This window comes from Cannabis sativa, chromosome 1, assembly GCF_029168945.1.
Source record: "Cannabis sativa cultivar Pink pepper isolate KNU-18-1 chromosome 1, ASM2916894v1, whole genome shotgun sequence".
Taxonomy (NCBI): domain Eukaryota; kingdom Viridiplantae; phylum Streptophyta; class Magnoliopsida; order Rosales; family Cannabaceae; genus Cannabis; species Cannabis sativa.
In genome coordinates this window covers 21,944,893-22,005,840 of record NC_083601.1, presented here as the reverse complement: position 1 = coordinate 22,005,840, position 60,948 = coordinate 21,944,893, and the positions used below count along the sequence as shown (strand labels likewise).

Below are 60,948 nucleotides of genomic sequence, written 5' to 3'. Positions count from 1 at the left end.
TTACCATGTCGAGAATAATGAGATTTAATCTCAAAACCAATTGGTGATGAGTAGAATAGTCCATATTCTTATATATGGCTCAATATTTTACTATTTATTCTATGTGGGATAATGTTCACGATACAACCAAACTCCACCATAGAGTTTTATAGGGGACACCAAATCTACCACGGCGGCCGAACTGTGTCCAAATGAGCTGCATCTATAGGTTCCTAGGATTATAAAGTATGTTTCCTGTTTTGCTCCATTTTAGTGGTCCTATTTGCCTTTGTTAGCTAATATTAGCCGACCATGAGGTCATATTTCCACACCAATTGATTGACAAATCTGCAAGTAGCTGATTTCTGTCAATTTTCACAATCTACTCTAGTGCTCAACTCAACCAAAAGACATGTTTAGTGGGCGGCACTATTAAATTCTAACATGAAAGAGAAATGCCATTGGAGATTTTAAAAGTCAATATTATTTAGATAATATCATTAATTTGGCTGGATACACTATATATGCATTTACTTTCCCTAAAATTTATTTTTTTCTCTTCTTTTCTTCCTCTACTCTTAGACTCATCTCATAGTACATAGTAAGCTTAGCTTAATACTTAGAAACTAAATGCTGCAGAAACTTTTTGACTGCATTTTATGGTATGGTAACTTAATTTCAATCTTATCAGTTAAAATAGTCTTGACTGCGATATGGGCTAAATGCTTCAGATAACCAAGTCTTTTTCCTCCAAGCATTCCACCCCATTTCCTCACATATTTCATCACTGTGATTGATACTGTAAGTAGAAATACAGTTCCTCTTGTAAAACCTTGTTGTTCTCTTCATAACTTCCACCTCCTTAAGTGTTCTTTCAAGCATTGTTGACACTGCTGGGAGCTTAAACTTCTTGTCCACCAATCGAGATAGCCATATCGAACGCAATTCAGATGAATGCAGATTCGAAATACTTTCGACATAGCCTACAAATCCCATGTTTGGGATCAAAGGATGGATTGTACCCCTGTAAAAAACAGAGATAAATAAACTTGTAACAAAATATGAAAATCAATATCAAAAGGTTTCTTCTTTTTAGTAATTTTAACCTGTATAGTGGTATAAGACCAGATGGGTAGTCCAATAAGCTGCGGAATGGCTCTGGTATGATAGCTTTAAGCTTTTTCTTTCCATCATAGCCAGTTGCAAGGACTACAACATCAGCTTCAATTTTCGACTTGTCTTCAAACTCGATTCCTTTCTCCCAGAACCACCAATTTGATGCTTTTTTAAACACAATTTTTCCCTTATCAGCTTCTGGGAAGAATTTTTCTGGCATAAGAGCCATCTGGCAAGATGCATAGTCTTCCACAAAAGGGTGTTCTGGTTTTAGTCCATACTTCTCCAAAGGAAGCTTCTTTAGCAGATAAGATTCTATGAACTTTGAAACTGCTTGCCTCTGTGTCAAGATATATAATATATCGTTCAGTTAACATCACATCATCAATACATATATACATATGAACTCTGTACATTACTTTCAGAAAATTATTCAAGGGAGTTGATTATAAATAATTGTTAGCTTGTTATTACCATTAATGGAGAGAAAAGAGAGCAAAGGAGGACCCTCAAAATGCTCTGGTTGGGCCTTTCATGGAGAAACTGTGCAGACCTTGTGGAATAAAAAAGGAAAAATGGTAAACCCCAAATCCAGTAATGGGGAACTGTCCAATGCAGAGTCCTTACTACCATTGTACATGGTTTCCCTTCTGGTCCTATTGAGCCAAAAAAAAAAAATCAGTTTCAGTTTCATAATAATAATAATAATAAATACGAACTATATATATATCAACTCTTTAGGTAATTATACTATATGATTGGGAAGAAATATTATTAGTATTATTGATAGATTGAAAAGGATATATATTTTTTCTCATCCGCAAAACATTTTTTCATTCTGGTCCCTATGCATGCGCTATATAGTTTTTTTTTTCAATATATTGTTTGACGTTTATTAGAGACACAATTTGTCTATAAAGAATATTTAAAATTTTTGATGTGAGCCTCCTTACCAAAAAAAAATTGATGTGAGTATACTATCAATTATGAAATATCGTTTTGACTTTTTGGCTCATGATTTCATGAGTTTAGAAAATAAAATAAAATAAAAAAACAGAGATAACAAAACGGGGTGTGTTTGAAAGAGTTCTCCATACGTGGCCAACTATTTGTATACGTACGTAGACAAATCAAGAGGTCTTTTTCAGCGAGTTGAACAGCTAAGTGTATGATTATCTAATGATGATAATATCATGGTACTTTCTGTTCTTAGTTATGATTTATTAAATATGTGGGAAAAATCAGAACTTGTATATTTCTTCTGTCTTTTATCATGACTAGTTTATCATCTGAATTTTTGTTAAGTCAAATTCGTGCATATAATAATTCTATATTTTTAGAATAGTTTTAAAAAACGTGGGCAGTTTCTATATCGGTCAAAGCAGTCGATCCATTTCCTTAAAACACCGGTTTTGAACAAGTACGTGCCATTTCTAAATGGGTCACTCCTAATAAAAGTGTAAGATCAAAATTATTATTTTTTATTTACATTATATATATAAAAAAGAATTTCATTCGATACTCTATTTAATAAATTATATGTTGTTATAATAGCACTTAAGACTTCATGCAAAAAAATTCCTAACCATAACGTGGAAAACAAGGGTCATCTTCATAAATATACAGATATATATTCCCTTTTTTTGCTTTTACTTTTTACCAGTTCTCTTTTTTATTCCAAAGTTTAGTCCAATTTTTCTTTTCTTTTTCCACAATATCATGTATGAAAGTCTAACGATATCGTCATTTAAAAATAAAATTGGATGATGAAACACTAAAAATAAGATTAGTGTACAATATTAATTAATTGCATCGATCGGAAGTTAAAAGGAAATTAATCAGAAATTTCTGTAGTACTTAATTCTCATGCTTTGGGAAAATATATATTACATATATTTTAGTGTGGTAAGTAGGTAGGTAAGCATGTACCTTGGTTTTGTAGAGCACATTCCAAAGCCAAGTCGATAGCAGATTTCTTAAAGCCAATAACAGAAACTTTCTTATCCTTAATGAGATCAGAAGTGGCATCTTTGTCAAGTTTGCAGTAATCAATTGTATGCAAAACTTTTCCTCCAAATATCTCAGGTCCCTTCTTCTCTGGAAACTCTGGCATTCTCGCTACATCTCCGTACCTTCCAATGCACACCACCACAAACTCGAAATTGTACAGCTGTCAACATCCAATTATTATCATATTAGTTACCTTATAATCATCATCAGTGAATTTATTAATTATTTCTTAGTTCAATATATGTGACATATACATAATTCAGTGTGTGTATATATATGTACGTAATTTAGTTTGTGTGACATGATATGGCGCAGGCTGCGCCTCCCGCACGTACGGTTTGTAGTACGTACCACGATATTAGTGTAATATAAAAGCAAGGTTGGTTATATATTTGACCAATTCTTAATTTCGCGCCATCTCTTAACATCTTTTCTACATCAATAAATTAAAAAGACATAATATTATTGGAAAATTTTATGGTTCACTCCAAAATCGGGTGTACCAAGGCGTACTTTGTATTTCTAATATCGATTTAATCAAGATATCTTTGAAAAAAAATTTCTTCTAAAAATTTAAAATAATTTAACACCACGAAAATAAAATTTAACTAATTTTTTTTTTGACAAGAAATTATATATAGCTCAAACAAATCATTTCAATCTCAACTTGAGATCTTAAAAAAAAACTAATTACAATGACCAAAACTTTCTTTACTTTATACATATGTATATGAAATAAATTTTGTATTATAATATTTTAGAATTTGTATGATAACAAAGAATTATACTCTATATATAAAAAATTATAATTATAATTATTTGGATACCAACATCCACTTTTACGGGTGCAACTAGTCTCTAACTTATTATAAAAAAAATTATGATGTAACTTGGAAAATGTGTGTATTGATGCACTTTCTTTTTATGTTTTTAATATGTAAATCGTTGTAATATATTGTTTAAGACATAATCTTGTCAATTTTCTAAAAGATCAAAAGAATTTAATATATTGTAAATAAGATATTCAAAAAATTGTTTTGAATTTTTAAAAAATTTATAATATATTTTAAATAACTATATTCAGATATCGAGAAAACGAAAATATAGTGCATCATCGGTACACCTATTTTTGAACTGATCATTTTATCCTCTAATAGATTATAAATATGTCCACATGTGTATACATATGACTATATATATCTACCTGAATATCGTCCGAATTGTTGGTCTGGACAGCAACTTCCCAAACGGGGTGACCCGAGAGGAGGCTGCCGTATTCTTCCGGTGGTGTAGCGCGGAGATCGGCGGGTTCTTCACTAGTTTTTCCGGCAAGGTAGCGGAGCCCCACCACCTTAGAATTGAACCTTACGCATTTGAGGATGTCAAAGTGACGAGCGTAGGAGTTGAGGTAGTCCAACACCTCAAGGTGGGAAGGAAAGCTAGACTCCTCTCTCTCTGCACCAGGCCATGGGAAATCCGTAAACTCATAGTCTAGGCGAGCCGATTGGAGCTTAGTGGACCTGTATGAGCAATGGCTCCACACCCCTCCAATCGTCTCACTCCCTTCAAATACTATGGGATCATGGTGTCTCAGCTGTTTGGCTGCAGCTATACCACTAACCCCAGCTCCTATTATCCCGATTTTAGAAAAAATAGGAGTACGAGCCATTTCTATATATTATTATATTAACAGTACTACTTAGATTGATTATTATGAGATTATTAGTTTTGGTTTTTGCAGATATATATTTAGACAGAGAGAAAGTGAATTTCTATAGTACTGATATTTGGGTTGGGGTGGGTTTTTGTTGTGAGAGCATGGTGATCTATATATAGGAGTTGCATGAGAGTTTTGGGTCAAGCTCAGAAGCACGTGAAATAGACTTTGATATGTCTGTGAAAGTGTTGGAATAATATTATTGTAATTGGACGCCTAATTAAAATGATATATATTATTTTCAATGTATATATATACATGCATACATAAATATATGTGTGTATGTACGTATACGTAATGTGGAAATTGGTTTGTTAAGTTTGGGAACTTTCCCTCTAATTAAGTGACTTTCTTTTGATTATTATGGGTAGTGTGGCAAGAATTGAATTTCTTTCTACCTTCAAATTAAGACCGCGAATATAGTATTTGATCCTCCTTTATAATATATTATACCATTACATATAAATAAAACAATAATATCTTGATATTAATTTGGTCAAACTACTATACACATAATGACCAAATAATTTGTACGTATGTAGTTTTAAATAATAGTTTATATATAATGCATTAAATTAATTATCGAAATAGGTATTTATTAATATTAAAATTATTGATCGAATTTTCTCTCATAGTTTCATTTAATCAAATTTAATTAAGTTTGTGTATTGTTTGAAGAAGGTACCTTATCTTTTCTCATGTATAATAAAATAGTGAGTATCTAATAATAAGGCCATCATATATTTTTGTAGATGCATATTATGTTATTATATATATTTATATACGCGTCTCTCCAATTCTTGTGAGATTAATTACATGCCACCACGTCAAAATAAGAGCATGTATATACGTATATGTATAGATATTTCATTTTGCCAAATTACGCCCGCCTGGATGTTTAAACTTACGACTACATGATACACAACACATACATGCATACACATATTATACAAAAATATACTCCTTACTTTTTTTTTTGGTAAATGTATACAACCAAAGTAAGCTTATTACAAAACTGTTCAATCTGTACAAATTAGTTGAGAATTCTATCTTCTTTACTAATTTTCTCTTTTTTAAAAAGAAAAAATCTACCACAAATTTCTATTTTATCTATTTACAATTATAGAAACTTTATACATCTTAGCCTCCTAAATAGCAATATTCCTAGTTTCTCAAATTTTGTACACAATAGCATTTACAATAAAAGTAAAAAAAAAAATCTCTTTTAAACTTTAAAAATTTACTCCAAATAGAAATCCTGGCCACCATTTTTTCAGTGTTGCAATCACAATCAGCTTTTGAAATTTTCTTAAAGCATATAGGGACTCTAAGATACTGAAAAGGTAAAATGCCTTTGGTATAACCTCCAGAATGTGCTGAATCTCATTATTAGGCATACCAGAGCAATAAACAATAATTTTGCTAACATTAGGGCATCTCAAACCAGACTCTAAAATACTAAATAGTATAGTTTCACACTATATTTACTTTAATGAGACACTAAAACTATACTCATAAATGATTTTGTCTACAATGTCCCACTAAATTTAGTGAGACACTGTAGATCACACTATTTTTTAAAAAATAAATTATTAATTAAATAATACTTTTTAAAAAAAACTTAATAATTATATATATATTTAGTATTAAAATATTCTTATTATATTAATAAAATAATAAATAATATAAAATTTGGTGTAATTTTTAGTATTATGATTAGAATTGAGAAAAAATTTAACGTTGAAAAAGTAATTTTTTCGTGTTGATTTAACATCAAATTTAAATTTTACCATTAGAGATGACCTTAGGTTAAAGGCCTGAAGCTTTATAGAAACAATTAAAAGTTCTAAGCATAAGCTTGATAAAATACTCCTTACTTTATTGACCAAAAAAGTATAAATATATAATACAAACAAAACATTTTAGATAAAATCGGCATGCTTAACTAATAGCAGACTCATGATTTAAGTTGAGCATGGACGTGTATTTTTCTTTATAAGAGAGAGAGAGGCGTATTTTCTAAAAATTAATATAAATTTGTATTTTTATAGTCTTAAATAGTTTTGGAAATCTTTTTTTTTTTAAAAAAAATATTTTTTTAATTTTTCATCTTATTCATCCCGAAAATAATATATGATCTGTCTTCATTTCACAGCTATTAATGTAGATTTTCATTAACTATATTAAAGCCTAAATTGTGATGGATTTGCACAGAAAATAAAAGTAGTAAAGAAAAAATAGGAACACAGCTTTTTTACATGGTTTTGCATTTAAAATTCTGCATAGTCCACGAGTCTATCTTATTATATATTTCTGATACAATTATTAGGGCTTTTTCTCTTAAAGATTTTTCGTCCATTTTTCAGTGTAACCTCCCCCTATTTGTAGTTACATCGGAATGCAGTTAATTACAAATCGAACTAATATCTTACAACAATAATCCCTTAAAATTATGGGATTTGATTACGTCCCACGTAAAATAAATGCGATTATTATTTGAAAATCACACAGCTGTGATTGATCCACTTTTACTGGGTCAATGCATACGTGTATTAAATACGTTGTAAGGCATATCGTTCTGGGCATCTCGCTGAGAACATAGCAACAATAATCCTGGTAGCGAGCTCGAGCTTCTCCCATGTCTTTTCGAGGTCGATAATGTAAATCTCGTCGTTTTTACGCTTGAAGACATAACGCTCCATTTGACAATCGCAGTTCTTGGTGACAAGGTGAACTTCAGCAGTCAACATCATTTGAATGTCAGCTTCTATTTGAGAGAGCTGACTCGACGGATGTGGATCTCCTCGAAAGATGTCTGGAGCTGATTAGTGAAGGTACCATGAATGTGCCTTCCTATAGCGAGATGGATGCCTCGCTATTCGTTGTTTGGATTCGCTCAACTGTTATACTTAGTTTGTATAATGTGTATTATACGCTAAGTGCCTTAACAGTCATGTCTCGTCTATGTTTCTTCATGCGTAGTGAGATTGATGCCTCGCTTTGCACTACTAATGTCATATAGTTTCTCATTAACGCACGAGGCAACAATTCGTATATCTTTATCTCGCTTAAGACCTTACAATCAGCAAGTTATAATATACCCTGTCAGTTCCGCATTTAATGAGTTATTCCATTTTCGAATATGATTATCATTATATTTGTTGATTCGTATTCTCCCAGTTTAACACGTGTTCTCCTCTGGCCGAATTTCGGGTATAACAACAGCTAACAAAAATTGATATAATAAGTAAGTAATAATGCAATAAAATCCGATTGAAATATATATTATGTATAGCTCTCTAAAATAATAATAATAATAATAAAAGACTATATTAGTAAAAGTCTCTTAAATTTTTTTTAATGTAGATAAGTTCATATTAGCTGCAATAATTCCTAAAGTTATATTTTTTTTTATAAGTCTGTTAGTCCTTATTTTAACTAGTTCAATACATACGTTGAAATATTATTATTCAAAATAATAATTTTAAATAAATAAATAAATTATTTAAAAATCATAAAAATTATTTTTTTTCGTTATATTTCATTCTTCGTCTTCTTCATCCAACCTAACCTGACCCATACCCCTACGACCTCCGATCCACCCCCAACTTGACCTAGCTAGGCTGCATCCCCGATCTTGTCAACCAGTCAGGAAAAACTCACCACTCACCCTCTCAATCTCTCCCTCACTGAGATCTCACACTCTTGATTTCTCTTGTCGAATTCGACAAATCAACACGTGTCATTTTTAAAAGCTACCACGACAAAAAACTGCTACTTTTAGTAACAACTTTTTAGTCACACCATAATTTTTTTGTGACTAAATGTGACTTTTAGTCACAACAAAATGTTACTTGTGACTAAAATATAGTATTTAGTTATAAGTTGTCACTAATTTAGTTTTAGTCACAACAAGTATTGTGACTAAAAATACAATTCGTCACAACAAATTGTAATTTTTGTGACTAATACTTTTAGCCACGGACTTTTTAGTCTCAACATAGAAATCATAATTTATAATTAGTGACAATTTTTTCACTTTTAATCACAAATTTTGTAGTGACCAAAAGAAAAAAAATTTGTAGTGTACTACCGAATCAGTCAAAATAAAAACTAACGGACAAACAAAAATAGGGAGCTTGAGGATTATTACCGTAATTTTTTGAGATTGATGATTTATTTACATCAAATAAACTTTTTGGAATTTTATGCCGCCATTTTTCCTTTCAACTAATTACCAACTTTAATTATTAAGATATAAAACCTCATATATGCTGAGCAATCACCTAGCTACACTAATCTCCAAAATGCATAAAATACAATAAAATATTTGGGAGGATATATATCTTATAAATTTAAAAATAAAATAAAAAAAAAATAGAAATCATGTTAATGAAAATTTCTTTTCTAAACTCGTGTACAATTATTATTAAGTAGTTTGAACACGATCAAATTGGGGAAATGATACAATTTGAGACCTTCTTAATGTGTAGATCAAGTTTGTACTTAGTAGGCTAAACTTGCATATAACACTTACGAGTATGGATCATGACCCATGTACCACCAAAACCATGTATAAAATAAATAAACAAGACAAAGAAAATTAATTATATAGTGGCCACTTTTTCTATAGCATGCAATAACAATTTTAAGTTTTTTCATCTTAATTCATTCCTTGTCACCTTATTTTACAAATCTGACTCATGTTAGCAGCTTAATTTATATGAATTTGAGTCATGAAACAATATGATTAGCACCTACAACATGAAGCTTTCCCGATAAGCTAAGAGCGGTGAGGCCCCAAAGGCCATCATCACATACTAAAAAGAGTATTATTATTAGATCATCTCACACTAATTTCCTGTGGTATCTACACCAATTTAATGTAAATTCTTTTATTTTTTAGTAAAACAACTCTAATAATTCACACTAAATATTCTACTAATTAAATAAATATGAGAGCTAATACAGTAAGTATTGTACATTTTACTTATTGATAGGTATAATAATTTTTAGCTATTGATTTAATCAAATGGCTTAAATTAACTCTTAGAAACTACACCGTAATTAATATTTTTTATTTATAATTAATTTTAATTATTAATAATTAGATCCAACTAACAATACTCCAAAGTTAACTCCAAACCTATAATTTTTCTTACTTATTTACATTATAATTTTAATTAATTATTTTTTAATTTTGAATTTATATATTAATTTTATTTTTTACTCAACAATAATTATAGCTAAAAGAGTACAAAATATTCAAGTTATTTAATCCTAAAATAATCAATACAATCAATAATATAATCATAGTGTAAGTGGTAAAATTCTCTTACATCAACTATAATGTCATAAGTTCAATCATTTATAAAAACATGCTTTTTATTATTTTTAATTTAAGTTTTTAAATTAATTGAATAATTTGATTTTTTTTCCAAACAATAATTTAAATTTCTTCAATATTTTTTCATTATTAGTATAAAACAATTTTTATACTATAATAATTTAAAGTTTGTAATTATTGTGGTGGGAAATCTTCAATTTTTTTTGTTAATATATATATGGGTAAATACCATTTTAGACACCGTGTTTTACAAAAGTTACCAATTAGACCCTCTGTTTTATTAAATGACAAAATAGACCCTATATTTTTTAAAATTGTACAAATAGGACCCTGAATTGATTTTTTATCAAAATAAAACTTAATGATAATTCGATCTAGAGATATTATGATAAATCTGGTTACATTTTATGATCTAGTGATATTAGGGTTTAGGGTTTGGAACAATTTTAATATTATAAATTTTTTAAAATTTATAATTATTGTGGTGGAAATTCTTAAATTTTTATTTGTTAATATATATATATATATTGATAATTGTATTACATAAAGTATAATAGTGAACAATAAAATAACACATGAAATAATAATAATAAAATGAAAAATTTTGTCAAACAAAAAATTGAATATAAATTTTGTCAAATAAAAATACATAATAAATATAGATGAAAAGTTTTGCACTAAAAAATATCTGAACGATCTCAATTACTGTCGATCTCATCTAAATTTGGTAGTCTATGACAACTTTGGATAATTATAAAACGTGTGGTAAGACATTAATATCATCCAAATATAATAGTTTATTATTATAAAATATATTTGTTATGTAAGTACACACAGTGGTAATTTATTTGCTATGCAATTACACACAGTAAAATAAAACTAAACATTTCTTTATACATATAATTTTTTTCCCTTGTGCTTGCTATTTTTTGTTTTATTTATTTTAATTTGTTGTTGATAACATAAAATAATAATAATTTATTTTTATTTTGTTATTAGTTATGTGAAAAAATTAAGAAACATTAAGTAATTTAATATTAAAAACTAACCAATCTAATCCCCACTTTTGCGGATTGGATTTGAGTTATTATGTGGATTGGATTGAATCCAAAATATGAAATTCTCACTTAGCACAAATCGAATGCACTCAAAATAGTGCAGAATGGATTGTATGATTACCGTTATTGAGAGTGATAAAGAGGAGATAAAAAACTCTTCAAAAAAACGAAATAAATGAAATATGCAAAAAATAAATTGTATAAAATTATTAAATGAAGGTGCCAAGACTTGAACTCATGTCACTTAACAAGAGATAGGATAATGTGCATTAACTATTTCCAACTATATAAATGTATACTACTAGCTAACTAGTACATGCATAATTTATATAGATATAGTGTTATTAAAAAAATAATTAATTTAATATTTAAAAAATTTAAATACATTGAACTAAGTTGATGAAGAAAAAATATATTATGAATATGTATTATTTACTATTAATTTATGCATGATTATATAAATAATGTAATTAAAGTAAATAATTAATTTTATACCTAAAATTTTTAAATACATTGAACATTATAATTTTGAAAAGTAAATTAATTAATACAATATGATAAAATTTTGAAATTATTAAATTAATTGGATTTTAAATTAAATATAAATAAAGAAAAAAAAATATTACTTTTAAAGGATTGAACTCATGACGTTTTAATTGTTTTAAGAGTACTTATATTGATTATTATAAGTTGAACATGTTAGAGTTTTCTATAAGTATAGTTATTGTTTTAAAATAAATTTAATTAAAATATTATAAATTTAAAATTAAAAAATATATATAATTAAAATTAAATTTTTAGTAGACATTATGGTCTGGAGTTATAGGTTTGGATTTTTAGTTAAATTTATAATTAATATTATTCAAAGTTATTTATAAATAAATATATTAATTATAGTGTAGTTTTCAAGAGTTAATTTGAGCCATTACATTAAATCAAAGATTATAAATTATTATCATTATCAATAGGTATTTTACTCAATCCCTACTTAATAGTCCTCAATAAATATCTATTACTTAAAAGATCTCCCATTTAATATTAATAACATTTATAATTCAAAATAACTAATTTATGAAATAATTAGTAAAAATTATATCAGGGCTACTAATAAGAATTTAAAATCTTAAAATAATTTAGTAATATAAAATATGTATTAAATCAATTAAACAATATAATTTTTTGTTTTAAAAAAATTATTGAAGTTCTATATAGTTAATCCTAATATACACGATTATTAATTCCAAAATGAACAAAAAATGATTATGCAAAAAAGAACTCACCAATGTCAAGCATCTCAAGAATATCAACATTCTCAAAATATTTGAAGTCCATATAGCCAATATTTTTATATTCTTTAGGTTAAGATCCACAAGTGATTAATTTGACTATTAAATTATTATTTTACTGAATTAATGTTGTCTTTTTTAGTTTTATAACTTAGAGTTTATTAGTATTAGTATTTTTTCATTGTTATTTTTTATTTTTAAATATGTTAGTGTTTTAAATAAACTATTTTTTGTGATAAATTTTAATTTGAAGATTAAAATGTACGATTATATTTTAAAATAAAATAAAAGCTAATTCAGATTTTTTCCCTCTGAACTTTGACATGTATCAAATTATGCCCCTAAACTATTGAGATTGTTGAATTTAAGAACTTTTGTCCAACTTTAGTAAAAAAATTCTAACATGTATGAAAATTCAGGAGGCATGATTTAGTACATATCAAAGTTCGAGGGACATGATTTGGTAGATATCAAAGTCTGGGAAGCATGGTTAGTACATAAACAATCACTGAAACAGAATGAAATTAGACAAAAGTCCTTAAATTTAACAATCTCAATAGTTCAACAGGAATTTTTAACGGAAAAAAAAAGTTCAGGGGGCATGATTTGGTACATGTAAAAATTCGGGAGAAAAAAATCCTAATTAGCCTAAAATAAAATAAAGGTTAGAATGCAAAAAAAAAAAAAATTATACATCAAATTGGTGTAAATTCAAAATCCAACTCCATTAATAGTACTGTAGAATTAAATTGGTGCATACCAATTTGATGCATAAGTTGGTGTGCTATTGAAGTGAAATAGTGTCAAAATTCTACACCAATTTAGTGAAATAATGTATTATTAGAGATGCTCTTAGAGCATCTATGAAGGATGTTTGATGACATGAATACATTTTTAATATTTTTTAATTGATGATTACCATTGGAATGAAAAAAAAAAATGCTATAAAAGAATGTCATATATACCATAACATTGTTTGTCTTTTCTTTCTTATTTTTTTTATTATTAATTATTTGATCATAAGAAAAATTATTTATTTAATATGTATTAAATTATAATATATATTATTTTAATAATTTTTAGAGATGCTTACCATTAGATTATTTTTAAACAAAAAGTGCCAAAAATAATATGGAAAAGAGATAAAATAAAATAATATGTTTTTAAGTGATGTGAAAGTTTTTGACACTCTTAAAAGAATGTCACCATTGGTGATTCTTACGTACCTTAAGGTGTTCAACATTATACTGGCATGTGGCGTTTTATGAGGGGTTAGCAGTTTTATATATTATTTATTAAATTAAAATATATAGAGTTCGAACTAAATTACACCAATAGTTACTAGCTAGCAATATGACACCTATTGTGATGCAAACAAATTTTTACTAAAAAAGAAAGCCAAAATATAGGTTGCCACCCTTGATATTCATAGAGACATCAAACTTTTTAACGTCTCCTCTCAAAATGGGCCTACACTATAACAATAGCACCCATTTTTAAATGCATAATCACCACCACATGTATTCAAATTATCCTAATATACCTAGTTGTTCACAAAATTACTGGCGAATCCTAAATATAAAATTAGGTAGTTATGTGAAGATGTGTCAACTCAGAAATCAAAATGACACATTAAACCTATCTCAATTAATTGATTGGCAAATACCTCTACAATTTTGCTTCTAGGAACGAATAAGATGACTTTGTTTCGTCTCAAATCCCATCACCACAAACCCACCTTCCATATAAATTTTTGATGCAAAAAATTAATGATCATAAAAGAAACATATTCTAGATTATATCTCAAAAAAGAGAGCTACATAAATTAATACAAGAATTCTTAAGTAAATCACCATAAAAACTTTGAGGATCAAACTCTATTATTTAAACACTAATAAACTATATAAAGAGTACTAGGAAGACAGGTTGCATATGAAGTTAAAATTGTAAGATAAATAAGGTTTTATTTTAAAAAACTTGTTCTGACAATAAAGAAAAACTCCAGGGAATACTGATTTAGAACTTCAGGGACCGACAATAGCTACAGAATGACCAAAACGGTCATCATTATAGGTTGGCTAATAAAAATATCTAAACCTATGGGAATGATATTCATGAGGTTGTACATAGGTTAAGTTACTTGGATATTAAAGGGGTTTTATGAAGGGAAACTTACAAAAATACTGTTTTTTTTTCAAATTTTACAATAATACTGCCACACGGCAATTATTTCTTTTTTACTGTCCAAGCCTTTTTTTTTCTTTTATACTGTCCAGACCTAAAATATTTACTTTTATACTGTTAACAGTAACATAGCACAAACGGCACTTCCTTCGTGGTTGGGGACGGACAAATCAACACCAGAATCATGAAAACACCGGGGAAAAACCATAAAATCTGGCAAAGAGAAAAATTTACTAAATCAACAACAAATTACTGTTTTGTAGTGTTATTTTACTATTGTTTTAATATGAAAAAAAGGCCACATAAATGAAATATTGTAAAAAATGACAGGACATGAAATCTATATCAGTTCTCATAAAGAGCAATGGACAATGGGAAAAAGAACATAATTATTTCAAGAGAATGTGACAATCCTATAAAAAAACATAAGAAAACACTACTAAAACAACACAAAAAAAAAATACAGAACATAAAAAAATAAGCATAAAAAAACTTTGGAATGGTAGTATTTCGATCGGGTGTACTTGGATTCCCATCCTATAAAAAAACATAAGAAAACACTACCAAAACAACACAAAAAAAAAAAAAATTAAAGAACATAAACAACAAGCATAAAAAAACATTAAAAAGACTAACAAAAAAAAACATGCAAGAAAAAAAAAAGAAATAGGAAATATAATCAACTTGAAAAAACTCTTAAAACAACACAAGAACAATAGAAAAAAAAACCTTATCAGATTTGGGAGACTTTTGAACTTTCTTTTGGCTGTTTGCATCTTTTACTTTGTTTCAAACATCTCATGATTTGATAAATAATAAAACACACAAAAACAAACTAAAGTTTTCAACTTTACACAAACCAAATTATAACTATTGCTCATTCATATGTGGGCAAATTTTACATTAACAAAATAAAAAGAAAAAAAAAACAAACAAACAGATGCCCACACAAGAAGAAAACTCCATCATAGTCCACACACACCATTATTATTATTATTATTATTATTATTATCAATAATAACAAAATTAACCCAAAAAAAAAATTGAAACTTGAGTTGTATATACAAAAGGGTAATGATTTGAAATTGAAAATTCTGTTGTGTGTGTGTGTTTTTTCTACCTTGTTCTTCTTCTTGGTCCACAAAAAACCCAAGATAAGATCCATGACCATACACGGCGAGCTCTAGAGAAGAGTCTATCAGTGTAAGGTTTGGACTCTCTGAGAGCATCTTCCATGTTTTCAACAAAGAGGTTGAGGTTTCTTGGGGGAGGGATGTAGAGAGTCAAAGGGATTGCAGAGAAAGGTGAAAAAGAATTGTAACATGGTTATGGTTTTTGTTTAGAGTGAAAAATATAAATAAATAGATAAAGTTGATGAAAGGGTTAGCTTTATTGAGTAGTGTGTGTGAGAGTTGTCACATCTCACATCCAAATCAATCATTTTAATAAAATAAAAAAATTTAAATTTTGATGTGGGGAGACACAACTACCCATTATTTCTTATTTTATTATTATTATAATAAAATATTTTGGAAAAATGAAGCAATGAAGCAATTGGTAATGAATTATGTACTCTGGAATGATAAGTGGCAATGATAAATCCCTTACACAGCTAAAGTTTCAAGGCAGTAAACTGCCAAAAAAAAAAAAAACAGTACAAATGTTGTTTCCAGCGTGGCACAGTATAAATGTAATAAAATGGGAAAAATCAGTAGTGGGTGTAAATTTCCCTTTATGAATGAGCTGACCCAACTACATGATCCGTCGCTAGGAAGAATTCTAACCCATTTATATATATATCATATGGAAACCTAAATATACAACAACCCTACATCTAATAAAAATAATAACGAAAATATATATAAAAATGCTAAGAAAATTTTAAAAACTAAACCTAAAATATGATATATAAATTTACCCTATTAGTTGCCTTAAGAAAATAATAGATATTTTTGCCTTGCTTATTACATGCATGCTTTTCATCTTCGTAGTTGACATCCAAATTTTAATTTGTTACCCATGTTAATTTCAAACACAGATTATGAGCATTGAAATATAAAAGATTGTAAACTAATCATCATCACTCATAATCATCAAACCAAGATCCAAGTATTTATTTAGAGCATCCAAAAAATATATAATAAGCATAAATACCTCCCATTGATGCATCCATGTGAGCCAAGTCCAAGAATCTCCAACAAGAATCAATCCTATCTCAAGACTAGAGAGGAACACAATGTGGAGCTATCCCCTCTTCTCTACCTATTACCATTAACCTCTCTAAATCACTTCTTTACATAAGAGATATATATATCTCATGCCCCTCTAACCCTAAAGGGTTACTTACTAATTGGGTTTAAGTGGTCCAATAATGGTATACTATAATTTAATGGGCCAATTATAGTTTTAAGGGTGCTCTCATGTGCCTCTAACATAATATATGATTATTAACCATCCCATTATGGTAGTGAACAAATATTGGGCACATAGTTAATGATTGTGTTTATGGTATTAAACCTATGATTATATTAGTCCACAATATTAATTCTAACATTCTCCCACTTGGACAATATAATCAACTACCATAACATTGTCTACCACATATAAGATAACCAAATAAAACGTACATAATATCATATCGATGGGATACATATATTATGTATGAATTGACCTTGAAGACATTTTAATCCAATAACAATCATTAACAATCAAACCAAACATGCATGAGGTACAACAAAATTGAGACTATGCGCATTCATCTCCTTTTGTACCTGTCACTTCAATAAACAACACATATATACATACATATGTCTACAATAACTAGAAGTGACTACAATATCATTATGCATGTTCAAAAAACACAAATCATAAGCATTCCATACAAGATACTAGCATGTTCAATACATAATAGAAAAACTCCCACTGAGCTCAACAAGCTAGGCTCCTAACAATCCCATTCGAGCAACATGCTCCAAAAATACACATATGGGTAAGCCTTTCGTTAGTGGGTCTGCTAACATGCCAGTGCTAGGCGTGTATTCAATGGAAATAAGAGACTCTGTAACTTTCTCCTTAACAAAATAGTACTTTATGTCAATGTGTTTAGAACGGGAAGTACTTCTAACATTTCTAGAGAAAGCTACTGCTGCGGAATTATCACAATACAATTTCAGCGGCCTCGAGATAGAGTCCATAACACCCAATGCTGAAATGAAGTTCCGCAGCCATATTGCCTGACAAGTAGCCTCAACACACGCCATATACTCTGCCTCCATTGTTGAGGATGCTGTGAGTGTCTGTTTGACACTTTTCCACGAAACAGCTCCTCCAGCCATCATGAAAATGTAGCCTGATGTGGATTTCTTATCATCCACGCATCCTGCATAATCGGCGTTACTAAACCCAACTATATTGTAACGCCCCAATATTTTGCCTTATTTTACAAAATACTAATTTTGATGCATTAACTAAAAAGATTCAAGCTGTTTGGAAATACACAGTGGGTTTTACAATTAATATGCAAAAAGGTGAATGATCATTCATATTAAAAACAAAATAAGTAGTTGAGTGCAAAAAAAAAAAAAAGAAAAAAAATTTGTAACATCCCACTGAGCTCAGATTACTTTACTATAAAAAAATAAAACCAAGGCTCCACCGGCGTTCTAGACCGTTTGCTCGTCCATAGCCCCTCGCAGTATACATACCAGAACTGACCCAACTCATCAAACTTACATTCAATGTTCCCTATCTACTGCCTGTAGGGGAAAGTAAGGGGGGTGAGCTAAAAGCCCAGTAAGGAAATGCTTAACATACAATAGCATTCAATACACTAAACATATCTTAAAATTCACAATAATACGATTCTTTATGATATTAACGTATCCAGTCTTAACAATATTATATACCTTAGCTCATAATTGTAACTTAAATAACTCCAGATATGGAAAGCTATATCATATACCATATATTTGTACTAAACGAAACCATTACATATATGTAGGGATCACAACCCTGACATCATACTCATAGCACAATCATAGCAATAACATATAATAATTATTTCAATCATATCATATCTTTACCATAATGTGGCGTATCATAGCCACTCCATACACAACTTGGGCTTAAATGGCCCAACAATAACCTGGGCACATTTAGCCCTACCATTGCTATGGAATAAGGTATCTCTATATTCAACAGCATTGTCGCTGTATCATACCTTACCATAATAATGTCATACACAAATCGGACAAATGTAGGGTAGGGTATCTCTACATTCAACGGCCTTATCCCGTATCATACCCCACCATAATAATCTCATACACGACTCAGAAAAATACAGGGTAGGGTATCTCTACATTCAACGGCCTTACCCCGTATCATACCCCACCATGGTCCCTCACTTTATCTGAGACGTTAGCATACAACTTGCAGCATACAACACACAATATATGAATGCAACATACAACATATACAAGTCGAAACAACCCTAATCAATATATCAATTCATAAACTCATATTGTGTCCATACCACACATTCTCAGTACCACATACATATTCATAATAACAAAGCATAAACCATATTCCAATACATAAAGAATTTAAATTTATGCAAATAAACACAAACAAAACTATCTAATTTCCTTACCTCAAATTTCGCTGCTTAAACTTGTTATCTCGTCACTACTACCTATAATAACACATGGGTCAAGGCCCTAACATTAAAATTCGCACTCTTAGAGCACATCAAAGAATACTATTTTTGACCAATAACTACACGAATTCAGTGAAAGTTTCCTTCATAAAAATTATAGGAAATTCAATTATCTTTCCAATGATATAAAGATCACTAAAAATGGATTAAAACTGAGGGAGTTATGATAGTTTTACTGAAACTATTTCTGAGAAGGAATATGGAGTAACGAATCACAGTAGACATCGGAAATACAAAGTTTTGATACTGAAATATTCCAAATCAGATAATACTCTCTTCATAAAAGTTTTAGAAAATCGAATTTCCTTTCTAATGACACTAAAATCTTTAAAATCGGAGTTATAACGTAAGAGATATAAATATTTTACCGAAACAGTTTTCTAGAAATCCTGAAACAAATGGATTTCGAACTACAACAATAAAACAATAATTTTGACTTAGAATAATCAATAATTAGTGAATAGTTTCTTCATAAAACATTTTGAAAATCGAATTATCTTTTCAACGGTACCAAGATTGCTAGAATCGGATCATTATTCAGAGAGATATTTGAATTTTACTGAGACGACTTATATAGAAAATATAAAAAAACGATTTACAACAAACAGCGTAGAAAAACTAATTTTTGACATATATAAATTTCGATTCAGTAAAACCTTTCTTCATAAGAATTATGGGAAATTCAATAAGCTTTCTATAGACACCAAGATTGCGAGAATCGGATGAGTATTTAAAGAGATATGGCAGTTTTACTGAGACATCTTTCATTCTCAAAAATAAGAAAATGAGACCTACGAATATTCTCCTATTGTGATCAATAAATAAGTAAATGTAGAGTTTCTTACCTCAAATATATCAAGCTGCTTGGATCGATAGACATAAGATGATGGTGATCAAAGATGAGAGTGAAGAGTGGTATAGATTTGGCTAAGGATGTAATGGAAAGATGATTTGAAAATTTTAGGGTTAGTTTTGCTCAGATAGGTGGGAAGAATAGAACGATATAATTTTAGGGTTAATGAAACCTATACAATTCTGACTCTTATTAGGTTTAGTTTTATGAATAATAATAATATTAACATAATAGCAATAATAATGTAAAGCCCGCTTAGTTAATTTGGAAATTAGCAGTTGTTTATGTTTAATTATGAAATTATTTATAGCTATTTAAATAATTTATTACTGTTATTTATGGAATTCAGAAATGCATGATTATGTCATCAGTAGTTTTTATATTTTGCATTTCCGGTGTCCGGTATTTTGGAACTCGGCGTTTGGCTCAGTAGAAATCACAACTTAGTATGTTAGTAATTTGGGGACGGGTTTTAGACATTGGGAATGTCGGGAATGGCCGGGAATTTAGAATGTCCCAAAAATACCCCTTTAGTATGATTTTCATGATTTTATGGTGGAGGGGCAAAATGGTCTTTTTGCCCCATTAGTGTTTTGTCTTATGTGAGTGTATTATTTGATAAATAAATATTTAATTATGTGTATTCTTGGCTGAAATGTTTATTGCATATAGTTTATTCATTTTCATTTTTAGCAAAAAAATCACTAAGTTAGAAAAAGAAAGAAAATTTTCAAATTTCAAAAGAAACTCTCTCTCTCTTTTCCTCTCTCTCTCTCGGCTGTGCATGTGGGTGCAAAGGGGGGATTTTTGCTTTGATTTCTTAGTGGATTCTCATCCAAAGCCAAGCATTCTTCAAGCTAGGTTAGCTCTTTGGTTTTCTCTTGAATTTTATTGAAATTTTGATGAAAATGTGATGATTCTTGCATGATTTATTGTTCTTTATTCTTCTTTGTGGTTTTGTGTTAATTTATGTGGGTTAAAGCATGTTAATTGAAGTTAAATTGAGCTGTGTTGAAGCATGTTAGTTAGAATTGTTCAAAGCTTTTAGTTTCTATGTTAAAATATGTGATTTTTGAAAGAAAAGGTTCATTTTGTTTCTGTGAAGTTGCTGGATGTTCTTGTGTGTTTTCAGAGGTGTTATTATGCTTAGTTAAGTAGAATTAACTAGGTTTGGATGCATGTTAGTGGATTTAACCAAGTTTGAGTTTTGGAACTCAAAGCTTGGTCTTTAATGGTGAATTTTGCCTCTGTGTTTTCTGGGTAGTTTTGAGGCCTTAGATTTGTTCTTTAGGGTGTTTAGAACGAGTGCGGAAAGTTTGGTACCAATTGGGGTTGAATTGGTCGAGTTATGAGAATTTTAGTTGGCTGCCTGCGAGGAACCGGAATTCCGGTTGTGCATCCGGAATTCCAGATGAGGGTTCAGTAATTCCCAGAACCGGAATTCCGGTTGGGCAACCGGTCTGCCGGTTGGGGAATTTTTCCGAACCCTAGTTTTCCTCGTTTTTAGGTTTTTAGGGGTATTGCCATGCTTTTTATCGATAGGGAAACTTTTAGTTCCAAGTTTTAGTCCCCGGGAAGTGATTTAGCGTGTCACTTATAGCGTTGTGATTTTTATGGTTTAGGAGCCGATGTCCGCCGCTCGGCTTCGGTTCCAGTCGGGTTGACGGCACACACGAAATCGGAATCCGGGTAAGATTAGTATAACGGTATGCATATGTAGAATTACATGTTTAGCGTGCATGTAGGAAGCCTCGCTAGATTACATTAGTTATGTATTTAGGCTTCGAACCATCCAACCCCGTCACGTCGGTACAGTGGAGTATGACCGACGGCGGAGTATGACCGGTTCGACCGATCAGGCTGACATTTGGTTGGTGGTTCAGTGCTATTGACCTATCCTGTCGGTACAGGCTGGAGTATGACCAGCAGCCGGAGTATGACCGGTTCGACCGATCAGGAGGATACTTGTCAATAGTACCATCCCCTGAACGTTCAAAACTCAGTACCATGTTGGACATGGCAGTAGTAGCTCAGTACCATGTTGGACATGGCAGTAGCGGGACTCAGTATCGTGTTGGACACGGCAGTTAGAATTATGTATGATATTATTATGCTTTTCTTACTGAGTCTGTCGACTCACAGTTTATGTTCATGTGTAGGTAAAGGCAAGACTATAGCTGATGGACCGTGAGCGAGCTTATGAGATTGTACATGTCGGGGCGGTTAGGCCTGGAGCGTACGATCCTCGGGACAGCAAGGCTGAATTTTTGTAACTGTCGTTAGACGACTTTTATTTTGATGTAATAGTTAAACAGTGAAACTTTTTGTAAATATTTTTATAATCGGGATCCCGAGTCTTTTGTATTATGTTTTACAAGTTTAATCAAAAAGCAAAATTTTAATTAATCACGTTTTTCCATAAACCTCGTTGATTAGCAACGAGCTGCACAGTGCGTTTAAAAATCACGTAATACGCCTAAGATAGTTAGGGTGTTACAATTTGGTATCGTAGCCGCTGTGTTGTCTTCCGAAGATCGTCACGACATGTACAATCATCATCAGCAGTTAGCTCGGTTCACGGTTCAGTAAGCCTTTATCGCTTTAGTAGTTTATTTTATTCAGTTATGAAAAAGAAAAGCCTGTTAGGAAGCTGTTAGTAGCCTGATAGTAGAATAGGCGCATGTTTCATTTCTAATTTCCAAATTAAGCGGCATTAGTAAGCTCGCCTTGAATACGACCTGATATGCCAACTCTTGGTTTCGCAGGCGGTTCTAATCAGATGGACGCCAGGCGGACTACCAGGAGTCAGGGCAACTCCGTAGGGTCGAATCAGGGACGAGGAGCTCGGTTCCCCCACCGCCGGGGGCCGAGGTAGAGGTCCCCGAGGCGGGGCTCGTGGCCGGGTGATGAGAACCCGCCACAGCTGCCCAGCTCCCCAAACTCGATCAGGGAGCCCCGAACTGGGAGTTACGGTTTGCGGAGATGCAAGCCCGGATCGAAGAGCAAGACGTCGAGATTCAGAGGTTGAGGCAGCAGGGTGCTCCTGCAGTCCCAGTGCCTATAGTTCCAGTGGCACCTGCCCCTGCTGCCCAGGCCGAGTTAGTAGTGGCGGCCCATAGATTGGATCCTTTATATGAGCGGTTCCGGAAGCAGGCACCTCCGGTATTCCTGGTAGGTCCGGACGTGATGAAAGCCGAACAGTGGCTGACGGTGATCACCAAAATTCTGAACTTCATGGGTGTCACCGGTAATGACAGAGTGGTGTGCGCCACGTTTCAGTTCCAGGAGGACGCCCTGGTATGGTGGGACATGGTGTCTCAGATTCACGATGTCACCACCATGACCTGGGAAAGGTTCCAGGAACTCTTCAACGCGAAATATTACAATGAGGCGGTCAGAAGCGCCAAGAGGAAAGAGTTCGTTCACCTGACCCAGCGGGAGAACATGAGCGTCACTGAGTATACTACTCAGTTTGATCGGTTGGCGAGGTTAGCCTCGGGAATTGTGCCGACCGACTTCAGTAAGAAGGAGAAGTATCTGGACGGGTTGAATCCCAAGATCAGACATGACCTGATGATTACCACAGACGACAGCACCACCTATGCTCAGATGGTGGAGAAGGCACTGCGAGCTGAGGGCGCAGTGGGGTGCATGTCAGAATCAGCTAGTACTCCGATTAGTGGCAGAGCTCCTACCCCTCCTGCATCAGGCTATAGCAGGGGGAGTAGTGGTTCGGCCATTGATCAGAGGAAGAGGGCACCCACTGCTTCCGGCGGCTCGAGTCAGAACAAGAGGTTCCGGGGGAACCGAACGGCAGGAGTCGTCCTGGTGGTAATGAGACCCGATTCTCCTATCCCGAGTGCCCTAGCTGCAAGAGGCACCATCGGGGCGAGTGCAAAGGTCAGGGATGCTTTCATTGTGGCATGCCCGGACACTTCAAGAGGGAATGTCCCCAGCTCCGACCAGAGGCACCGAGAGCTCCAGCGATACCCACTCCAGCCAGGGTATTCGCTATCACGCAGGCTGATGCAGATGCCAGCCCATCAGTAGTCACAGGTCAGCTTTCTGTTAACAACTCACTATATTCAGTGCTGTTTGATTCTGGGGCCACACATTCGTATGTGGCGGCCAGAGTCTTTAGTAAGTTGGGTAGACCCTTTGATAGATATGAATCAGGGTTTGGAACCCTGTTACCTGGCGGAGAATTGGTTATCTCCAATAGGTGGATTAGGTCTATGCCGATCAGGATAGATGGTAGAGAGTTAAGCGCTGATCTGATAGAGATGAGCTTAGTCGAATTTGATATTATCTTAGGAATGGATTTCCTATCTAAATATTCGGCGAGCATTGATTGTAAAAGGAAGATGGTGGTCTTCCAACCGGAAAGTGAAGAACCGTTTGTATTTGTGGGTTCAGTTCAGGGATCTCGGATCCCGGTGATCTCGGCTATGTCAGCGAGAGAATTGTTGCACGGCGGGTGCTTAGGGTTTCTGGCCGTGGTGGTGGACACCACTCGGCCAGATACCATTCGGCCAGAGGATATCAGAGTGGTTCGGGAATTTTTGGACGTTTTTCCCGAAGAACTTCCAGGGTTACCACCTCAGCGGGAGATTGATTTCGTGATTGACTTGGCACCAGGGGTGGAACCGGTTTCCAAAGCCCCGTATAGGATGGCTCCAGCTGAACTTAAGGAATTAAAGATTCAGCTCCAAGGGTTGCTTGACATAGGGTTCATTCGGCCCAGTGTGTCACCCTGGGGAGCCCCGGTTTTGTTCGTCAAGAAGAAGGATGGATCTATGAGGATGTGCATTGACTACAGAGAGTTGAACAAGTTGACGGTGAAGAATAAATATCCATTACCTAGGATCGATGACCTGTTCGATCAGCTTCAGGGGAAGACGGTCTTCTCTAAGATTGATCTCCGTTCGGGTTATCATCAGTTGAGAATCCGAGAGGAGGACATTCCGAAGACGGCTTTCCGCACTAGGTATGGACATTACGAGTTTCTGGTTATGTCATTCGGACTAACCAATGCTCCTGCAGCATTCATGGACCTGATGAATAGAGTATTCAAGGATTTCCTCGATATCTGTGTGATTGTGTTTATCGACGACATCCTCGTGTACTCTCAATCAGATGGTACTACAACGGCTTCGAGAACATAAGCTCTACGCCAAGTTCAAGAAATGTGAGTTCTGGTTGTCTCAGGTGTCCTTCCTAGGGCACATTGTAAGTAAAGATGGGATCAAGGTGGATCTCGGGAAGATTGAATCCGTCAGGGATTGGCCGAGACCGAAGACAGTGACAGAGATCAGAAGCTTCTTGGGATTAGCTGGGTACTACCGTAGGTTCGTGGAGGGGTTCTCCAAAATTTCAATGCCCCTAACCGAGCTTACAAAGAAGAATCAGCGGTTTATCTGGTCAGATAAATGCGAAGCTAGTTTTCAGGAGCTGAAACAGAGGTTGATTACTGCTCCGGTACTAGCTTTGCCTTCGGACAAGGAGAAGTTCGTAGTCTACTGTGACGCATCCAAACAAGGTTTGGGGTGCGTATTGATGCAAGCCGATCGGGTTATCGCTTATGCCTCCCGTCAGTTAAAGGATTATGAACAGCGATACCCGACTCATGATTTAGAATTGGCCGCAGTGGTTTTTGCACTGAAGATTTGGCGGCATTACCTTTATGGGGAGAAGTGCGAGATCTATACCGACCATAAAAGTCTCAAGTATTTCTTTACTCAGAAAGATTTAAACATGAGACAAAGGCGTTGGTTGGAATTAGTGAAGGATTATGATTGTGAGATCCTCTATCATCCCGGAAAAGCCAATGTTGTGGCCGATGCCCTGAGCAGAAAGGGTCCCGGGCAAGTAGCTAGCATGGTTCAGATCTCACCTCAGCTAGCAGAGGATATGGTTAGATCCAGCATTGAGTTTGTGGTAGGTCAGCTTCACAACTTGACGCTGCAATCTGATCTGTTGGAAAGAATAAAAGTCGCTCGTATGACGGATCCGAGTTAATGAAAATCCGAGATGAGGTATTGGCTGGTCAAGCCAAAGACTTTTCAGTGTCAGACAGTGGGATGCTTTTGTATAAAGCCAGAGTTTGTGTTCCGAACTGTGTGGAACTTAGAAATGAGATCTTTGAGGAGGCTCATTCTACTCCATATTCTCTGCATCCCGGCACCACCAAGATGTACCAAGATTTGAAACCGTACTTCTGGTGGAGCGGTATGAAGAAGAATTTGGTAGAATTCGTGTCGAGATGCCTCACTTGTCAGCAAATCAAGGCTGAACATCAGAGACCAGCAGGGTTGTTGCAGCCTCTAACCCTACCAGAATGGAAATGGGAGGATATTACGATGGATTTTGTGGTCGGGTTACCTAGGACCACGGGTTTGCATGATTCCATCTGGGTAGTGGTGGACCGATTTACGAAATCTGCTCATTTTCTGCCGGTCAGAACAACATTTACAGTGGATCAGTTGGCAGAGTTATATGTCGTGAGATAGTGAGACTTCACGGGTACCGAAGTCTATAGTTTCGGACAGTGGATCCGAAATTCACCTCTAAATTTTGGCAAAGTTTGCAACGGCAATGGGTACGAAGCTAAAATTCGGTACGGCATTTCATCCTCGGACGGATGGTCGACCCGAAAGGACAATTCAGATATTGGAGGATATGTTGAGAGCCTGTGTTATGGACTTTGAAGGCTCATGGAGTAAGTATCTACCGTTGATAGAGTTCTCTTACAACAACAGTTATCAGAGTACGATAGGGATGGCTCCCTATGAACTGTTGTACGGTAGGAAGTGCAGATCCCCTATCCACTGGGATGAGACAGGGGAGAGGAAGTATTTAGGTCCTGAGTCAGTACAGCGGACCAATGAGGCGATAGAGAAGATAAAAGCTAGAATGCTTGCCTCACAGAGCAGACAAAAGAGTTACGCAGATCCGAAACGCAGGGATGTTGAGTTCCAAGTAGGGGAACATGTGTTTTTACGGGTATCTCCGATGAAGGGGATTAAACGTTTCGGGAAAAGAGGCAAGTTATGCCCTAGGTTTACAGGACCTTTCGAGATTCTCGAGAAGATAGGTCAAGTGGCATATCGGTTAGCATTGCCTCCAGCCTTATCAGCAGTGCACAACGTATTCCATGTCTCAATGTTGAGAAAATACGTTTCAGACCCCTCTCATATACTCAGTTATGAGAGTCTTCAGCTTCAGCCAGACATGACCTATGAGGAACAACCAGTGCAGATCCTGGATAGAAAGGATAAAGTCCTTCGGAATAAGACCATAGCATTGGTCAAGGTTCTCTGGAGAAACAGTAAGGTGGAAGAAGCCACCTGGGAGCTAGAGTCAGATATGCGAGCTCAATATCCAGAGTTATTCAGGTTAGATTTCGGGGACGAAATCCTTTTAAGGGGGAATAGTTGTAAAGCCCGCTTAGTTAATTTGGAAATTAGCAGTTGTTTATGTTTAATTATGAAATTATTTATAGCTATTTAAATAATTTATTACTGTTATTTATGGAATTCAGAAATGCATGATTATGTCATCAGTAGTTTTTATATTTTGCATTTCCGGTGTCCGGTATTTTGGAACTCGGCGTTTGGCTCAGTAGAAATCACAACTTAGTATGTTAGTAATTTGGGGACGGGTTTTAGACATTGGGAATGTCGGGAATGGCCGGGAATTTAGAATGTCCCAAAAATACCCCTTTAGTATGATTTTCATGATTTTATGGTGGAGGGGCAAAATGGTCTTTTTGCCCCATTAGTGTTTTGTCTTATGTGAGTGTATTATTTGAAAAATAAATATTTAATTATGTGTATTCTTGGCTGAAATGTTTATTGCATATAGTTTATTCATTTTCATTTTTAGCAAAAAAATCACTAAGTTAGAAAAAGAAAGAAAATTTCCAAATTTCACTCAAAACTCTCTCTCTCTTTTCCTCTCTCTCTCTCTCGGCTGTGCATGTGGGTGCAAAGGGGGGATTTTTGCTTTGATTTCTTAGTGGATTCTCATCCAAAGCCAAGCATTCTTCAAGCTAGGTTAGCTCTTTGGTTTTCTCTTGAATTTTATTGAAATTTTGATGAAAATGTGATGATTCTTGCATGATTTATTGTTGCTGTTGCTGCTGTGGTTTTGTGTTAATTTATGTGGGTTAAAGCATGTTAATTGAAGTTAAATTGAGCTGTGTTGAAGCATGTTAGTTAGAATTGTTCAAAGCTTTTAGTCTCTATGTTAAAATATGTGATTTTTGAAAGAAAAGGTTCATTTTGTTTCTGTGAAGTTGCTGGATGTTCTTGTGTGTTTTCAGAGGTGTTATTATGCTTATTTGAGTAGAATTAAATAGGTTTGGATGTATGTTAGTGGATTTAACCAAGTTTGAGTTTTGGAACTCAAAGCTTGGTCTTTAATGGTGAATTTTGCCTCTGTGTTTTCTGGGTGGTTTTGAGGCCTTAGATTTGTTCTTTGGGGTGTTTAGAACAGGTCTGGAAAGTTTGGTACCAATTGGGGTTGAATTGGTCGAGTTATGAGAATTTTAGTTGGCTGCCTGCGAGGAACCGGAATTCCGGTTGTGCATCCGGAATTCCGGATGAGGGTTCAGTAATTCCCAGAACCGGAATTCCGGTTGGGCAACCGGTCTGCCGGTTGGGGAATTTTTCCGAACCCTAGTTTTCCTCGTTTTTAGGTTTTTAGGGGTATTGCCATGCTTTTTATCGATAGGGAAACTTTTAGTTCCAAGTTTTAGTCCCCGGGAAGTGATTTAGCGTGTCACTTATAGCGTTGTGATTTTTATGGTTTAGGAGCCGCATCCGCCGCTCGGCTTCGGTTCCGATCGGGTTGACCGGCACACCTGAAATCGGAATCCAGGTAAGATTAGTATAACAGTATGCATATGTAGAATTACATGTTTAGCGTGCATGTAGGAAGCCTGCTAGATTACATTAGTTATGTATTTAGGCTTCGAACCATCCAACCCTGTCACGTCGGTACAGGCTGGAGTATGACCAGCAGCCGGAGTATGACCGGTTCGACCGATCAGTCTGACATTTGGTTGGTGGTTTAGTGCTATTGACCTATCCCGTCGGTACGAGTGGAGTATGACCGAAGGCGGAGTATGACCGGTTCGACCGATCAGGAGGATACTTGTCAATAGTACCGTCCCCTGAACGTTCAAAACTCAGTACCATGTTGGACATGGCAGTAGTAGCTCAGTACCATGTTGGACATGGCAGTAGCGGGACTCAGTATCGTGTTGGACACGGCAGTTAGAATTATGTATGATATTATTATGCTTTTCTTACTGAGTCTGTCGACTCACAGTTTATGTTCATGTGTAGGTAAAGGCAAGGCTATAGCTGATGGACCGTGAGCGAGCTTATGAGATTGTACATGTCGGGGCGGTTAGGCCTGGAGCGTACGATCCTCGGGACATCAAGGCTGAATTTTTGTAACTGTCGTTAGACGACTTTTATTTTGATGTAATAGTTAAACAGTGAAACTTTTTGTAAATATTTTTATAATCGGGATCCCGAGTCTTTTGTATTATGTTTTACAAGTTTAATCAAAAAGCAAAATTTTAATTAATCACGTTTTTCCATAAACCTCGTTGATTAGCAACGAGCTGCACAGTGCGTTTAAAAATCACGTAATACGCCTAAGATAGTTAGGGTGTTACAAATAATATGATAAATTATTAAATAAACAAATATCTTACTTTTAAATTTAAATTGTAACCTCTAAATCTTGTAACTTTAGGGCTTAGTTTTCACCTAAAAAAATTACGAATTATGATATGGTTATTTCTACAAAATTTATAGATCTTTAAATTATCTTTCCAACGCCACTGGAATTACCTCAATCAGAGTTATAAAACTCCAGATATGGTCATTTTAGTAAAACATTTTCTAAACCTACGAATTTCTCTAAACTTACGATTTTTCTAACATTAATCAAATAATAATATTATTTAATACCAAACTTATTCAATTAATTAAACTAATAAATATATTATAAAAACTTAATGGACTTTCATATCGGGCTTTAATTAAACGATTACCTACTTATGAAAATATCATAATATTTTACTTTCGTAGTTAATACTTTAACTTTCTTTAAAAAATGGTACAACTACTCTAAGCAATAATATCAACTCACTAACAACACAAATAAATGAAATAATTATCCTCGCACAATTAATATTCAAACGAGAAATTAAATACTATTTTAAACTGGATATTACATTCTACCCTCCTTAAAAGAAATTTCGTCCTCGAAATTTAACTTACCAACACTCGGGGTGTTGAGTCTTCATGTCTTTCACCACTTACCGCATTACCTCCTTATCTACTATATGGATCCAACAAATATGCATTTAACTTATATCTTGTCGATCAATCCATAACACATATAATACAAATAATTTATTAATTAAGCATTATTATTTCTCTATACATTACTTAAATATCAAAACGTACTCTATCATAATAAATTACATATACATGCTTTAAATACATAAGTTTTGCCATAGCATGCTCGTAATATTTAAAAAAAAAAAAAAAATTCTTCTCTTATGACCATCCTTACATGACATTAAGAGTGAAACTATTTATTCTTCTATGAGCATCCTTATATGCCATTAAGAGTAAAACTATTTATTCTCTAAATGAACATCCTTACATGTCACTTGAGAACACATTATACAATACAAAATAATAAACACAAGGAGTAGGGTAGAAGACCTTATGCAAACTTCTCTTTAATCATTCCCATTCTTTAGTTAAATGTTACTACGTATAAGAATCTTACTTCTCTACTTGATTTTCTACTGTAAGGCTACAGTGTCATTCTTTCAATTTCATAGATGTTACTCACTCATCGATAGACACTTGTTCCATGACACTTGGAAATAAACATGTAAGCTCTTTAAAAGGTCTTCTATATATAAATATTTTAATGATCCATTTCGACCACTTTTTTTTTTTGTCTAACATTCACTTCTTGATATCCTTTATCCATGTATTCATTGCACTTGTCATGCCTTCCCATTTTTTCTAGGTAACCGCAGTTGGTTTCTTTTGTAGTCTCTTTCTTGTATCACTTTATTGTATTTTCTTCGCTAATCTCTCCTATGGTGCTTGGTCCTCCATTACTCCTTTCAACCAAGTTGACTTGATTATGAGATTATCTAGTTTTCCACACTAACTTTTATCTTCTAGGCAAACATGAGATAACAAATTCAGTCTTTCACTAAGATTTCAAATAGCTGTGACGAATTCAAGTTGATTATGTTTTGTCTCCTCCTCGAAGAAAGACGATCAAGCAATTCCCAATCATGGTCCTTGCGGATCGGATCATCCATATAATACAAAAAGATACTCCAAATATTTGGTATCTTTCTCTTTGAATGAGATCTCAATTCCAGCGACAGTTTCATTAGATATCGCCCATAAGCATCTATATTTCATTTTATTATTTATTAACTAAATATTAACTAAGGGATGACCCTAATCCAGAATATGAACCATAAAAGAAAATACTGAGTAAACCGATCACCAGAACACCAGTTACAGTACCTATTATCCAAAGAGGAACCCTTCCAGTAGTATCAGCCATTTGTCCTACTTTCCTCCACATTTCATCAGGTGGTGTTACATTGCTATACTGATGAAGTCTAAATCTGCAATGCTGATAGATATGTGTAATTGTGTTCAATGATTGTTTCTTCTATTATACTAACCTTCTGGGTATCACATCACTTTCATATTTATAATACCATATATTTTTCTAACCATATTTATGTCTTACATATTGTAGACCTCTATAGTTCACAAAATAAATTCCAACTTCTTAATTGCACTGTTAAGACCTCTAAAATCTAAAACCAACTTACATTCGAGTACAGACCATCTACTTTTAGTTAAGTAAGATCATATATGCTAAAATATCGTAAGTGCATTAGTAACCCTTTAAAACGAGTTCAACCCTAACATAGGTTAGGTAGCCCAATTATTTATTTATCATTTACTATTTAACCATAGGTTTATCATGTAATCTCATAACATATCAATCAACCAAGTTGTCGGGGTAAGGATACTATATACATAATTGACAAATCATGCCGAACAGACCTTACTCTGTTCATCGTTATTATACCTCCTTCACCCCACTTGTATCTGATTTGCTACTAGAGACTCACTTTTTATAATTATTTAGTCAGGGCTCTTTGACTCGTACTTCCTAAACTACCTTTAAAAATAAGTCCATACTTCACTTAAGCATCTTCATTCCATATCTGAATGCAATCATATATGTTATCAATATATACATCCCTTTCACTTTCCTTATAAGTTCCTCACTTCCAATTAGATAAACTTTAGTTATTTTCCAAACAATGGCTATTGTCTTATTCGATCTTAGTATGTTCCTCTAGGATATTGCTCCATTACTAGCCCTCTAGGTCGAGAAAGTTTCAAATATTTGTCTGAATTCTTAGCTCTTGACAACTTTAACTTTTGGCAGATCTGATGTCATTCTTCCCTCTAACACTATATAGCATAGAAACGCCACCTCTCTTGACCAAAATTAACACTTTTGTAAGTTTTTTTTTTTATTTATTTATTTGCTTCTATTCACTTAAACATACTCATACTATTGTCCACAAAGCAAATCATGAGTGGATTGTAGTATCATTTGCATACTCTGTGCCTTTTATGTTGCTTGATCATTTCGTAATCCCAACACTTCACAAAAACTCGTATGGTCCTTGTCGTTCCATGAAATTCTTCTAGATGTATCACTTTAGTCCTAGTTGTGTCTCACTTGTCTCTTGCCTTCCTCAAGTCTTGAATTTATGATCTACTTTCTATAGTTGTTTATTTTTTTTTCATCCTTTACGAAGCTGTACCCATGATCTCTAAGTTGTCCAGTTTGAATTGTTCTGTATAGTTGTCCTCTGTGTTGCCTCTCATTCATGTTGTACCCAAATTGTTAGCCGTGTCTAAATCTTTTTTTTTTCCTCCTTCGAAATTCTCTTTATCGAAACCATGCGCATTTTACTTTATTGTCTCCTCACAAAGTAGCTGACCTTGAGTTTGAAGCTTACAATTTTTCTTCGGTAATCTAATATTTGTTGATGATCTACTTATCTCTTGGTGTTCAAGATACCTTCATAAGTCATTATTTAAAAAAAAAAATTATATCAGGTCTCTTTCTAACTTCTTATTCTAGATTTTGTTCAGTACGCTACACTCCTTTCTACGTGATGGCATAGTCCTCTTTGGACTAATTTGTATAATAGACTTTTCTCTAAAGTCTTCATATACAATATTCATACTTCTTACCATCTAACTTAAGGGTGTGTATCCATAGAATATCCATCAAGATAGAACTTGCTCCTTATAGGTCTATTCTTTCATCTTTCTTAATAAGTGAGTTTCATAAAATACCCTATCTAGTCTAGTATAGCATCCACCATCTTAAATCATTCCTTACTACATATAGGTTGGACTTCCTTTCATAACTAGGTGTGGAGACTTCATCTTTAACCATTTGTAGACAGGTGCAATTCTATGCATCGGTACTTAGTTGGCTATTGGTACATTTCATTATGTGCTTTAAGTTCTACTACTAGTGTTGGTGATCTATTGTGCTGAGCCTGTGGAAACTCTTCAACAAATCGTCTTAGTCATGCTCACATTCCTTCCAATGCCTCTATTAGATCGTTAGCCTTAACTACTATTGGGTTCTCTGGAACATCAACCATTTGTGGGTCAGCGGAACACACATCCTTAGCCCCCACCTCTACTGGTTGTTCCTTTCACAAAGATTCTAACTGATCTTCTAGTTGCATGTGTGAGCTCTTACAAGAAAGGTTGATTTAAAAGAAACAAAAGAGTTCAATTATAGGGAGAAAAGATTCCATGAACATATCTAAACTTAATGTTGTCAAGCTTAACAAGTAATATTCTATTTATCAAACAAAGTCTTATGAATTCCTAATATAATTTATTCTAAATTTTCAAGAAAGGAACACTGTCCTTCCTAGATTCAATTCAAGGTAATAAAGAAATATAAAACCTATTCATCTTCTTTGTAAAAAGTGTAATCAATCATAAGGGGTAATATACTCTTAATTTCTCTAAGCACCCACTACAGATGAGGCTCTAATTCTAGGAAACATATTTTAATAAAAATCTATGTATCACATATAAAACTATTAATAGCAATACTAAGTATATTAATACTAACACTTACGTTATAGTGAGAGGGATCTTTTTAGTCTTCTGTATGTATACTGTGAGTATCCTTCGGGCTAAGGAACGATCGGTTCTGATACCAACTGTAACGCCCTAATATTTTGCCTTATTTTACAAAATACTAATTTTGATGCATTAACTAAAAAGATTCAAGCTGTTTGGAAATACACAGTGGGTTTTAAAATAAATATGCAAAAAGGTGAATGATCATTCATATTAAAAACAAAATAAGTAGTTGAGTGCAAAAAAAAAATAAATAAATAAATTTGTAACATCCCACTGAGCTCAGATTACTTTACTATAAAAAAATAAAACCAAGGCTCCACCGGCGTTCTAGACCGTTTGCTCGTCCATAGCCCCTCGAAGTATACATACCAGAACTGACCCAACTCATCAAACTTACATTCAATGTTCCCTGTCTACTGCCTGTAGGGGAAAGTAAGGGGGGGTGAGCTAAAAGCCCAGTAAGGAAATGCTTAACATACAATAGCATTCAATACACTAAACATATCTTAAAATTCACAATAATACGATTCTTTATGATATTAACGTATCCAGTCTTAACAATATTATATACCTTAGCTCATAATTGTAACTTAAATAACTCCAGATATGGAAAGCTATATCATATACCATATATTTGTACTAAACGAAACCATTACATATATGTAGGGATCACAACCCTGACATCATACTCATAGCACAATCATAGCAATAACATATAATAATTATTTTAATCATATCATATCTTTACCATAATGTGGCGTATCATAGCCACTCCATACACAACTTGGGCTTAAATGGCCCAACAATAACCTGGGCACATTTAGCCCTACCATTGCTATGGAATAAGGTATCTCTATATTCAACAGCATTGTCGTTGTATCATACCTTACCATAATAATGTCATACACAAATCGGACAAATGTAGGGTAGGGTATCTCTACATTCAACGGCCTTATCCCGTATCATACCCCACCATAATAATCTCATACACGACTCAGAAAAATGCAGGGTAGGGTATCTCTACATTCAACGGCCTTACCCCGTATCATACCGCACCATGGTCCCTCACTTTACCTGAGACGTTAGCATACAACTTGCAGCATACAACACACAATATATGAATGCAACATACAACATATACAAGTCGAAACAACCCTAATCAATATATCAATTCATAAACTCATATTGTGTCCATACCACACATTCTCAGTACCACATACATATTCATAATAACAAAGCATAAACCATATTCCAATACATAAAGAATTTAAATTTATGCAAATAAACATAAACAAAACTATCTAATTTCCTTACCTCAAATTTCGCTGCTTAAACTTGTTATCTCGTCACTACTACCTATAATAACACATGGGTCAAGGCCCTAACATTAAAATTCGCACTCTTACAGTACATCAGAAAGAATACTATTTTTGACGAATAATTACACGAATTCAGTGAAAGTTTCCTTCATAAAAATTATAGGAAATTCAATTATCTTTCCAATGATATAAAGATCACTAAAAATAGATTAAAACTGAGGAAGTTATGATAGTTTTACTGAAACTATTTCTGAGAAGGAATATGGAGTAACGAATCACAGTAGACATCGGAAATACAAAGTTTTGATACTGAAATATTCCAAATCAGATAATACTCTCTTCATAAAAGTTTTAGAAAATCGAATTCCCTTTCTAATGACACTAAAATCTTTAGAATCGGAGTTATAACGTAAGAGATATAAATATTTTACCGAAACAGTTTTCTAGAAATCCTGAAACAAATGGATTTCAAACTACAGCAATAAAACAATAACTTCGACTTAGAATAATCAATAATTAGTGAATGGTTTCTTCATAAAACATTTTGAAAATCGAATTATCTTTTCAACGGTACCAAGATTGCTAGAATCGGATCATTATTCAGAGAGATATTTGAATTTTACTGAGACGACTTATATAGAAACTATAAAAAAACGATTTACAACAAACAGCGTAGAAAAACTAATTTTTGACATATATAAATTTCGATTCAGTAAAACCTTTCTTCATAAAAATTATGGGAAATTCAATAAGCTTTCTATAGACACCAAGATTGCGAGAATCGGATGAGTATTTAAAGAGATATGGCAGTTTTACTGAGACATCTTTCATTCTCAAAAATAAGAAAATGAGACCTACGAATATTCTCCTATTGTGATCAATAAATAAGTAAATGTAGAGTTTCTTACCTCAAATATATCAAGCTGCTTAGATCGATAGACATAAGATGATGGTGATCAAAGATGAGAGTGAAGAGTGGTATAGATTTGGCTAAGGATGTAATGGAAAGATGATTTGAAAATTTTAGGGTTAGTTTTGCTCAGATAGGTGGGAAGAATAGAACGATATAATTTTAGGGTTAATGAAACCTATACTATTCTGACTCTTATTAGGTTTAGTTTTATGAATAATAATAATATTAACATAATAGCAATAATAATATGATAAATTATTAAATAAACAAATATCTTACTTTTAAATTTAAATTGTAACCTCTAAATCTTGTAACTTTAGGGCTTAGTTTTCACCTAAAAAAATTACGAATTATGATATGGTTATTTCTACAAAATTTATAGATCTTTAAATTATATTTCCAACGCCACTAGAATTACCTCAATCGGAGTTATAAAACTCCAGATATGGTCATTTTAGTAAAACATTTTCTAAACCTGCGAATTTCTCTAAACTTACGATTTTTCTAACATTAATCAAATAATAATATTATTTAATACCAAACTTATTCAATTAATTAAATCTAATAAATATATTATAAAAACTTAATGGACTTTCATATCGGGCTTTAATTAAACAATTACCTACTTATGAAAATATCATAATATTTTACTTTCGTAGTTAATACTTTAACTTTCTTTAAAAAATGGTACAACTACTCTAAGCAATAATATCAACTCACTAACAACACAAATAAATGAAATAATTATCCTCGCACAATTAATATTCAAACGAGAAATTAAATACTATTTTAAACTGGATATTACATATATCAAGAGTGTCAGCTCGCCGATAAGTCAACATATGATCCTTGGTACCCTGAAGATACCGCATGACCTTCTTAGCCGCTTTCCAATGGCTAAGTCCAGGATTACTCAAGTATCTACCCAACACGCCAACAACAAAAGAAATATCAAGGCGTGTGCATACTTGAGCGTACATCAGGCTACCCACAACTGATGCATAAGGAACCACTTTCATTTCATCTCTCTCTTTGTCATTTTGTGGACATTGGCCCTTTGAGAATTTATCACCTTTCACTATTGGTGCCTTTCCAGGTGAACAAGTATGCATATTGAATCTTTTCAAAATTCGATCAATGTAAGTTCTCTGAGAAAATTGAAGAATACCTTTAGCTCTATCCCGAAGGATCTGTATCCCAAGTACATATGAAGCCTCACCAAGGTCTTTCATATCAAAATGGTCAGATAACAATTGCTTTGTCTCAGACAACATATTTTTATCATTAGAAGCAAGCAAAATATCATCAACATACAGTACCAGGAAGATGAAGCTGCTCCCACTGACCTTCATATATATACACTGATCAACTTTATTCTCCATGAAACCATTTGTAGTGACAACTGCATCAAACTTGAGATACCACTGTCTTGATGCTTGTTTAAGTCCATAAATAGACTTATTGAGCTTGCAAACCATATGCTCCTTTCCAGGCTCCTTAAAACCAACAAGTTGAGTCATGTAGATATCTTCATACAAATCTCCATTTAGAAAGGCAGTTTTCACATCCATTTGTTCAAGTTCCAAATCAAAATGAGCAACCATAGCCATGATGATTTGCAAAGAATCTTTGGTAGAGATAGGTGAGAATGTTTCTTTGAAATCAATACCTTCTCTCTGGCTATATCCTTTAGCAACAAGTCTAGCTTTATACTTTATTGGCTGCCCACTTGAATCATATTTGATCTTGTAAGCCCATTTGCGCCCAATGGGTTTGCAACCTTTCGGTAGGACAACTAAATTCCATACTTTGTTTCGCGACATGGAACTTGACTCATCTGTCATTGCATTCAACCATAACTTAGATTGAGGACTCCTCATGGCTTCTTGATAAGTAACTGGTTCAGAAGCATCTCCCACAACATAATCATGTTCTTGCAAATAGACAAGGTAGTCATCATGAATAGCAGGTTTGCGAGCTCTCTCTGATCTTCTCAACACAACTTCACCACCCTCAATATCAAGATTTTCATCTTGCATATGATTCTGAGGTTCATAATGAGCTTCTGTTGGAATTTGTTCAATCACGGGATCAATAGTAGGAGTGGAAGCGGAAGCAACAGGTACAGGGACATAAATACGTTCTTCACTGAACACAATTTCTCTTGACGCTTGACTTAAACCAAATTCATCTTCAAAATAGACAGCTCTATCTGATTCTATCACCCTGGTGGTGTGAGAAGGATAATAGAATCTAGAACCCCTCGAACCAATAGTGTAGCCTACAAAATAGCCACTAATAGTCTTCGGATCAAGCTTCTTAGATTGGGAGTTATAGGGCCTTACTTCAGCTTTACATCCCCAAACATGCAAATGACGCAAACTCGGTTTCTTGCCTGACCACAATTCGTATGGTGTCTTTGGGACAGACTTGCTAGGCACTTGATTCAAGATATAAGCAGCAGTCCTTAATGCCTCACCCCATAAAAATTCTGGCAAGCTAGAATGAATCAACATACAACGTACCATGTCCAGAAGTGTGCAATTCCTTCTTTCAGCAATTCCATTTTGTTGGGGTGTCCCTGACATTGTATATCTTGCATCAATACCACATTCTTGCAAGTATTTGGCAAAAGGCTCGGTGCTCCTTCCAGTTTCATCATAACGCCCATAATGTTAGGTTTTATGCCCTAAATAAAACTCCATTTCAATGTAATCTATTTTATTCAACATCAACAAAGAAACAAAAGTATTTTTCTTTCATTTGTGTATGTTTTGGTTCACTTTATCAATTGTTTGTCTATTTGATTTATAAATTCATCTTAAACCCTTTTCACATACTTGATCTTGTTTATTGTGTTGTCATCACATTGGAAAGTAAACATGACTATGTGAATAAAGTTTCCTAGATTTATCAGACACGGGGTTTTACTGATATGATAATCTACAACAAGAGTGTACTTGCATTTGGAGAAATGCTATGTTCTTTCCAGAACATTGGTTAAACTAAAGCTCAGGTTGGATGCATAGAGTATGCATCGGAAGGGACCGATATTGAACTTTGACTTAGATTTAATTAAACTTACCGTAAAATCTATTCAAGTCAATATCGCCAAGTTGATCCTAGATCAAATGTTCTTAATCCTGTTATGATTAGGCTCAATCTTGAAAGGCTATTTGTGTTCTTTGATTTGTTAGTTAAGTCTACTTTTAGGTCAGGGTGATACGTACATTTTGGGAACACGGTAGTGCAATTGAGTGGGAGCGCTAGCATAAACATGGAATCTATAGCTTCTATCTGGCGAATAGTAAGCAAAGGATGATCTCCTTCGAGCTTGACCAAACGAACATAAATGGTGGAGTACTCATTTCACATAAGCTGAAATATCATTTATACGGGGTCAAGTGTTTTAAGGATAAAATACATAGTAGGGTGTTACGGTAATCTAATCCCTTTACAGTGTAGATCATTCATATAGAGGATCATTGATCACATTAGGATTATAACAATGGATAACTAATGATGCGTCTATATGGTGGAACATATAGAGCATTCTATATACTGAGAGTGCAATTCTAAGTTCTATGCGTGGATTCAACAAAGAATTAATAAGTTAGTGAATTTTAGTGCTAAATTCTTGATCTACTTATTAGAAGCTCGGTTATATAGACCCATGGTCCCCGCACTAGTTGAGATAATATTATTTGTAAGACTCATGTAATTGGTTTTGATTAATCAATTATAATTCACAAATTAGACTATGTCTATTTGTGAAATTTTCACTAAGTAAGGGCGAAATTGTAAAGAAAGAGTTAATATGGGCATATTTGTTAATTATGATACTTTGTATGGTTCAATTAATAAATATGATAAATGACAATATTATTTAATAATTATTTATAGTTATTAAATAGTTAGAATTGGCATTTAAATGGTTGAATTAGAAAATTGGCATTTTTGAGAAAATCAGATACAAAAGTGTTAAAATTGAAAAATTGCAAAAAGCAAGGCCCAAATCCATCAAGCCATGGCCGGCCACTTTTGTAGGCATTTTAAGCTGATATTTTCATTATTTTAATGCTAAATAATTCAAACCTAACCCTAGTGGAATGCTATAAATAGATAGTGAAGGCTTCAGGAAAATTACACTTCTGAATCAGAAAACCTGAGCCTTTCTCTCTCTACCTTGGCCGCCACCCTCTCTCTCTCTTCTTCCTTCATATTTCGAAATTACCTTAGTGATTAGAGTAGTGCCCACACACAGCAAGCAATAGCTCAATCATAGTGAGGAAGATCGTGAAAAAAGATCATCAGCAAAGGAGTTTCAGCATCAAGGATTCAGAGAAAGAAATCCAGGTTCAGATCTTGATAATACTCTGCTACATAAAGGATACAAGGGTTAGAGATCTGAACGGAAGGAGTCATTTAATTCCGCTGCACCCAATGTAAGGTTTCTTAAACTTTATACGTGTTTATTTCATCGTTTTAGAAAGTTCATATTTAGGATGTTAATAAACATACTTGTGAGTAGATCTAAGATCTTGGTAAAATAATTCCAACACATAATACTCTCCACCTCTATTAGAATTGACAGCTTTAATCTTCTTTCCCTTTTGAAGCTCAACATTCGTCTTGAAAATCTTGAAAGCATCTAAAGATTCAGATTTTTCACGAATGAGCTCAACATGGCCATATCGAGAAAAATCATCAATGAAGGTGATAAAGTATTTATAAGCACCCATAGCAGGTGGAACAAAAGGCCCACAAATATTAGTATGAATAAGCTCTAACACATCTGCACATTTGTCTGACTTGCTCTTTCTAACCTTGGCAGTCAACTTTCCTTTTATACAATCAACACAGGCAGTAAAATCAGAAAAATCAAGATCTTGAAGCACACCATCTTTCACCAATCTCTCCATTCTATCTCTAGAAATATGGTCTAAACGTTTGTGCCAAAGCATGGAAGATCTCAAATCTAATCTTGCACGTTTAGAACCAACAACAGCATTAAGAGAAGAAGAAGAAGGACAAGAGGGAGAAGTAATAGGAACAACTTCATGTAAATCAAGCTTATATAACTTTTCACATAAAGTTCCATTTCCAATCAACATAGAGTCACGATACAAAGTCAGTTTTCCAGTTCCAAAATGAAGACTATAACCTAGTCTATCCAAAATAGATACAGAGATCAAATTCCTCCTAATAGAGGGTAAATAAGCAACATCATGCAACTCCAAAAAATGTCCAGTATTCAGCTGCAGATTAACAGTCCCAAAAAATATTGGATTCCAAACAAACCATCACAAGACAATTACCTTTCTTCTCTAAGTGAGCTTTGAGCTTTCAGCAATCAGCTCTCTTATGCCTGAAGCATTGACAAAAGTTGCACTTCCCTTTGAAAAACTCATTCTTATGACCAGTTGAAGAAGAGCTTGCTTGTCCATTTCCCTTAGGATTGGTGGCTTTCTTCTTATGAAACCTTTGGTCACTAGAGTTGTTGGGAGTGAACTTTCTCTTGTGAGAATTGTTTAGATTGGTCACCATGGAGATACTTCTTGCTCTCCCCTTTTTCATGTCCTCTTCTTCTTTGGCAAGAATAGCAGTCATCTCCTCGATGGTCCATTGCTCCTTTTGAGCATTGTAGCTTGATCTGATCGAATCAAATTGAGAAGGAATGGTTTCCATCACAAACCACACCATGTAATCCTCACCAAGATCCAATCCCATGCCCTTGAGCTTTTGGTAACAACCCATGAGCTTGTCAATGGGGGCTCTAATATCACCCGTATCGGCATAATTAGTGCGATGGAACAAAGTCAAGCACTCATTTTTCTCATTCTTTAAGAACTTTTTGTACTTTTTCTTAATGGCAGCAAGAAAATCCTTTACATTTTTAATCTGAGGAATACTATCACGAGTGGACTCATCCATGTGATACCTCATAAGCATTAAACAACAGCGATTGGAATGCTCCCAATCCTCATAGGATTTCTTATCCTTTTCGGTGGCATCATCAGCAGGTTTAGGCGGTGCATCCATTCTCAAGGCCAAATCCACTCTCATAAGAGTCAAATTCAACATGAGAGATTCTACCCACTGTTTGTGGTTGGTTCCATTCAGTGTCAACATGGCAGAGGTTCTTGGAATGCTTAAAGCTGAATGAGAAACAAGAGCAATAACCATTAAATGCATGTTATAACAAAATCATGTCATTTGTGCTCTTTTTCTCATAAATAAATGATCGCAAAATAACAAATGATCATCATGTATGCTAGAGTTCTTAGACAAAATTAATAAAGTAGAACTCATACACAGGTGAGAACAATCTATTAAATATTATAATCAAATGCATTAATTTACTATCGAGAGGATAGATAAATTGCGATTCATAATATTTAATAAATTTTCTTCACCATATTAAGCATCCTTAACAAGCAATTATTATCGATAGGATAATTAAATACTTATAAGGATCTTAATCTTATATGGGAGGAAGATACAATATTTAAATAACTTAATATTTAAATGTTCCTCATTACCAAACAATTTTCCAAGCTTAATCTTACGATAGGTAAGAAAATAAGCACTAATTGTTTAAATAAACATTAATTTATGCCATAACAAGATAATATTAACAACTAAGATTATGAATAAATTCATGAATTAATATTAAGCATAAAATTAAGATGTGGGAATGATAGAATGTTAAAAATGGAATAAACTGGTGAAAAATGGCCCAAAGTTTGACCTTGCACGCGCCCCCACGCGCCTTCCCTCCTTTTTTTTAAAACAGACGTACGACGTGTTGTTTATGAAAAACGACATGTCGTTTTGGTGAAAAGACAGGCAGCTGGGTCGAAACGACCCGTCGTTTTTCGCTGCAAATGAGCTGCGAGTTCGTGTGTACGACATGTCGTTTTTTGGAAACAACATGTCGTTTTCCCTGAACGACATCCAAAAGGCCCAAAAACGACACGTTGTTTTTTGCTCGGTGGGGCTGAACCAAAGGGCGTACGACATGTCATTTTTGCCCAACAGTGGCAAACGACATGTCGTTTTTTGTCGTCCTTGTCACCCAAAAAACCCACCCACGGGTCCGCGGGTCTGCAAGCCGGATCGGCGCTACCCAGTTCGTGACCCGGTCGTAGAGACCATCTCCGGCCACCAAAACCGACGCCGTTTGAGGGGTTTTGTTCCATTTTCAATCCTCTATCAATTTCCAACATCCATTTCATCCATTTTCACAAAATAAATATTACCCATAAAATACATATTCGAAAATGGGTTTCTCCATTAATGAACACCTCCATAACAATGAAAAATAATCATCCAAAAATATATAAACCCATTTGAAAAAATAAATCTCACATTTACACAACAATAACCATATTAATCCGAAAAAAAAAAAACAAACAAACAAATGAAATAATAAATTTCAGATTTATAAAATGGGTTTTTTTTTCTTTAAAATGGAGCTCTAAAATTAATAGCTTTGGCTCTGGATACCAATTGTTAATTTCGAACACAGATTATGAGCATTGAAATACAAAAGATTGTAAACTAATTAATCATCATCACTCATAATCATCAAACCAAGATCCAAGTATTTATTTAGAGCATCCAAAAAAATATATAATAAGCATACATACCTCCCATTGATGCATCCATGTGAGCCAAGTCCAAGAATCTCCAACAAGAATCAATCATATCTCAAGACTAGAGAGGAACACAATGTGGAGCTATCCCCTCTTCTCTACCTATTACCATTAACCTCTCTAAACCACTTCTTCACATAAGAGATATATATATATCTCATGTCCCTCTAACCCTAAAGGGTTACTTACTAATTGGGCTTAAGTGGTCCAATAATAGTATACTATAATTTAATGGGTCAATTATAGTACTTTTAAGGGTGCTCTCATGTGCCTCTAACATAATATATGATTATTAACCATCCCATTATGGTAGTGAATAAATATTGGACACATAGTTAATAATTGTATTTATGGTATTAAACCTATGATTATATTAGTCCACAATATTAATTCTAACAACCCAGCCCTAGTTTGTACTTGTAGATCGTATTGCTATAATACAAATATGTAGTTTGAATAAATTAATAAGAAATAAATATTTTTAAAAAATATTTTTTTGAATAATAATTAAATGAAAAATATTATACCTCCATATACAACAATTTTTTTTTTTATAATGTATTGAAATTAATAAACAGCTAATATTAGTTTCTTTTTTAGTGGATTATCTATGGAAAATGATTCATACTTTGGGGGCATATATATTTTCTTGTAGGTGTGGGATATGTAAGTTTTTCTTATTAGTTCATTAAAATTTAAGATTTAATAAATCAAACAATTCTAATTCTAATTACCTCTGTCAATTAATTCTTTTATAATTTTTAACTATCTAACTAATTAATTAATTCTTTATATATCACGTATTTTATTTTACTTTGACAACATCACCAAGGATTCAATTATACAAATCATTATAGTATATACAACAAATTGTAAATTGTACAATAAAAGTTATTGTTTCTCTGCATATTAATAAGTAGCATTTTTATTCTTTAAACTTATAAATAAACTACCAAATCATAATTCTTAAAGGAAAATTTGATTTTCTATACTTAGAAAATCAAAAAATTTGATTCCTAAACCAATAATTTAAACCCTAAAAAAACTATACCTTTTTTTTCAAAACCCCAAAAATACCCCCAAACTCTCACAGCATCTCTCTTTCTCTCTCTATCTCGGCCGGTCCCAAGAATCCCACACCCCAGGTCCGATGGTCGGACCATGGGGTCCGACCAATCGGACCCATGGTCCGACCATCGGACCCGGTTTTTTTTTTTTTTTTTTTTTTCCTTCTTCATTCGATATGAGAGACTTAGAGAGAGGGGGCCGATGGTCGGACCATGGGTCCGATGGGTCCGATTGGTCGGACCCCATCGGACCCCATGGTCCGACCATCAGACCTGGGGCTTTTTTTCCTTTTTTTTTTTTTTTTTTTTTGGCTTTCGATGACCGGCGGTAAGAGGGGGCCTGGGATTCGTGGGCTTCGACCGCCGGTGATGGGGGGCCTGGGATTCGTGGTCGACGGGGGTGAGGGTGGTTCGGGTTGGGGTTGACGTGGGTGAGGATGGTTCGGGTGAGGGTGGGCGGTTGGGCGGTTGGGGTGAGATAGAGGGAGAGAGAGATGATGCAGAGAGAGAGAGAATATTGTGAGGGGGGTAATTTTGGGGTTTTAAAAAAAAAGGTATAGTTTTTTTAGGTTTTAAATTTTTGGTTTAGGGAAAAAAAATTTTGATTTTCTAAGTATAGAAAATCAAATTTCCCTTCTTAAAATATATGACTTGTTAATATTTTCCCACAAACTCTTAAATTTACAAAAACTTAGTCAATTTATTAAGTCCTGTCCCATTTTGTCATTTAAAATTTAAATGCTAAAGTATCATTGTTAATTAATATTTTTGTCCCCCAAACTTTTAATACTATCAAATCGTACTCCCTTTTAAAAAAATGAAAAAAAAAATTCAATATATATTTCTTTTAAAAAATTAATTCAAATCTTAAAAAATATCATTTTAAATGATTTAAAAAAATAAAAAAAAAGAAAACCAAAATTTTAAAATCACTTAAGCAATTTAAAAAAAAAATAATTATTTTTTATTTAAAATCATTTAGATATGAAAAAATTATAGTAAAAATTCATGACTTGCATGTGTAAAAGTTTAATTTCATGGGCCCAAGTTTGAAATTTTTTACTCTAGAAAACTAGATTTTCTTACGTAAACATAAATTTTTTTAGTTTAATTTTTTAATTTTTTAAAATAATTTTATATTTTTATTAATTTTTAATATTTTTTTATTTTTAAAATATGAGTTTTAAATATAAATAAAATAAAATAAAAGTTTGACAAAATTTTAGTTTGTTTAGAGCATCTCCAAGGATACACTAAATTTGGTGTTACACTATCACTAAATTTGGTGTCAAAAATTATTTATACTTCAACCACAACACCAAAAATTACACTAAAAAAATATTCCTTATTATTATATTAATTTTTTAATAAAATAAAAAAAAATATCATATTAATTAACAAAAATTACCACAATTGTTTTATTTAACTAATAATTTAAATAAACTTACTAATGTGATTAAAGACAATAATACTGTAAAATCGGCGAAATTCGATAAATTAAAATATCATATTGCAATAACATAATATTCACATTTAAATTTACACAAAAAAAATATTATAAGGTGCTTTTACAATGTATTCTTCTAAATAAAAGAGTCACGCAACAGAAAGTTTGAATTTTATTTTCGGCATGTTAAATTTTTTAAAATTTTTTAAAATTTTGCAGGATGTTTTAAATAACTATAATGTACACGACCATAAAAAAAAGACTAAACAAGTCTCCCGAATGCCGAAACAGATATGAGTAAATCAGTGCACCACTTTTAAAGAAGTGCATTATTTTCGGCGTATTAAATTTTTCTAAATTTTTTTAAAATTTTACAGGATGTCTTAAATAATTATAATATATACTACTATATAAAAAAAAATAGACTAAAAAAGTTTATCTGGTGCCGAAATAAATAGGAGTAGATTCGTACATCACTTTTAAAAATGTATATTAAAAAATTTCCCAACAAATAATTCTTAATTTTATAAATATAATAATATAAATATATATATAAATATTATTTAAATTATAAAAAAAACTAAAAAAAAAAAAAATGCCGTGACTACAGTGCACGACATATGTCGTGCACCACTGTAGAGAAACCTATAAAATGTTGCATGATATGCAACCTCCTTGGATCAAATACATACACCATACCATGACTTTGCAGTCTCTTTGGAGCTGCTCTTGCAACCTTTATTTGATTTTTAATAAGTTTTGTTTGATTGTTTACTACATGTGTTTGTGAATAAATTGAATATTTTTTTAAGAATAATTAGATTTTTTTTTTATCAAGAAGGAAAATTTTCATTAATCAACAAAAACAAATACAAACAACTTAACTTAGGAAAGCCAACGGCCAACAACAAAATCAAAACAAAACTACCTATTATTACATAACTTAATTAGTTAGGTAGTCTTTTTCCTGTATAGTTATCTTTTTATTATTTAGATTTGTTTTAGGTAAATTTGATTTTTTTTTTTTTTAGTTTATTCTTTATTAATATTAATTTTAAGAATTTATCAATTTTTCTAGCTATAATTTTTAGGAATTAATATAAATTTGTTAATTTTAAAATTAATGTTTTCTTTAAAAGGGGCGAAACTTAGTGTTAATCAAATTTCAAAAAATAAAAATATTAATTTTAATGGTAAGAAAAATGAAGCTTAACAAAAAAAGAAAAGTAATTTTGTAATTGTTACATCTTGAGAGAAATTTTAACAAGTTCTATATTCGAAGGGAAGCGATCTATATAGTAGTGTTATAAGTTTTGGGGCAAATATTGTTTGAACAATGAGGGAATATTATTAATTATATATACATAGGAGACCAGTACGTAGAACCACTGCATATATATTAAGGGTAAATACTATTTTGGACCCTGTATTTTACAAAAGTTACTAATTGGACCCTGTGTTTTGTTAAATGACAAAATGGACCCTGTATTTTCTAAAATAGTACAAATAGGACCCTGAATTGATTTTTAAAGTTTAATTATAATTCGATCTAAAAGTACTATGACAAAACTGTTTACATTTTTTGTATCTGTTCGTATTAGGAATTATCTTCAAGTTGATTGTATTAAAAAAAAAGTTGTCTAAAATTAAGTTCAGGATCCTATTTTTACCATTTTAGAAAATATAGGGTCCATTTTGTCATTTAACAAAATGCAGGGTCCAATCTGTAACTTTTGCAAAACACATGGTCCAAAATGGTATTTACCCATATATTAATCAAGAAAACGATCGAATTGGGTACTAATCCGTATGATTTGTTATCAACAGCCAACCAACCTGATGTAAATTAATTGGCTTTAATTAGTCCTATATATAAAATAGATAAATAATTCATTTTGCATGTGTTGTGATTTAGTCAGCGTATATACATTGAATTACTTAATTTACTTTTTATATATAACATTTACATAACTAACAATAATTATTTACAGAATTAAAATATATAATAGCTATATATAAAAACTAGTTATATAATTAATGTTCCAAAATATAATAGTTATTCTCTGTGGTTGGTACGTATATATACATATATGCTAATATTAATTAATTAATGAGAGGAAACATCCAAGAAAAAACAAAAGAAATTTGGTGGAAATGAAAGAGTCATGACTACTATATTGATATAGATAATTCTTTACAGTTCCATTAATTAAGTGATATTAATAATATATATATTCTTTGTTCTATGTTTAGAACATAGAATCTTGAAAAATGAGGAGTACACTACACGTCTCTCTTCATCAAATTCTTAGTCTTTTTTATTTCCAACCAATTAATTCAACTATATTCAAGATTTATATATTATTTATATATATGGAGTCAGAATTTCGGATTCGAAGTTATACATACAGCGCTAGCTAGCTTTACAAATAATTTCACTATTTTTTTCTACTTTTTAATATATATATATATGATATGATCAAAAACCATATGTAGTAATTAATGTTGAACAAGGCAATTAATTTATACATAGTCCTATGTATTATAATTTGTTTCGTTAGTGTGTGGACTATACATATTGTATATATACTATGGAAGTTGAGCTCGATCGAGCTTGGGCAACTTTAATTTCATGAGAAATAGTTCAAATTCAAAGGACTGCAAACCTTTTGCGACTCATGAACAGTAGTGGCCTGTGTACTACTGGTTGATTATTATTTTCATTAATTATCAATTTTAAATTCAAACCCCAATAATGAAATATCTATATATTATATATATCTGTAGTATAAATAAATTAAATACAACATTGTGTCCTATTCTGGTTTTGGTTATTTTTTTTCAATTTAACTGTAAATTTTAAATTTTATTCATACCAATTCGGTCTCAACAATATTATTATACTCCAAATATTTTAGCAAGCTATATAGCAAGATTCAAACCTCTTATTATAATAATATCACCTAGCTAGACAGACAAAAGTTCTTAGTATTATATAATCAGACAGCAAATCTCTTATCAGAAATAAAATGGACGACGTTACAAACATTTACTAATGATTCCAAGTGATAGATGTATATATACACATGAATGAGAGTGAGAGATTTTGGGGTTTAATAATGGTGGTTTCCAGGTAGAGGCGAGGGATGGGAGGAGGAGATCTGAAGAGGAGGAAGAAGACAGTTTTTTTTTTTTTTTTTTTGATAGGGTAGCAACAAAACGTAAAAGTGATAATTTTAAAAGTTAATAAAGTGATATTAATGTAAATAAAAATTTATAGAATTGAAAATTTAAAAAAACAAAGGTAAAAACAGAAAATAATTGGTATAGTTCAGTATAATAGGTAAATTTCCTTAATATATAGAGGAAATTACACTCTATACCCTTTTTATATTGACCTCTTTTATTTTTATCCTCTTTTTTAAAGTTTATCATTTTTACCTCTTTTTTTAAACATTGTACCAATTTTGCCCCTTTCACTTTAAGATACTTTCCATGTGACTCTCTTATGTCAGGGTATTTTGGGTACAATACTTATAAAAAGAGGTATGTTTCAAATAAATATAAAATTAGAGGTAAATTTGATTAATTGATTAATAAAAGGGGCATTTTTCAACTTATCCCTAATGTATATATACTCTTAATGGGTAAAATTAGAAAAATCACAGTTTTTATGTTTAATTTTTCTATCCAATATAAGAAATCTTTCATTTTTCCATCATATGGACTGAGATTGTTCCACCGGTTGAAAAAAAAAATTAAAAATATTTTTTAGCAAAAAAAAAAGATAAGTAAAAGTTGAGTTTGACTTATATATTTATATGAACATATTATTTTTTTGAATGAACATATTGTTAATGTAATGTGAAAAGAGATATTTTTTAAATTTTTTTTTGATTAAGTAGTTAAATTAAGGGTAGTGAAATTCCGTATTTTAATATTCCCAGTTTGATTATTTAATTAAATGATTAATTAAATACAGAATAATAAAACTGGTACTGAAAACAGTTTTCTGTAGTTACAGAATGCAACTCTGTAACTCCAGAGAAACCCAGAAAAACAAACAGTGCATAAAAGTATAAACACACAAGATTTTTGTACGTGGTTTCAACAATCCTTTCAGATTGTTACCAGTCCACGGGGCCACGCCCAGAGATAAGATTCATTAGATCGGTATCAAAAATACAAAGTAATTGACTTATGCATAAATAGACTCCCTCTTATTGTATGCCGCAAGCTTGATGTATTCCACCTACTAACCGAATCTTGATAAAACTCCAAGAGCTCAAACTCCCTTCGATCACTTTGAAGAGTGCTTGAATCCTCCCGATTCAAGACTTAAAGGCTATCTCCCGAAAGCCTATACAACCATCTCCCGAAGGTTGTGTGCTTGTATCCTCCCGATGCAAGACTTCAAAAGCAATCTCCCGAAAGCTTGTAAATACCCTTCTCCCGAAGGTGCACTGATGTTCTTCTTCGTTGTAGACTTGAATACAGACTCAAGACAATACAAACAACAAATAAACAGAGTAAGAGTAGAACAACTCTTCTCTACTAAACAAAGACACTCTTTCCTTAAGATATGAATACAATTCTAAGTGTATGAAAGAGATGCAAAACCTAGCAGCTATAAGATGTATTTATAATGAATATACATCTCATAGACAGCTTACATTCGGTCTGAACAAGACCTCAACCCACTAGAAACTTCCTTAAAATAATTCTTCAATCAGTCCAGGAATTTCCGTTTCTGTACCTACAGAAGCGTGGGCAGTAACTACAACTTTCCTTTTATAGAAAAGGAAAGTTTAGCTCCGGTTTTCTCTTCAAGAAACCTGATCTTAGAAAATGGGAAACTCAACACAAGATCAGAATAACAGCTGGTTAGCAAAGAATCAATGTGTAATCAAAACTTACCATATTTACCTCAATTTCCATAAATAGGAAAGCTAGTCAACTTTCCTTCCAAGTTTAGATATACACAAATAGGGAAACCATATCAATATATGCCAGCCGAAATATACAAAGAATAATAAAATATTTTTGTCAATTAAATATGCCAAAAATAGAATTAACAATCTCCCCCTTTGGCACTTTGATTGACAAAACATTTTATTATGAGAAACCTGCATCAAGTGTTAGAAACCAAAGCAAAAAGCTTTTTTAAAGATACAAGAGTATAGAAAATACTCCCCCTGCATGAAAGCACTCTAACACATAAAACAAAGAACTTTTTTTGGACGGAAAAGCTTACAAACCGAAGAACACAACTTTTTAAACGGAAAAGTGTTAAACCACAAACAAGCAACTCCCCCTAAAACCAAGGGTTCAGAGTTGTAACAAAGAGTTCAATGAATCCAAAAAAATAATACTACTCTCCCTTTTTGTCTATCAAGGAGCCAAAGATAACAAAAGCAAACATGAACAAAGTCATAAGTTCAAATAAGCATTAATAAAAAGCAAAAGATAAAAGATTGAACCACTTATTCATCATCATTGGGTCGGAAGTATTTCATGATGCTGTCCATCTTCCTAAGAAGCAGGGCCTGACTAGTCTCCATTCGTCCCAAACGCAAATTGAATTCTACCATTTCTGTAGGAGCAGAAGTTGAAGCAGATGCAACAGCAGGATCATTTGTAAGACCAGGGGAAGCAGACCGAGCCTTTCTTGGAGCAGCTTTTCCTTGAGGAGGCTTCTCAGGAATTTCGAAAGTGGTTCCAACAGCAGGCATCTCAATTGATTCATTCTCAAGAATCAATTCCTCTTTATCAGATAAAATTTTATAGATTAAGTGAGGAAAAATGAGATTGAGCCTAGGTTTCTTACCCTTTCGAAGAGAAACAATTTGCTCCCAAATCATGTCAGCCAAATCAATTTTAGCACCAATTGAAACTTTATACAAAAAGAAAGCAAGTTCATTTGAAACATTTACCGGATTGGAGCAAGGAAACCAATTGGATAGGGCAAACCTCATGAGAGCAGCATGTTGATAGGTGAGTTGAGACATATGCATGGTGTCGGAGAGTTCAATTTCATTATCACCAGAGAGATAACCGAACACCTTTTGACGATCAAACTCCACATCAGTTGGCTCAATTCCCATAGGCAAATTGAGAGCCTCAGCAACATCCTTCACAGTAAAGGAATACCAGTGTCCTCTGACAAAAACTTTGCCAAACATGAAAGAGTCCTCATCGAGAAACTCATCAGTGATGTTAGCATAAAATTCCTTCACAATTCTATCCACATACCCATCAAAACCGATCAAGGTATCTACCCATTGTCTTTTTTTCAACATGTTATACACTCCAAAAGGCTTATGAGCAATAACATTAAAATTTTTCTCCACAGTAAAATTCCTATTCTCATAGAATTTCATATCTCTAGCATGATCATTATAACAAAAATAATGAGAGTGGGGCTTGAAGTTATCAAGAGAAATACCAGAGGGCCTCTTTCTTTTCTGTGGAAGAACAGGATTTGGAGAGACAATGGGCCTTTTTTCCTTTGTCCTTCTTTGGAACTGCAGCAGGGACTGGAACAGGTTCTGTAGTGACAGGCTCAGTCTCTGGTTCTTCACTCTCGGATCCAGAATCATCAACAGCAGGTTGATCTTTGGGCACAAATTCTTCACTTGAATCGGACAAGCCCTCTGAATCATGATCCTCCTCACTTTCTTCTGGTTCAGAATCCGAGGAAGAGACCGAAGGGGGATTCTCCTTGAGATTTTTGGCCTTTGAAGATGAAGAAACCACCTTTTTCCCTTTGGATGCAATTTTAGGTTTAACCACTTCAGGCTTTTTAGGAGTGGCAACCTTGGACCTTGTTCGAGAACTCACCGTGGGCAAGGTCACCAAAGCTTGGTCGACATTAGGAACACCATTCGAAGAAGAGGACTTCGACAATGTGTCATCGGATGAATGGGATTCATCATGATCACCAAACCCAGGTGGTGAGGAAGCAATAGGAGAGGCACCAACAAGTGGAGAGGAGAAATTTGCCACTGATTTTTGAGCTTGGGTCTTCGATTTTCTGGCAGACTTCGTCGGAGCAGAAGACGAACCAGAAGCTCCGGTTGCTGGAACAGGCGGCGCAGGCGGGGTGACCGGAGAAGCAGAAGTAGATCCACGAGTGGGCTTCTTGGATGATTGGGCATTCTTAGTTTTGGCCATTTTTCTTTGAAACCCTAGAACACAAACCCTCTTACACTTTGAACAATGTTAGACCTTTGAGAGAAAAAAAAATAGAAAGAGAAGAGAGAGTGATGATCGTGGGTGAGTGGGTAGTTGAGCATATATAACAATTGATGTTAATTACCCAATAAGAAAAAAATGGAAAAAAAGGAAAGTAACTTACTTACCTTACTTACCACGTGGGGAGAGGAAAAAGAGGAAACCAAAAAAGGTTTTTCAAAAATAGTCAATGTTTCCTTAAATGGAAAAAGGAAACCAAATATTCTCACAAAATCTAAGAAATAAAAACCCCACCAAATCCGAAATTGCCACCAAAAAGGAAACTAAAAATAATTAAATATTTAAGTACAAGTTTCCTAAAATAAGACCAAATCTCCACAAATAAAGGAAACACAAAATAGAGTATACAATTAAAACATGTTTCCATAAAATGAAAAAATAAAAGAAAAATATTTACAAGGATTCAAAAAAAAAATTTGAAAAGAAAGAAAAAAATATGCCCCCCTTTTTCTTTTATTTTTTTAAAAAAATGCCCCCCAAAGAAAAATTGCAAATAATGAACAAGAGAACACACAAAGACACAAAAAGCACTAATCACCACTTAAGAGCAAAAAATTGTGTCTAAGAACATAATGAAACATAACAAAAAATAACAAGAATTTTTAACAAAGCTCACTTGACAACTCGATCACGAACCCTTTTTTTTTTTTATATTTTGATTAAAAGACAGAAAAATAACCTTGATATTTTTGCAACTAGAATTCACAATGTCCATTTGTCTTTGTCCCTGATGAAAAAATCAAACTCATAAGAATAATCAGAAATTATTTTATCAAGCTAATGAAGTAATAGAATGAGGTCATACCGGTTCACAGGAAAAATTGACTCAGTCACCAAGAATATTAAGGCAAATCAAACAGTATGTAACAGCTTTATAACACCATTTTCCAGAATAAACAATTTTTACCACAAACTGTGTCAAGCATTAGTGTGTGAAAGTGTAAGCAGGGAACATTGCCCAATTTGTCAAAAAGACTTTTTCTGATAAATTGTACCCATAGGAGACGCTGTCACACTACCTCAATGGTAGCCCTTTTCAATGGTAGCGTATCTTCTACATAACTCCTAATTACATAGTTTCAACTTACTCAGAGATGGCTTTCACACATTGAGATAGGTAGCTCTATTCATCCAATGGAGCTTGAACACACAGTTTTTGAACAACATTATTCGAAAATGGTAGCTTACATAACAGTGTTTGATGAACCTGAATATTCCTGTGAGGAGTGAACAATTTTCCTGACAAACCTGTATGACATCATAATATTACAACATTAGCAATAAAATAATGACTGAAATTCTTAATAAGGTTGAAATTTTCTTCTAGAACAAAGACAAGACATTATGAACTCTAAGACAACTCAAATATCAAGAATTATGAAAAAATAAAAACATTAAACAGTACAAACCCCTAAGGATTTCCTTAGAGAAATAAATCGGACCGAGTCAAGAGCTTTAGTAAAAATATCTGCAATTTGTTTGCTAGTTTCAACATATTCTAAGACAAGAATTTTATTTTCCACAAGCTCTCTAATAAAGTGATGACGAATGTCTATGTGCTTTGTGCGAGACTGTTGAACAGGATTCTTAGAAATATTTATAGCACTAGTGTTATCACAAAAGATGGTTAAAGTTTTCAAATCAAACCCATAATCTGCCATCATTTGTTTCATCCATAACAATTGGGTACAACAACTACCCGCCGCAATGTACTCAGTCTCAGCTGTGGACAGAGAGATTGAGTTTTGCTTCTTGCTATGCCATGAAACCAGATTGTTTCCAAGATAGAAACATCCACCACTAGTACTTTTTCTATCATCTGCATTACCTGCCCAATCAGCATCACTAAAGCAAGCAAGGTTAGAATTAGTGTCTTTTGAAAACCAAATCCCAAAATCAATAGTGTTATTTACATAGCGAATGATTCTTTTCACAGCAGAAAGATGGGATTCCATGGGATTTTCCTGATATCGTGCACAAACACCAACACTATAACAAATATCAGGACGACTAGCAGTAAGATAAAGCAAACTACCTATCATACTTCGATACAAAGTTTGATCTACCTTTACTCCTTGTTCATCTTTGCTTAATTTCAAAGTTGTGCTCATGGGAGTGTTGGTATGTTTGGCTTTCTCAAGACCAAACTTTTTCACCAAATTCTTTGCATACTTGCTTTGAGTGACAAAAGTTCCCTCATCTGATTGCTTCACTTGAAGACTGAGAAAATAAGTGAGTTCACCTACCATACTCATTTCGAACTCCTTTTGCATTTGGGAAACAAAAACCTGCACTTCAGAGTTAGAGGTAGAGCCAAACACAATATCATCAACATATATTTGAGCAACAATCACATCAGAATTAATGTTTTTGATGAAAAGTATTTTATCAACATTTCCTCTCTTGTAATCATGAGAAAGCAAGAATTCAGTTAGACGCTCATACCAAGCACGTGGTGCTTGTTTTAGACCATACAACGCCTTGTCTAACTTATAAACATGATCAGGATAATGAGGATCCTCAAACCCTTTAGGTTGTTCCACATACACCTCTTCTTTTAACAGCCCATTCAAAAAAGCGGATTTGACATCCATTTGATACAATTTAATACCAAGAATGCAAGCTATGGAAAGAAGTAACCTGATCAATTCCAGTCTAGCTACTGGAGCAAATGTTTCATCAAAATCAATGTAACACCCTAACTAACTTAGGCGTATTACGTGATTTTTAAACGTACTGTGCAGCTCGTTGCTAATCAACGAGGTTTATGGAAAAACGTGATTAATTAAAATTTTTCTTTTTAATTAAACTTATAAAATAATATTACAAAAGACTCGGGATCCCGATTATAAAATTATTTACAAAAGGTTTTAACTGTTTAACTGTTACATAAAATAAAGGTCGTCTAACGACCAGTTACAAAATCAACCTTTCTGTCCCGAGGATCGTACGCTCCAGGCCTAACCGCCCCGACATGTACAATCTTCTCAAGCTCGCTCACGGTCCATCAGCTTTAGCCTTGCCTTTACCTACACATAACGTAGAACTGTGAGTCGACAGACTCAGTAAGAAAAGCATAATAATACTCATACATAATTCTAACTGCCGTGTCCAACACGATACTGAGTCCCGCTACTGCCATGTCCAACATGGTACTGAGCCACTACTGCCATGTCCAACATGGTACTGAGTTTTGAACGTTCACAGGGACGGTACTATTGACAAGTATCCTCCTGATCGGTCGAACCGGTCATACTCCATTCTTGGTCATACTCCACTCGTACCGACGGGATAGGTCAATAGCACGGAACCACCAACCAAGTGTCGGCTGATCGGTCGAGCCGGTCATACTCATTCTTGGTCATACTCCGGCTGTGCAGACGTGACAGGATTGGATGGTTCGAAGCCTATATACATAACTAATGTAATCTAACAGGCTTCCTACATGCACGCTAAACATGTAATCTACATATGCATACTGTTATACTAATCTTACCTGGATTCCGAATTCAGGTGTGCCGGTCAACCTGACTGGAACTGAAGCTGAGCGGCGGATTACTGGCTCCTAAACCATAAAAATCACAACGCTATAAGTGACCCGCTAAATCACTTCCTGGGGACTTAAACTAGGAACTAAAAGTTTCCCTATCTATAAAAAGCATGGCAATACCCCTAAAAACATAAAAACGAGGAAAAACACGGGTTCTGAAAATTCCCCAACCGGTAGACCGGTTGCCCAACCGGAATTCCGGTTCTGGGAAATTCAGGACCCTCATCCAGAATTCCGGATGCACAACCGGAATTTCGGTTCCTCGCAGGCAGCAACATCAAATAATCATAACTCGACCAATTCAACCCCAAATTGATTCAAACTTTCCAGACCTGTTCTAAACCTTCCCTAGAACATTTCTAAGGTCTCAAAACAACCCAGAATACTCAGAAGCAAAAATCACCATGTGAGCTCCAAGCTTTGAGTTAAAACTCAAACTTGGCTAAAGCTCACTCACAAGCCTCAAAGCTAGCTTAGAATCACATAATCAAGCATAGAAACACTGCAGAAAACAAAACCTAGTTCATGCAACAACTACAGCCACCAATTTCTCAATTTTTACTTTGAAAACCAAACTTTTGCATAAGAAAATTCTAGCATGCTCAACCTAGGAATCATACACCACAAGTAGCTTAATTAACGTCTAAAAATCATGCTTTTTAACCTCAGAAAATAACCACAGAATACAGCAGCAACAACATCCAATTTAACATGCATTTACTCATTTTTTTATCAAAAATTCCAAGAAGACAAAGAAGGACAAGTAAGAATTACATACCACAATCAAGAGTTCCTAAAAATGTGATGAATCAAGCTTGAAAAATCCAGCCTTTGAATCCCCATACCCAGCCGAAAATGGAGAGGAAAAGAGAGCTTTTCTTTTAAATTTCTAACTTTCTAACTTAGTGTTTTTTTTGAGAAAAAGAATAAAATGAAACAAGTCACAAATACTAATTCTTTTCAGCCATAATAAATCATTAAATTAAACATTAATTCCATTTAATAACTCACATAAGACAAAACACTAATGGGGCAAAAAGACCATTTTGCCCCTCCACCATAAAACCACATAAATCACACTAAAGGGGTATTTTTGGGAAATTCTAAATTCCCGGCCATTCCCGACATTCCCAATGTCTAAAACCCGTCCCCAAACTACTAACATACTAAGTTGTGATTTCTACTGAGCCAAACGCCGAGTTCCAAAATACCGGGCACCGGAATTAAAAAATATGCAAGCTACTGAATAACATAAATAACAGTATAATAAATTATTTAAATAGCTATAAATAATTTCATAATTAATCATAAACAACTGCTAATTTCCAAATTAACTAAGCGGGCTTTACAACTATCCCCCCCCTTAAAAGGATTTCGTCCCCGAAATCTAACCTGAATAACTCTGGATATTGAGCTCTCATATCTGACTCTAGCTCCCAGGTGGCTTCTTCCACCTTACTGTTTCTCCAGAGAACCTTGACCAATGCTATGGTCTTATTCTGAAGGACTTTATCCTTTCTATCCAGGATCTGCACTGGCTGTTCCTCATAAGTCATGTCTGGCTGAAGCTGAAGACTCTCATAACTGAGTATATGAGAGGGGTCTGAAACGTATTTTCTCAACATTGAGACATGGAATACGTTGTGAACTGCTGATAAGGCTGGCGGCAATGCTAACCGATATGCCACTTGACCTATCTTCTCGAGAATCTCGAAAGGTCCTGTAAATCTAGGGCATAACTTGCCTCTTTTCCCGAAACGTTTAATCCCCTTCATCGGAGATACCCGTAAAAACACATGTTCCCCTACTTGGAACTCAACATCACTGCGTTTCGGATCTGCGTAACTCTTCTGTCTGCTCTGTGAGGCAAGCATTCTAGCTTTTATCTTCTCTATCGCCTCATTGGTCCGCTGTACTGACTCAGGACCTAGGTATTTCCTCTCCCCTGTCTCATCCCAGTGGATAGGGGATCTACATTTCCTACCGTACAACAGTTCATAGGGAGCCATCCCTATCGTACTCTGATAACTGTTGTTGTAAGAAAATTCTATCAACGGCAGATACTTACTCCATGAGCCTTCAAAGTCCATAACACAGGCTCTCAACATATCCTCCAATATCTAAATTGTCCTTTCGGACTGACCATCTGTCTGAGGATGGAATGCTGTACTGAATTTCAGCTTTGTACCCATTGCCCGTTGCAAACTTTGCCAAAATTTGGAGGTGAACTTCGGATCCCTGTCCGAAACTATAGACTTCGGTACCCCGTGAAGTCTTACTATCTCTCTGACGTACAGTTCTGCCAACTGATCCACTGAAAATGTTGTTCTAACCGGCAGAAAATGAGCAGATTTCGTAAATCGATCCACCACTACCCAGATGGAATCAAATAAACCCGTGGTCCTAGGTAACCCGACCACAAAATCCATCGTAATATCTTCCCATTTCCATTCTGGTAGGGTTAGAGGCTGCAACAACCCTGCTGGTCTTTGATGTTCAGCCTTAATCTGCTGACAAGTGAGGCATCTCGATACGAATTCTACCAAATTCTTCTTCATACCGCTCCACCAGAAGTACGGTTTCAAATCTGGGTACATCTTGGTGGTGCCGGGATGCAGAGAATACGGGGTAGAATGAGCCTCCTCAAAGATCTCATTTCTAAGTTCCACACTGTTCGGAACACAAACCCTGGCTTTATACAAAAGCATCCCACTGTCTGACACTGAAAAGTCCTTGGCTTGACCAGCCAACACCTCATCTTGGATTTTCACTAACTCCGGATCTGTCATCTGAGCGACTTTTATTCTTTCCAACAGATCAGATTGCAGCGTCAAGTTGTGAAGCTGACCTACCACAAACTCAATGTTGGATCTAACCATATCCTCTGCTAGCTGAGGTGAGATCTGAACCATACAGGTTACTTGCCCGGGACCCTTTCTGCTCAGGGCATCAGCCACTACATTGGCTTTTCCGGGATGATAGAGGATCTCACAATCATAGTCCTTCACTAATTCCAACCAACGCCTTTGTCTCATATTCAAATCCTTCTGAGTAAAGAAATACTTGAGACTTTTATGGTCGGTATAGATCTCACACTTCTCCCCGTAAAGGTAATGCCGCCAAATCTTCAGTGCAAAAACCACTGCGGCCAACTCTAAATCATGAGTCGGGTATCGCTGTTCATAATCCTTTAACTGACGGGA

General features: G+C 33.7%; 1 protein-coding gene across 1 annotated transcript; it reads right to left on the bottom strand.

Annotated features, from left to right (window-relative positions):
- Positions 1–440: 440 nt before the first annotated feature.
- Positions 441–4,914, bottom strand: LOC115704111 (probable flavin-containing monooxygenase 1). Its single transcript, XM_030631330.2, has 5 exons — positions 4,310–4,914; positions 3,025–3,265; positions 1,570–1,751; positions 1,086–1,435; positions 441–1,003 (listed from the first exon to the last, which is right to left on the bottom strand). Exons 1-5 carry the CDS (start codon positions 4,772–4,774, stop codon positions 667–669), a joined length of 1,575 nt encoding a protein of 524 aa, XP_030487190.2. The 5' UTR covers positions 4,775–4,914; the 3' UTR covers positions 441–666.
- Between the last annotated feature and the right edge of the window lie 56,034 nt (positions 4,915–60,948).

Bases quoted from the DNA above. Each gene is read 5' to 3' on its own strand.
- LOC115704111 (XM_030631330.2), bottom strand. From the start codon at position 4,774: ATGGCTCGTACTCCTATTTTTTCTAAAATCGGGATAATAGGAGCTGGG. The intron at 1,752-3,024 runs GTACATGCTTAC...TTGGCTCAATAG, and splicing joins ATGTGCTCTACAAAACCAAG to GACCAGAAGGGAAACCATGT. The intron at 1,004-1,085 runs GTTAAAATTACT...TGTTTTTTACAG, and splicing joins GGTCTTATACCACTATACAG to GGGTACAATCCATCCTTTGA.